We start from the raw sequence: 72,089 nt of genomic DNA on the forward strand, positions 1-72,089 counted from the left end.
GTCAACTTTATGATACAGTTTTACACGTTATTACAACCACCAAATAGAGTACAGCATGGTTTCAATCTTTCAGGATGTGTAAGCGGCCTTTAAGAATGCATGTTTTTTCACATGGTATCACGCAATTCATTGCATTCATGGCTCTAAGAATTTAAATTCATTTGTTGTGCTTCACACAATAACCACCAGATGTTGCATTGAACAACATACTGTAGCTAAACACAGTACACTGAAAATGGAATGTGTGGTCAAATGGTTAACATCCTTTAAGTTAAGGAGGTTTTGTGTGTGTGATAGAATAGTGCAGCGGTAATGTGCAGGTTTACTATACCAGCGAATGGGGTTTGAGCCTCAGCTCAACTAACTGTTTTTAGTGTTTTTTCACTGTAGAAAGTTCATCAAGGTAACACTGAATGAATTCCGCATGGATAATATTGACTGGAGGCCCATGCCAATTAGAAAGATTCAAGTGATGGACTATTAGCAAGTTATTGTCATTCATTCATATAATTCCAACAATTATTACATTTATTTCACTATTTAGCTGTCATTTTATTTTAAGGTTCTAATAAATAGCATTTTCAAGACAACTATATTAACTATATGATGTATTTTTCAATTATATATATAATTGTTTTATTCACAAGTGTCATCTTTATGATTTTTATTTGTTATGTAGAATATTCAGATCAAGCATTGTCCAGAAATAGGTGCATTTTTATAGAATACCATTTAATTTTCCAGTTTAACTTTATTTAATGGTAGATCGAAAATAAATGAATGCTTTGTAACATTATTTTACAATGACAGAAATCACTGCCTATTCCAAATCCAGTTTCACGTTATCATCTTCAGAACATTGAAGGAATATTGTTAATGCGAGGTGAAAAAAAAAATAAAAATACTGTATTGTTTGCAATTTTATAATGAGTCTTATTGAGCAACTGATATTTTCTTACTGACATATTTCACTGTCCCACCAGTTACAACTGTGTCCAAGAATTTATTTTTAAAGTTAGTGAAAGTACCAATAACTTTATAAAACCTTTTTTTAGAAAATGAATGCCATGCATTTTCTTTCTTTCAGCAGAGGGCTTTTTTTACACTGTCCTTTTCATAACCATCGAGATGGTATTTTCCAATCACCATCTTGCCACAGTTTAACTCATGCTGAATGTATACACTGCATGTTGTTTTAACATATTCAAGCCATTCAATGGAAATGTTTGCGTATGTCTTGTTCTGACTGGTGTACGTGTTGTTATGTCTCAGAGTTAGGGTGTTTTTTGGTAGTAAGTGCGTTTTATACACTGCCATTCAACATGCTGCTAAAGTGGTGTATCCAAAATGGATTGAGTTTGGTGCACTGTATGAATTCATCACAGTACTTCATGCAAGCCTCCCTGAGCAAAAGACATCATTCCTGCCATACATATCAAGTTCTTAATCAAACACATTACCAGTTACTGTAACATATCACTCCTCAAACACAGCCCTCTCTTTGTCAGTCATCATCTCATGTAGAAACACCTGTCCGGGTATGGTCCTATATAATCCTCTTTTTCTAATCTGTTGTAATTGTGTGGAAAATAACCTTTCTCTGCGCAGGTTAGATTTAATGCAGCAGATGTCATGCCCAAATGAATAGGGAGGAATGAATAACTGTCAATAAAGTGCTGCTTGAAAGTACTGGCATACGTTAAAATTATCTATAGCCTTGCATCCTGATTTTAAGTGTGAGTCCTGCTTTTGTGAAATATTCCAAAAGTATAAAGTTGTCAAAACCATTGTGGGCAATACATGTGAAATTCTGATAACTTGGATGTCTAAACCTTTTAACAAGTCGTTCTATACCATCTGGACCAACGGCTGTGAACTTCTCCCTTTAAATATAATGGTGCATACAAAGGTTGCAATGTGTTTACCATTTATATATTGCATCTCAAAATCATAGAATATGTACTTGTCGCTAGGTGCCCCTAGCTTTATTGATTGTATAAATCATTGATATACACTGTCATTAATCAATTCCTCGCCACAATGGATACACCATTCGGTTGCACACTTGTGGGGTTTGAGGTTGGTGGCACTGACATGATAACATCTATTAGATTTTGGCAGTATTTTGTAACAGCACACTGTGCATACTGTTGACCTAATGGCAGCTGCTTATGCACGTCATAACAATAGTCAGATTTGCAGTACCACAAACAATTGCTGCATTGCCTTGTTTTGACGGGTACTTATAATAATCAGGTCCATTGCAGATATCGCAGACGTATTTGCAATGATGATCTCTATGGCTAATAAAACCCTGGTAGCTGTAGTCACACACATATGGAGTGCCTATGAACGCTTTCAATTTCTTAATCATAAAATAGCGGCCATTGTGCAGGTAGAAGAACACTGTCTTGTGATGAGGTGCATCATTGGACATATATTTCTCAAACACATCAGTGCATGACCAATGGAAGACCACTATTTTTATGTCTAACATCCCTTCAAACTGTGTGATATCATTAAACCCTATCTTATGCTGTTCTGAATACCCTGCCATCTTCTGCATCGCCACTGCTATAGGTTATACATCTATATGTGGTTTTTGAGGATTTAGAAAATGTGCCAAGCAGATTGCAAAACACAGATTATGTGTTGTCGGGGCAGAACAGATTCATCCTGTTTCTGGTGATCACTTTGTTATAGGCTAGATCACGTATCGATACACACCCCCTTGTTTACTCCTTGCTATAGTCACATTTAGATCCAAACTATAATCAACCCACACATCAGATTTACTTTGCATTACCTTCTCAATTTGATTTGAGAAGACATCCACACTTTAATCATTGCTAGGTGACAAGACAGTGTTAACATCAAAGGTTAGACTAGGACCTCTCAATGTTTTGTTAATTACACCAACATCCCCAGCCAACAATCTGGAAAATGAATCTATTGCATCCATATACAGTGTAGGCTGCTAGGTCTGTGGCAGATATCACATGCAGATATATTTGCCAATGTATGTCCAAGCTATTGAATCTGTGTCTCGGACCACTGTATAACCACCAATATCACCACCCTCTCTTAAAAGCATGTCAATATCGGTGGGGGTTAATCCCATATTTGGTACTGTAAAATCAAATTAATCATATGGATAGTTATCTGTACCCTTGCCCACCTGGTGAGAATTTAAAAAACAGCCTAACACTGAATTTGGAACTGGTTCTGCTTGATTGTCTGACATTGAACTCACAATGTTTAATAATTCTAACAATGTACCAGTTGTAGGTTCAGATCTATTCATCTCCTCCATTGTCTGAATTAAATATGACAATGTTTCTGTGTTGCTGCACTGTTCAAGGGGGATTTCACTGTCATCGCATCACCTAAACCTAGCTGCTGGTCTCTGATCACAACCATCTGACTCCCGACAACTTTTGCCATTTATAAACTGATCTTTTAAAAATATATATATTTAAACACGTAGTGGTGTACGCTTAAAATAACCTAGGAAATAACTATGGAAATAAACCTATCAAAAACACTAAACTGAATGTCATGTAATGGAGGCTGAGACAGAAGCAAGTGCAGGTAAGACAGTTTAATAAAACAATACGAAGTACAAGCTATCAGGCAGAATACAAAGTCCAAAGCAGGCTAAGGTCCAACGAACAGGCAAACATGCTAAACTAGGCAGAAAAGATAATCGAGGTCAACAGGGTAAACAAAGTCCATAACCAGAAAAGCAACCATGAGATAAAGCTTGGAACTACAACAGAGACTAAGCAACTGAACGTAATACTCTGTGATGTCATAGTGTTCACAAAGTCTCTTTTATAGCATGGTTTTGAGTGCTGTGAATTGGATGCAGGTGTAAGTGATTAGAATGAGTGTGAGTGTTCTCTGTGTGTGTGTGTGTGTGTGTGTGTGTGTGTGTGTGTGTGTGTTTGTGTTTGTGTGTGAGTGTTCTGGGAATTGCAGTCCATGGCAGCCATGTTTGTAGGCCGCAGTGCAGTATGGGAAATGTAGTCACTGGTTTGCTGTAATATGAGAAAAAACAAAAACAGTACCGAAACATCAATTATTCTAACCAAACTAAAACAACATACAGAGTGAATAAATGAACAAATGGTATAAAAAATATCCAGATATGTAAAATGTTTTTTTTTTTTTACAACTCTTTTTAAGCATGAGCACAACCTGCTTTAACAAGTCCGTTGTCAGGTTTTGATCGTTGGCTGCTCATTGGCTCACCCCACAATACAAATGCTCCATCCTGTGTTTCTACAAGTACTTGGGAAAATGCACAGGCATCTCACGATTCTAGAAGTCCATTATCCCAGCTCCAAACATCATTTAGATTGTGCACCACACGGTCATTCACAACCAACTCTGTGAAAAAAGAGAATGTATGAATTAGGAAAAAAGATCAAATATTGTTTTTAACACATACTTATGTATGCCAAATACCAGATGATGCTCTGAGTGAACATCTTGACATTTTGAAATCAATATCTCCCACACACTCATCAACTGGAGCATGCACCTGGGCGATCGTTATCGCTTTATGTTTGAGTCTTTTCGGCTTTGTTGCAACACCACTGCTGTTAGACCTCCTTGTGTATTTTTCGCTTCCAGACACGCCAAGCTTGTTTAGGGGTTTGATAAATCTGAGTTTATAAAGGGAAATGAAGGTTTGATAAATCTTCTAGGAAAAACAAAAAACAACAACAAAAAAAACACAAGAATGTTTAAACAAATCCAACGAATCGTGTAGGTACTGCAGTAAATAAATAAATAAATAAATAAATAATGCTGCAGTACAAACATTTAATGAGTCAGGGGATATTCGTACTGTCTCGTGGAGACGCACGGTCTGATGTCAAACTATGCTCCGCATTCGGACCTACTGTTAAAATAAAAAATGTGATTCAAAAATATGATTATTGTAAACATTCACAACACATAATTACATATAATTAGGTATATGCACCACTCGCATGTTTCAGGAATTGAATTTCCTCAACAATGTCTGAAAAGTTTGTACTTCGTCCTCGACACCTGGAGCGTTAGAGATCCTGTTTAAGCATTGCATCAGAGCCGTGACTCGCTTATACAAAAATGTTCTCAATAATAATAATAATAATAATAATAATAATAATAATAATAGTACAAGATAATAACACATACTATCTGTTAAGATAGACAGACATATTCTCTTGAAGTATGCTTAAAAAGTGATTACTACCATGATGACACCTACCTCTATCCACATGGCACAAGGGGCCACTTAAAATAAGGGGGTCATATATCAATTTGACATTTTGACAGAAAGTCTATGTTATAATTACTTGTAGACTCCGGCATCTACACCTCTCGGAGGCTTGAACAAACTAGCTGTAGCCACATAAATCACAAATCAGTCTATAGACCATTAGACAGTCTGTAGATATTGCTCTTAATAGCAGATTGTGCTAGCCATGACAGTTATCTGTAATGGTGCATTTTTCTTTAAATGTAACTGTATATATGTATGTATGTATGTATGTACGTATCTGCATTTATTTTATTGACATTGAAGGATGGTCCATTATATCAGACAGCCAAATATATTCCACTAACTTTGGTGTGTTTGGATGCTTTTTTTTCCCTAAAACTCAATATTCAGTCTCTGCAACCCTAAGCTGCTGTCACTATCTATCAGTATTTTGATTTCTTTTTTTGGTTAGTTCTTTGGTTATGCATTGTCTTTAATCCAGGTGTTATGAGAAAATAAATAGTATACCAAAAGTCTCCATACATAGTGGAAAATAAGACTTTTCAGAAAAATGTCATAACAAATTTTCATGCTTAGTATACTTTATATACATATTTTCTCAGATAGATTTTACGAAAGTTTTTTCAGTTCCTTTTACAAAGAACTCTTGAAATCATTCTCATGACATGATCAGGAAGCTGTCACAAATTTGCGATGGACTAACAGGAAACATGACAAGCACCTCACACACAACGCTGTTGCCAAACATATCTCAAATTCAAAAAGGTGGGAAGTGTTGCAGACCAACTGAAAAGTGGACTCCTTGAACATCCACTAAAGAAGGCACAAACAACTTGGTTCTGACATACATAGTCCCTTATGTATGGCGACTTTTGGGACACCCTGTATAGCTTTTGTTCCAACTGTCTTGATTTTGCTGTAGTCTAGTTTTGATGTCTTTGTGTTATTTCCTCTAAGTTTTAATGTTAATGGTTAATGGCAAGGATCCTACATTTAAAATTAACAAGATAATATAAATGTGTTTTTTTTTTTTTGTACATGTTACTACTGAGGAAGCTTACTAATCATTTATTAACCAATAGATTTGTCATTGATCAAAATATACAAGATATACTATTGCATTCTCTGACAATATTCAGACAGTTTGTCTTGTGTCATTCATAGGCATCCACATTGTGCCTTGGAAGAAATTCTGTAAGTCTCTGCAACTTTACTGGATGCCCTGAACATCATTCTTGTGAAATTCATGCATATTTATATATAATTATTTTACATATTTATAGTTGCTGTTTTGGTAGTTCTCACTGGTGTTCAATTGGGTTAAGACTTGGTGACTATGAAGGCTACAGTGGGGGAAAAAAGTATTTGATCCCCTGCTGATTTTGTACGTTTGCCCACTGACAAAGAAATGATCAGTCTATAATTTTAATGGTAGATTTATTTGAACAGTGAGAGACAGAATAACAACAAAAAAATCCAGAAAAACGCACGTCAAAAATGTTATAAATTGATTTGCATTTTAATGAGGGAAATAAGTATTTGACCCCTCTGCAAAACATGACTTAGTACTTGGTTTAAAAACCCTTGTTGGCAATCACAGAGGTCAGACGTTTCTTGTAGTTGGCCACCAGATTTGCACACATCTCTGGAGGGATTTTGTCCCACTCCTCTTTGCAGATCTTCTCCAAATCATTAAGGTTTCGAGGCTGACGTTTGGCAACTCGAACCTTCAGCTCTCTCCACAGATTTTCTATGGGATTTAGGTCTGGAGACTGCCTAGGTCACTCCAGGACCTTAATGTGCTTCTTCTTGAGCCACTCCTTTGTTGACTTGGCCGTGCGTTTTGGGTCATTGTCATGCTGGAATATCCATCCACGACCCATTTTCAATGCCCTGTCTGAGGGAAGGAGGTTTTCACCCAAGATTTGACGGTACATGGCCCCGTCCATCGTCCCTTTGATGCGGTGAAGTTGTCCTGTCCCCTTAGCAGAAAAAAAACCCCAAAGCATAATGTTTCCACCTCCATGTTTGACGGTGGATATGGTGTTCCAGGGGTCATAGGCAGCATTCCTCCTCCTCCAAACACGGCGAGTTGAGTTGATGCCAAAGAGCTCCATTTTGGTCTCATCTGACCTCAACACTTTCACCCAGTTATCCGCTGAATCATTCAGATGTTCACTGGCAAACTTCAGACGGGCATGTATATGTGCTTTCTTGAGCAGCGGACCTTGCACGCGCTGCAGGATTTCAGTCCTTCACGGCGTAGTGTGTTACCAATTGTTTTCTTGGTGACTATGGTCCCAGCTGCCTTGAGATCATTGACAAGATCCTCCCGTGTAGTTCTGGGCTGATTCCTCACTGTTCTCATGATCAATGCAACTCCACGAGGTGAGATCTTGCATGGAGCCCCAGGCCGAGGGAGATTGACAGTTCTTTTGTGCTTCTTCCATTTGCGAATAATCGCACCAACTGTTGTCCCCTTCTCACCAAGCTGCTTGGCAATGGTCTTGTAGCCCATTCCAGACTTGTGTAGGTCTACAGTCTTGTCCCTGACATCCTTGGAGAGCTCTTTGGTCTTGGCCATGGTGGAGAGTTTGGAATCTGATTGATTGATTGCTTCTGTGGACAGGTGTCTTTTATACAGGTAACAAACTGATATTAGGAGCACTCCCTTTAAGAGTGTGCTCCTAATCTCAGCTCGTTACCTGTATAAAAGACACCTGGGAGCCAGAAATCTTTCTGATTGAGAGGGGGTCAAATACTTTTTTCCCTCATTAAAATGCAAATTAATTTATAAAATTTTTGACATGCGTTTTTCTGGATTTTTTTGTTGTTATTCTGTCTCTCACTGTTCAAATAAACCTACCATTAAAATTATAGACTGATCATTTCTTTGTCAGTGGGCAAACGTACAAAATCAGCAGGGGATCAAATACTTTTTTCCCTCACTGTGTAGTATATAATTTACATTATTTTCAAGCTCATTTTAAGTGCCCCTTTGTGCCATGTGGATGGAGGCAGTGATATCATGGTACTAATCTCTTTTTATAAGGATAGAAAGGGGGGCACGTGTCTTAGTGGTTAGCTCATTTGCCTCACACCTTTGGGGTTAGGGGCTTGAATCGTGCCAGTGCCCTGCATGTGTGCAGCTTGCATGTGCTTAGGAGGGTTATTCCAAGTACTCCAGTTTCCAGCCCCAGAACATTGTAAGCTGATTGGCATCAACTTGCATCCCATTGCATGGTGCAAGCCGGTGTCTCCTGAATCCCCAGGGAAAGCCTCCAGGCTCCCTGCGACCCTGTGTAGGATACGCAGTACAGAAAATGTATGGATGGTTAAAGATAATATACATTTGATTTGTCAGCATAACTTTTTGTTGATTTAGAGTGACCCTTAGCTCTAAGGAAAAAATGTCAACCCAAGCCATGTTTTTTCTTTGTCACTTGTCTGTAGCAAGATGTTCTTTGAGAGATCACAGTTTTACATGCAAACTGACAAAACATAAAAGGCTGAGATTTCTCAAGAGAGTCGATTAGGGTCAAACATCAGTGAAAGAAGAAACTGTTTTGGTGAGACAGTGCTACTCCTGACATAAAGCACTAGAAAAGAAACAGAGTTTTTTATTTATTTATTTATTTCATCTCCATATACACTCATGCCTCAGCTCTTCTCTTCTCCTCAGCTTCCTTCTTTTATCTGTTCTCATCTCACCATGAAAGGAAGAATATAAAAGACGTGGCAAGACACCATTACAACACCTGGGGGGTTAAGCAACTAAAAGAAAACCTAGATTTTTTTTTTTTGTCAGGCAGGAGGTAGCCATGGCAGAAACACCAAGTAAACACAAACAAAACAGTGATTATTTGTAATGCCAAAGAATGATGCATACATGGTAGGTCTAGCAGTATACCTTGTTCTCATAATCTCTTTTAATGACTTCTTAACATATGCTGAAGAATTAAGATAGAGAAAAGCTAAGTTCATTGTGTCTGCGAAACCCATTACAGCACAGTTTTCTAACCTTGGTCCACAAAGTACTGCCTGTCCTGCCCATTTCAGTGTATTTCTGCTCTTACACCCACATAAACTCAGGAAGGGCTGTTAGTTAGCCGATTAGTTGAACCAGGAGTGTTGGGAACAGGGAAAAATATTACAATGCCCAGGAAAGGGGGCACTCCAAGACCAGGGTGGGAATTTAGGGAATCAGTTGAAAAGAAATAAACTCAACGCATCTCATAGAAAAAAACAGGATCTGCACGATTCAGCCAGAGCAACCATCTGTTCACTTTTGACCATGAATGCACATATAGTTACTTACAAATATTGTCAACCTGTGTACGCAGGGCCAACAGCACAAAGGGGGCAAACTGGCATTTGACATGGCACTTTTCAAACTATTACCTGAAGTGCTGGGATGGTGCACTTCAGGAAATAACAGACAGGTCTGACTCAGTAGAAAAACAAATCAAAACTTCCAGTTCATCTGGGGGGAGGGACATTTCTCCTAAAGTGGATATGCTATGAGCGATAAAGGGTTAATTGGGCTTTGGCGCTCACTTGTGCAAAATAATTGTGTGTTGAATCAGTATCACTAACGTTTCAGTATTTTAAGTGACACGTGCAAACATTTTATTTTCTAAAGCGATTATAGTGTAGGAATGTTCCTTAAATGACATTCTTCAAATAAAGTAAGTAAGGCTTGCTGGGAAAATGTTTAGCGAAACAGAAATTTACTACAGTGACAAACAGCCTACTGCGGAATGTGAATATGTCTACAGTTTTTAAAACATACTTAGAATGAGTGCTATCTAACTTTGTGAACTAAATTTTCAACTACTCTGAGATTCATTAAAAGGTGTGTTGTGCCCTGTTCTTGTATTATAATAGACCCTGGCTTCATATAACTCTAAAAGCAAAATACATAGTTGGTCTGTATGTTTTTATAGAGAAATGACCGATGTACCACTTTTCTCGGACAAAAATCTTGCCCCACCATTTTTGGAGTAGTGGTGCCACCCCTGTGTGTATGAATAACCAAACAGACTAATGAATGGAAGCTTATATGCTTCTATGGGCCAACTATTGTACTTTTGATGACAAAATGCTCAATCCATGGTGCTGTAAGGATTTCAATTCAGTGCCATTTTGTTCACAATAAAAAGATTTGCTTCTTGATCCATCTTCAGCTACAGAAACTATTATGCCAGCAGTGTGGATAAGATAATTCAGTGGTGTCATAAAGAGCTCAAAGAGTAAATCAAAGGAGTCATTCAGAAGAGCAAAGCTTTGGAGAATTACAGCCTAAGTATGTAATATAACAACAGAGAGTAGAAAGAAGTTGACTATTCCATTCAGTTACATTACTGTCATTTAACCAAATATCTTTGTTTACTTTTTATTTTCCATCAGACAGACATGCTGTTTCAGCATAACATCCTGAATGAATTATTGCAGCTGACACATGGAATAGTGGAGAAATTAACATATGGTGGGGCAAAGAGTCTAAATATGTACAAGAAGAATTTAGCCAAATATTCATGAAAATTAACTCTGAGATTTAGGATTGCATGCTAAATGATTGCAAGGTGAAATGTGGAGAGAGAGAGAGAGAGAGAGAGACTTTGACTTTTATAATGCCTTTAATGCATCAGTTTTGGTATATATATATATATTTTTTTAAAGAAACCCATTAGACCCCCCACCCACACCTCCACCCGGGAACCCGAACCACCCCAGTTCACTGTTCATCCATTCCTGTCATATAAAGTCCACAGTGCCGTTCGCATCAATTCCCCTCTTGCGGCTGCTGTCCATTTCCTCGATCTGTAGCGTCTCCTTGTTGACAGTACGCCCATAGTGTGTTGTACAGATTTGATTAATTTTTGCCTGTCCGGGAAGTAACTTGTCAGTAAGATATAATGTTTTCCTTTAGTCATTTCTAAAAACCGGGTAATCTGTTCTGTGGTGTAGAACTGTTCAGGTTGTTCTGGAAAGTTAAAAGTGTCTGGTTGATCTGGGGTGACCTCTTCCATGTCTGTGAGGGGGTCCACTCCTGTAGCTCCTGTGCTTCACTCTGGGCCCAAGTCCTCCAGCATCACTACATTGTGCTGTGGCTGTTTGGACAATTCCTCCACCTTGTCCATCTTCTCTCTTGTTGTTTCCAGTTCAGCTTTATTGTTCTCAATGTTCTTGTACTGTTTCTGTTGTGCGGAATCGCTAGCTCTGACGGCGATAGTGGTGTAGGGTTTGCTATGAATGCTGTCTGTGGTGTTGGTTATATTGCTAGCATGGGCAAGGGTGTCAGTGCTATCACTTGGTGCTGCTTTGGTTTCAGTGGCGGTGGTATGTCCGTCACTGACCTCTTCTAGCTGTAGCTCCGGTGTGTCATTGCCCCTATCTGCTCCATTCTCCTGTTCTCTGGTGTTCCCCCGCTGGTTGTCTCTGCACTCCTGCTGCTGTACCCCGGCCGTGTTGTCCCCGGAGCTCTCCGGCTGCACAGCTCTGCATGGGCAGCTCAGCAGTTTATGCTCGATCTCCCCACACCCAAAACACCTCAGGCATTCAGTGGTGGCAAAAACGGTGTAGCTGCTGTCGCCGACTTTACACTTGAAGTTAACATCCAGTGTTTGGTCTCGGTTGTTTATAAACACATAAACCTGTCTGCAGAAAGACAGGATGTGTTTTACTGCAGAGTTTTTGCAGCCAAGTGGAATATCAGTCACGGGGCTGGCGAACTTCAGAAGCGGGCCAGCTCCTTCATTATCAGCTCGTCTTTAATGAAGGGGGACATGTTAGAAATTGCAGGGGCAGAAAGAGGGGTAACATGTAGCATGACACCTTTTAGCCATATTCCATTTTCGATTAGCGTATTCACAAATCTTTCCTTTTATAGGAAAACTGCCACCGCTTTATTCATTCTCCCCTCCGGCCTCAGAGGCCATGGCGTCCGTTCACTCTCACCCACCCTCAACTTTTACCGGCCACCGATATTCACATAACTTACACATTCAATAAATTAAACTAAAGGAAAACAAAAAGTCACACTCGTAGAAAACTTTTGGCGAAACGCCACACCACTCTCACGTGCTCCACACACCACGCTCACTCCTCCACCGTGCATTCGCGGAGAGAGGGAGAAACTTACAACTATAGATTTTGATTTTGATAATTTCCTGGTCTGGAAAAAAAGCAGGCGAGTTCATTAAAATAATTTCCAACGTTTACTTTTAATTACTATTGTAATTTAGACTGTGAATGACCATTACAAGCTGAAAATTACTCATTATTGACATAAATAACATTAGGGTGGGGGGTTACATGTGGCTTTTTTTAAAGAAATGACAGGAATTCTGAAAAAGGTATGGAAATTGTAAATGTAAAATGTGTTTATGTTTGTGTGTGTGTGTAAGAGAAAGGGAGAGTTCTAGTGAATGTAATAACCGTGTGAATAAATAAGAGGCCAGACTGCCCACTTATTTCTCAGTTTATTCACTCCACATGCTGTGACTTAAAGCCTCACTCCTTAAATTACATTTTATTTGCCCCTCAGTCATGGTGGCACTGCCTCTACTCAGCTGTTTGCCTGCTTTTGACTACATTTTCCATTCAGTCTCTGCAGCACTGCAAATAATGAAAGGAAAAAAAAAAGTTAAAAAAACTAAAAAATAAAAAAAACTGGAAACTTGAAAATGAAAAACAGGATGATTTTATGAGATTCTATATAAATCTAATTTACACATAGAAGAGGTAATAGGAAGAGAGGAAAAGGCACCTGCTCAGATCTAAAACGGTCATCTCTCTGCACAGATTGGATGATAGCGTGAAAATGTTTGCTGCAATTTTCACTTGCCAGAATCCCCCTTCTGTGAGCCACTGACAGCTCACAGATACACATGGACAATGCCTAGGTCTTGGGTGGGTGATCATTGGAGAGGTATGTCTTGGAACAACATGCAAAGCAGACAATGTCAGTGTTTTCAGAACTAATATGCTGACTAATGGGTGTTCATCCATTCTCTCACCATGTTCCAACAGCATATGCATGAAAGAGATGATTGACAATGCAGTGTCATGCCATACACCTTCTACTAACACTTGCAATGGCATCCCTGATGATAACACATATGGCCTTGGTAGCAAAGTGTTCCAGAGAACACCAAAAGACAATAAAATTGGCATGTCCATAGAAGATGGCACCTTCCCTGACATCAGGGACAGGAATGTCTATCTGGATGACTCAAACTCTTAGGTAGCACCCTTGCTCTTCAAACCAAATTGGCCTTGCCTACCTAACAACAGGTGTCAAGCTGTCAAATGCCTTGCATCCCTTTGCCACACTCTGAAGAGAAAACCAGACATGAAAGAGCATTTTGGTACTTACCCATATCTGGTGTTTACCATCCATAGAAAAAAAGACCAAATACATGTAGTCTGAGATTCCAGCAAAAAACATGAGCTACAAGCCCTCAACAATGTGCTCATGAGTAGACCAGACATGAACAATACCCTACTGGGTGTCCTCATCCACTTTTGCAGGGAACTTGAAGAAAGAACTTGGCAGAAACAGCAGATATACAGCATATCTTCAATTGCTTGACTGTCTGTGAAGACTACAAAGACTTTCTCGGATTCCTATGTGTTGAGGAAAACAATCTGACAAACACATTGTAGAGTATTGCATGAAAGTATGTGTTCAGTAACAGTCCTCCCCCTGAGGTGGCCATATATTGCTTGCAAACAACTGCTCTGCAGGCAGAGAACACGTATGACATGGATGTGAAACAATTCATCATGAGGAATTTCTCTGTGGACGATGGACATACCTTATTCACTGCTGACGAAGAAGCCCCTGCATTTCTTAAAGCAAGCAAAATTTTAGCAAAGTCAAACATCAGACAACACAAAATAGCTTCTAACAATCTGAGAGTTAAAATGATACCCCTTAACTTTACAATGCAGCTTGGGACTCATGTGGAACCTGCAGTCTCACACCTTCACCTTCCATGTGTCACTGGATGAAAAGCCATTCAGCAGAAGGGGCATCCACTCAATTGTCAACAGCCTTCATGATCCTCTGGGATTTGTAGCACCTATAATGATACAGGGCAAGGCCTTAGTCAGCAAACTGTCCACTGACCAATGTGAATTGAATTCTTCTATACTAAGAAGCTAAGCTAAGAGAGAAGCAAGTGGAAGACATGGCTAAACTTCTCGAACTTAAGCAGCTTAAGATTGAAGAACATATGTTCCTGTTTCTTTTTTTTTAACTAAATTCAAATAAATCTGCATTTTCTTCCAGACACACCTACCATAACTATATCAGCTGCTGCTTGTCTAAGGGCAGTCAACATAGAGGACCATAACCATGTTGGGTTCCTCATGGGGAAGTCTAAGTTAGCCTGTCCTGTACCACAGATACTGCTGAGAAGCACCAACTGGTATACAGGCCCAGAATCACTGCAGTCAGAGACCTATAACCTCATCGCACCAGACACAGACATAGAGGTACATCCAAACAAAAGCCTTTGCTACCAAAATGTCTGAAAGTCAGCTAAACTCTTACCAATATAAACATACTGGAGTACTGGAGAGTACTCATCTGAGCTGTGGCCAGACTCATACACAAGGTCAGATCAGGAGAGGCATCTTATGGAAGGTGATTCTGCTGGGCTGTGGATAATTGGAAGCAAAAGAGTGGTGTCAAGTGTTATGCATCAGCGTGTAAACTGTAAGAGATTGGGATGAAGACTGGAGGAGCAGAAAATGTGATACTACAAGGAGTCTTGTAGAGAATAAGTGATGGGCCATTATGTTCACCTGCCTGGGAACAAAAACATTGCATATTGAAGTGATTGAGTTGCTATTATTCTTTAGTTTTATAAGAGCAAGATGAGAAGATTCATCGCTGTCTGAAGAGCTGTCAGGCTTCATTCTGATTGAGGAACAAACTTCATCAGGGCTTGTAAAGAACTTAAAATAAACTCAGAAGACCCAGAGCTCAAAAGGGCTCCCACACATGGGTGGAGTGTGGGAAAGAATTATAGGTATCACTCAGAGGATTGTGCTCAAGACAAATTCCACTCATCTGTCACACGAGGTTCTAGCCATGCTCATGGCAGAAGTTATGACCATAATGAATGCCAGACCTTTAGTCCCCATCTAATGGGGACAGGCCCACTATTCTTACAAAAAAAAACAATGGAGGCAAGTCCAGATTCTTGATGTCTTCTGGAAATGCTGGCATCAAGAATACTTGACGTCACTATAGTCAAGGAGAAAGTGACATGTAAACAAGCCTAATTAGCAAATTGGAGAAATACTGCCTCTCAAAGTTGCTCAATTCATGAGAAACGAATGGCTCACTGGAGTTGTGGTTAATGCTATACCCAGCCAATACAACAGAGTATGCAAAGTGGAAGTGAAGGTCATTAGACAGGGCAACCCAAGGTATATGCTAGACCCAGTTCTGAAGTTGTGTTTCTACTTATTGTAAAGGGACAGTGGTATAATATATTATACCAGCTGGATAATGTGCTGCCTTTAGCAAAGTGAATAATAGAGACTAGTGTTTGGATTGGTACTTAAATTTTATTTAGTTTGTACTATTTGAAAACATATGCCTATAAGTATTGAGATTGATATTCTTTAGTTTTTGGGTAGGAAAGGCGTATTTTTGAGTTAATGTTCATAGTTTGTATAGTATACTACAATATAGTATAGTGTAGTTATTGTTAGCCCTTGTATACGAGTTTACATGCATATTAGCATGAAGCTAATTGTTTTCAATGTGTAATTGACATTTCATTGAAATGTCAAATTTATTTGTGTAAAGTGGCTGTCAACACATAACTTGACATGTCTTCATTTATTTGTATGTTCAGTTTTACAGTGTTTTCAAGTAAAGATTTCAACTGGACACCTGACATAGTCTTTCTTGAAGGAACCTGTTAGCTGTCTGCCAAGCTAGTCAGGCACATGCTAGTTGGGGCACAACACGCTAAATAATGTATGCTACTACATCTAGGATTATTGTAAATTTTTACCTTATTCTGCTGCTTCATCTGCATATTATACTCTTCTGCACTTTAGGATCTACACTTTACCTACATACTTATGCATACATACCCATCACACAATGTAGGCTGAGACTGAAACAATTGCAGGTATGGCAGTTTAATAAAATAATAAGTCCAAAGGATCAGGCAGAAATCAAGGTACATTGGCAAACAAGGGTCAAACAATCAGGCAAACAGGTATAAACTAGGCAAGGCAAATAATCAAGGTCAACAGAATAAACAAAGTCCAAAACCAATATAAGGCTTGAAATAACAACAAAAACTAAGCATAACACTTCACAAAGTCATAGTGTTAGAACAGTCTCTTATATACTGTGGTTGTGTGCGTGAGATTGGATGCAGGTGTGTGTAATTAGAATGCGTGTGCGTTCTGGGAAATGCAATCCATGGCGACCATGTTTGTAGGCTGCAGTGCAGTATGGGAAATGTAGTCAATGGTTTTCTGTGATATGACGTTTTAATTTATTTATTCATTTTCATATGATTCATTTACATGTGATTCATTTTCATGTGATTCATATTCATGTGATTCATTTACATGTGATTCATTTTCATGTGATTCATTTACCTTTTCTCTTCTCTCCTCCCTTCCCTTTCCCAAATATTTCATTGAAAAGAAGAAAAAAAATATATATATATATATATATTCTACAAATTTTGTACAGTTGAGGTCATAAGTTTACATATGCCTTGCACAATCTGCAAAATGTTAATAATTTAAAAAAAGGTTCCTAAAAATTGCAGTTTGTTTTTATTTAGTACTGCCCTGAATAAGCTATTTCATATGACAGATGTTTACACATAGTCCACAAGACACAATAATAATTGAATTTACACAAATGAACCAGTTCAAAAGTTTACATCCGCTTGATTCTTAATACTGTGTGTTGTTATGATCAAGGACTGTTTTTATGTTTTGTAATAGTTGTTCATCCCTTGCTTGTCATGGGCAGTTAAACTGCCCATTGTTTTTCAGAAAAATCATCTAGGTCGTGCACATTCTTTGCTTTTCCAGCATCTTCCGCAAATTTGACCCCTTTCAAACTGTCGTTATGATGTTGAGATCCATCTTTTCCCACTGAGGACAATTGAGGGACTCATACATAACTATTACAAAATGTTCAAATATTCACTGATGCTCAAGAAGGCAACTAACTACATTAGGAGCCACTGGGATTTCAAGTTTTGTACAGGATGATCAGTGTAAATTGTTATTATTTTGTTGAAAAGCTCATGTAGTACTCCACTTCAGAAGCTACATATGATATTTACATGTTATCCAGATATCAAAATAATATCAATTTACACCAATCATCCTGTTCAAAATTTTACCCCCCTTTTGTTGGATAAGCAGTAGTGAAAATGGATGGATATGTAGAGGATGTGCTATTTCATCAGAAGCTGCCAAATAATGTGGTGGAGATCTGATCAGCGCACAGCTGATATGCATAATCTTAATGAGATTAGCTGAAATCATACAATTTGGAGGCTCATGCCCTTCAACATAGCCCTTCTAATTGGTCAGTGATCATTCACTTTCTTTGTTCCTCAACAGAGGAGCATAAGGATGCCTACAGCCCCTAATTTCGTCTCATCCAATTCCCACCGTCCAGTGAAGAGTCTCCTATTATACTAAAGCTACCAACCCGGGTGGTTGAAGGCTGTTATGCTTCTTCTTAGATACATGAAGCCACTCAACCACATCTTTTCGAACTCAATGAAAGTGCTATTCTCCACCTTTCATATGCATGAGCTCACAGATGCCCATGATTGGCTAGTATCGCTGTGATTTATACAGGAGAAAGAATTCCACCCTTCCCCCAGCAAGGCTAATTTTGCTCTCGTGGACTCCTGGCCATGGGTGGCTGTGGCATTGTCAAGATTCAAACTCTCAATCTCCAGAAGAGAGGGCAAATGCTACAGAGCATAATAACTTTTAATGATAGCATCACTCCATTCTGCAAAAGCTGAATGGAGCTATGTAAGGGAGCTGATTGACACCTTAACACCAAAGCCAGCGTATGGCAACTCTCTTCCAACCTTTTTTAATGCATGGCTTCAAATGTGGTTAGCAAACCTCACTCTGCTAGACCTGTGCAAAGCAACTCTGCAAACTTTGCCTGTTGTCACAGAAGCCCTAGACAGAAGAGTGCAGCATGTCCAAGTGGACTGTCCATGTGGCACTATTAGATCACTGTAATCTGGTTCCACTTTCCATCACCCACAAAGGGTCCTGCTGGCCTCAGACAGATGACAAGGAGTGTCACACCCTCAGACCCCTGGTAGGCATTTGAGATCACTCTGGCCACCATAGACACTGTGCTTGCTTCTAAAGAGACCTGGGTATACAGTATATACAGTGCTGTGCAAAAGCTTTAGGCAACCTATTTTTTTTTTGTACAAATTTTGTTATAGATGTGTATTTTATGACTGTTATTGAATCAGTAGAACAGCATTTAATATTTCCAAACTACTTTTCCAACAAAAAATTAAATGCTACAGAAAAATGTTTGTATGTAATTAAAGAAAGCAAGATATTTTGTAAGAGATCACTTTTCAGACAAAACATAATGAAGGGTGCTGGATTTTGTATAAAAAAAACAGCAAGTGAGACAGTCAAAGTCTACAGAAGAAATGCAGATACAACTGCACAAATTGTACCTAAGACTACTAAGGTTTTTTATTTATTATTATTTTTTTTAAACAAGTGACTTAGTTTAGTATATTATTGTTTACTGCTATTTATTTATTTATTTATTTATTTATTTATTTATTTATTATGTATCCACAGCAATGACCTAGAGGTGCACTTGAAGAACAATTGTAATGAAAGCCATTTGTGCTATTTTTGTCAGTCTTTTTAATAGACATCCAGCAAATAATGACCGGTTTTAGCAGTTCAGGGTTCTATGGCCTGCTAAGGCACAACTGTAGCTCATTATTACTGCAGTCACATCTAAAAAGCTCCAGAGAAAGGAGAATTTAAATCAATAAGAACTTGATATACAGGACACATCTGCCTGAGAGGACATCCTGACTATCAGTGTGTGTGTGTGTGTGAGAGAGAGAGATTAGCAGAGTTGTTAAGACAGTGAAGGTTCAGTCACAAAATGAGAGAGAGAGAACAGGGTGTTTTGCTAATCAGTAGGTTGGTATGTCCTGTGGAATGGAACTGACGGTGGGGTGGGGGGTTTGGAGGGCAAGACAATGCAAGAGTGGACAGAGGACTTTTGTACCAGGAAGGGGTATGAAGAGACAGAATGGATAAAAACACCCAGCATAATTCATGGTCTTCAGAGGGGAGGAGAGTGCATGGGACCTGAATAATGAAAGTCAAATGAGCCATTTACTATGCCAGACAGGTCTTCAGCAGAGAGCTTATTCAGATATTATTCAAAAATTTTACCTTATGAATTAACATGCTACATACAGAGTAGTTACATGACCAATGAAATAAATATGCTAAAAATAATAAAGGAGTGAACACATTTTTTCTTCTTTTTCTTTTTTATTGCCTTCTAAAAGCCATACACTTTAATTTCTCCAGGAGGGCTTTCTTGTGCAGAGGACAAAGATGTGAGTATAAAAGTAAGGACTCAATAATACACACAGCTGTTCTTTAGAGCTGGCACTGATGGGCTGGATAAGTGGGACATGATGTTCCTATCATTAGTGACACATGCTCTCAAGTTCTTTTTATCACTCTATTTTCTAGTTTCTTCTTTTTTAGATATTAATAGAGAAAGAGACACACTAGGTCATTTTTGAGTCAGACGTTAGCCTGAATGTTTTATGGATGCTGAAGCTGTAGCAATGCAGGGTGAGTTTCATAGTTTGATTATCACTAAAGCCCATGAGAATAAAGACAATAATCACAATGTTCTCCTTGGAGCGCATTTTTCCCTGCATGACAGGAGCTGGATGCTGAGTGCTGGACTGATCAGTGTGTGCACTGTTGGGGTATGAATCACGCCTTGCCTCAGTCCTATCACAGTTCCGCACACAGCTTTTATCAATCCACAGCAAGGGCCCAGAGGTGCCCTTGAAGAGCGCTTGTGTTCATATTTCTTCTTGCAGTGTCCCTACTGTTTGCCTTCTGTTTGATGAGGTGTGTGTATTTGTGTAGAGGCGTGTGTGTGTGTGTGTGTGTGTGTGTGTGTGTGTGTGTGTGTGTGTGTGTTTGAATGGACCTCCACCACTTCACAAGACCCTGAAAGCTTTGTCTCTTTAAAAACCTTGTAGAACAAAAGACCAGAGAAATTACATGTCTCTGTGGAAAAACTGAAGCCATGTTTACACTGAAGAAATCACTCTGTATACTTATTTCTGTGCTTGCTCTCCAGGAAATATTTTCTCATGTTTACTATAATTTTTATTGACATTTACTTAAAATTGCCTGTGTATATGTGGTCATGACCTATTTTGTGAGTTGAGATGAATACATAAGATGCATTTTTCCAGTTAAAAGCAAATATCTAGATCAGCTTGTTAGACTCTCAAGGGCATGCTGTAACCATGCTCCATTTAGACTAATCTACATATTTTGCATTTTTATAAGAGCTGTTTCATACTTTGTGATTCTTCCAGCTGCCCAAAGGGTTTTTCCCTTTTTTCATCCTCCACAAAAGCTGGCACAGCAGAGAAAATACTTCTAAGGATCCTTCATTCATTCAAGCTAGTGTTCAACCGAATATATAGCAAATCATAAAGCAGTAGATAAGCTTTGCATTTGCCATGCAGGGCAAATGCAACAAAGAACCATCAGGGGATGGCCATGCCCATATTAATGCCAAAGCAGACCAAAACTTAAGCCTTGCCACCAGGAGTCCAGTAATATGAGGTGAAGGTACACAGGCTGCTTGTGCTGGTCTCTGTCTCTCTCTCTCTCTCTCTCTCTCTCTCTCTCTCTCTCTCTCTCCCTCTCTCTCGCTGTATGTTGTCCAGCTCTTGTTCTGCTGTGGTTATTGAATTCCTTATAGCTGAGAGAGAGCAATTCTGCATATCCCCAATCAGACAAAACTGACAGTGTGTATGTGTTTTTATCTGTCTCTTTCTGTCTCAATATAACTGTCATAACCAAAAATAGCAGCACACACACACACACACACAAAATGTGTATACACTATGCTTAATATGTACAAACATGCAGATATTTTAACACTGCACACAGGAGAATACAGTACAAGGTTTGTGTTACCTGTGTCACAGCCTATAGTACGTAGTTTATAATTTCAGTGCCAGGTGTCCTTCTACTTGATTTATATTTGTAAGCAAAACCATAACATTCATCATGATTGCTGCACTGGCTCACTGGATTGATGAGCTCATACCCTTTAACTGTACTTGAGGATGATGTTTTTTGCCAGCTGGTAAAATCGCCCCTCTGTAAGCAAGAGATTGATGTTGGTCTTTGTCCTTGGAACAGCTTTATGACCTCATCAGCTTCCCTGAAAAATTTGAAACAGAAAAATGGGACACAGAATATGGACAATAAAAATATTTTTTTACAGTACGATTTGGTATTCGTCTGATTAGTGCACATTACCAGGTAGTTGCATCAGATATTTGTAGGAAAATATTAGCATTGGACAAACACAACAGTGTTTTATTTGTGTGTGCATGTGTGTGTTTGTGTGTGTGTGTGTGTGTGTGAGAGAGAGAGAGAGAGAGAGAGAGAGAGTTGTCATAGATTATGAACACAGGAAAAGTGCCAGCTAAAGTATTATGTGACTTTTTAGCAAGTAAATCTCATTATAAAGAAAACATCGGTAATGGAAGGAACTGAAATTGCCTATATTAACTGGATAGCGCTCATTTTAATTTCACACACATCCAATGAAGCATCCAGTGACACAGTTATTCATGTAGATCAGGTAAACATAGGATATATTTTTCATAATCCCCATTGGTCTTGGGAAAACAATAAGAGAAATATGTTCAGGAGTGATGTTTCCTAATTGTAGATGACCTTTGCAGCATCTGATTTATCATTTCAAATCACATACTCACTAAGACACAAAAAAATAAATAAATAAAAGAGGAGAAACCCATGAAGACAAATCAATTTCCAATGTTACCTTTGTCATAATCATCATATAAGGGTCAGACTATTTAATTAATTAACTGTAGCAGAATTTATGTGTTATAGTCCATTGGATACAACTGGTAAAGATGGTGAAAACGAACATTAATTATTCAAACAATTTCCTAGTCTGAATGTGATGTACAATATGAATGATTAGAAGAGTTAGCTGAATGATGGCTGACCATGCTTGGTGAAATACATGGCTTTTAATGAGTGTGCTTTCAAACACAAACGCAGACCAGTTCTAATATTCAGTTTTATAACATTCAATATACAAAAAGCAAATTCATGCTTATGTAGTGGGGTGTGTGTCATGGTTAAAACGTCACCCTTATTAACTACATGGCCAATGAGCTATCTTCCTACCACAGTGTATAAGTGGTTGCTTATGCCTCCCAGAATGCATCATGGTCGAAAACACACCCCTTCTTTTCGTTGGAGTACAGAGGTATGTGTTTTCAGCTTTGTCGCTTAGCTGTTTGATGCTAGTGTTGTCCACTTACCATGCGATTTACTTGTTTAGTGTGACGCTGGGCTACTGAGTGCGTGGGTGGTGTGCTGCTTACTCTCAGTGCTCCATCTGTGTAGCATGGTAGTTTAACTTAGCCCCGATCGGAGCGCCAGCTGTTGCCGTCACAACTATTAAAGACGCTATCATGATTTTTGTATGTGCCATCATGAGTACTATGTCGTCGGATCATAGTAAGTAAATTTTTTAGCTCTATTACGCGATCACATACACACTCACACATCCATTCATACACTACGGACACTTTAGACATGCCAATCAGCCTACCATGCATGTATTTGGACTGGGGAAGGAAACCGGAGTACCTGGAGGAATTCCCCACATCACAGGGAGAACATGCAAACTCCGCACACACAGGGCCATGGTGGGAATCAAACCCCCGACCCTGGAGGTGTGAGGTGAACATGCTAACCACTAAGCCACCGTGCACCCATCACTAAGATCAGTTTTCTTTAATTCAACTGTGTTGTAACAGTCTTTATCAATTATGTTGATACTGCTATGTGGTACTAGTGGTTTTGGTCAGCTTTGGTAAACTTGCTACCTGTAATCAGTTGTTTTGTCTAGTTTTTTATATATATATATACACCTTTGTTTGCCTGCTTTGAGCATATTGTCATTGATTTTGTTTTTCTTGTGTTTCTGTTTTCTCCTTGTAGGAGCTGAGTGCTTCCTGAGGCTGTGGAAAAAACTTATTTGTGTGTCTTTGTTTGGGTTATTTTCCCCGTCTTCTCGGGTGGCGTAGTTGCTAAGAAAGCGAGCCACATTGCTACACTTACTATTCGTGTAACTGTGCATGCCTGCACAAAGAATTCATAACAAATTCCCAGGGCTAATTTACTCAATATTGTTAGGCTTGATCCTTACGTGTGTTGGGGATAGACACACCCTCATAGTATTCAAATCCCATATAACCCCTAGAAAAGTCATCCTCTGACTGTAGAAGCAACTTTCCCTGAAGTTCAACCTGGGCCCTGATATTGATACACGTTCCTCCCCCAGTCCAAAGACATGCATGGTAGTCTGATTGGCATGTCCATAGGGTGTGAATGTGTGTGTGTGTGATTGTGCATCGTGATGGATTGGCACCCTGTTCAGGGTGTACCCCGCCTTGTGCCTGATGCTCCCAGGGATGGGATCCAGGTTCCCCGTGACCCAGTAGGATAAGGGGTATGGAAAATGGATGGATAAGTTTGAGCATCAACATCCTGAACGTCCGAAGAGTATGGTTCAGATGATGCAGATCTAAAGTAGGCCGCAGCCCCCCTTCTTTTCTGTGGACCAGGAAATAATGGCTGTAAAAACCTGCCTCCCTCAGTGAAGAGGTACGTGTTATATAGCCCTTTTGTCCAAGACAGATCTTACTTCCTCCGCTAACGTCGGGCTCTGCTCTGTGTTGACTACTGTGGTGAGCACACCTCTGAAATGTGGTGGTCGCGCTATGAACTGGATCTGGTAACCCTTTTCTATGGAGGACAGAACCCATGAAAATACATTTGGCAATAGTTTCCACACTGCCAGATGGTCTTTAGTGACACTAGCTTTCCAAATCTTGTTGGTGGGAAAGCAATTTTCATTGCCCTGTGATAGCTTTCTGACCAGAGAAAACTTAAAACTTGGGACGACATTGACTTAGGGAGCCCAACAGTAATACTGGGTCCTAACTGCCCTAACAACCTCTTATCCCCTGATACCTCCCTCTGTGGCCCATCAGGACAGCTTCTTTTTGCCTTTTTGGCATGGATTATAAATTTTAAAATCAGGCCTACTAGCAGGCAGAAACTGCAGTCCCACTGGCTTTCTGGGGGGAGGTGGCCACACTTGCCTTCTGTGCCTCCCTCACAATTCAGCAGGTCTGCCTGGTAGGCCTGCAACACTGCCATTGTATGCAGAGACCAACTAGCAAGACCCACTGCTGCATAGGTGGTCTTACACCAATTGGATGGCAAAGCTGGCCCTCCTGATTTTGCTGCCATTGATGGAGAAAGGTAGCTCGCAAGCACCTCCTCCACCTTCGGTATAGCAAAATAACCACACTGTTTATTCCCCACAATGGCCTAATAATACAAGGTTGCGGGGTTATAAACATGGCTTTCCTCTCAAGCACTTTTTTTTTGTGCACGTCTGGGGGAAAAAGGGGAATTTTCTGTGGTGTGAGGGAGTGCTCTCCTTCTAACTGGCTACCCCCTCTGGCTCATCAGTGTCAGAGAGGGTGGATTGACTCCCTCCTGGAGGGACAATTGCTTCGCAAGCTCCAAAACCCAGAACCAGAGGAAAGAGCAAGAGAGAGAGCAGTGGGGACCATACGGGACCCCCAGGATCTGATCCGGCTGGCTGCTTCGACAGGGGCAGGCCGAGAGTTCTGAAACCCATCTCATGTCGGCTTTGAAGTGAGAGAGCCGAGAGTGTAGCCACTTCATAGTGTTCAGTTAGTGCTGTCAGCCCTCTCGAGTGCTATTTGTTAAATATAGGTGTGCAACAATTAAGGGCACTCTTTTAGTCAATACTTTGTGCTAACTCCCTTTGATGAGGTGGGAGAATACAAGGCAAGGGATCTGAGACCATTACACCATACAGAATCTCCCCAGGTCCTTCAAAAGCTGGTGGACTCTCCTCTTCAGTTCACTCCACAGGTTTTCTATGGGTTTCAAGTCAGGGGATTGGGATGGCCATGGCAGGACCTTGATTTTGGGATCAGTAAACTATTTTTGTGTTGATTTTGATGTATGTTTTGGATCATTGTCTTGTTGGAAAATCCAACCATGGCTCATTTTAAGCTTTCTGGTAGAGACAGTCAGGTTTCATTTAATATCTGTTGATATTTATTAGTCCTTGATTCCATGTATCCTAACAAAATGTTCAGGTCCTTTGGCAGAAAAACAGACCAAAACATTAAAGAGCCACTACCATATTTAAAGTGCATGAGGTACTTTTCCATATTGTTACCTCTCTGTGTGCGCAAAAACCACCTCTGGTGTTTATTGCCAAAAAGCTATTTTGGTTTCATCTGAACATAGAACCCGATCCCATTTTAAGTTCCAGTAGTGGTTGGCAAACCGAAGACACTTGAGTTTGTTTTGGGATGAGAGTAGAGGCTTTTTTCTTGAAACCATACCAAACAATTTGTGGTGGTGTAGGTAACTTCGGGTTGTATTTTGTGAGATTTTCTGACCCCAACACGCAACTGACTTCTGCAATTCTCCAACCTTGATCCTTGAAGATTTTTTTGGCCACTTGAACTGCAGGATATTTTTGGGATATTTCTCCAACCTACATTGACTGTGCTAGCTCACAAATTCAAACTATAAAATCAGTTAAGCTATCTGACTTCCTCTTAAGCTAAATAAAACAGCTGAACTCACAAAGACTGGATTCAGATGAGGTAGGTTTATTAGCAATCAGCAAATATACTGGCTGGTACTAGGAGAACAAGCATCATGAAAACCAGGTTCCACTGGTTGCAATGTCCTTATATACATTTCATGCATTGCACCGCATCCAACTTTAACCAATCACACATGGTTCCCCTTCTTGTACATCCAATCACAAGTTACAATGGCTTTTTGCTACTTATCAGAAGAGCTTCAACATTTGAACTTGGCATCAACTTTACCAGCAGGAATTTATAAAACTTGTGTCGCATTGGCGATTGCTCGTCGCCCACGCCATGTTCATCAAGGTACACGTCGTGCTATGAGTTTTCCTCACACCTTTGCAGATGATCTTATACCGTATTTTTGGTCTCCTTTTTGCTGCTTTCACATTTGATCAAGCACTGGAAATTGAGTTAACTTCGGTAACCTCAGATAACTGGAGTATTTACCAACACATTCACCATCTAGTCCCATGTCAGATCCATTGTGGATTTTGGACCATCCTGTCAAATTTTCCCTAATAAATGCTTGATCTCTGTCCAACAAAACTTTTATTTAAATTACTTTTTTATTACTCGTGCTCTGGATTTTTTAATTTGTGATGGAGACCTGGCTCAGCCCTGGTGATTTTACATCTCTAAAGGAAGTTATTCCTCCTGACCGCCTGTTTTGCTGTTTTTTTTGTTTGTTTGTTTTGTTTTGTTTTTTAATTCTCCAAGAACTGTAGGTCATGCAGGTGGAATAGCAACAATTTTCAAGTTTTCAGTGTAAACTTGTGCCTGTTGAAAACTTTCTAAGCTTTGAGGTGCAGCTCTAAAACGTTGATCTCACTACCTCCATGCTTTGTGCCCTGGTTTACAGACCACTAAATTTCAATAAGGATTACAGCCAAGAATTTTCTGACTTTTTTGGCCTACCTGATGTCACACTATGGTAGACTTTTGATTCTGGGTAACTTTAATATCCATGTCTACTGCCAGTCTAAACCATTGGTCAAAGAGTTTCTATGTCTTATGGACTCACTTACCTTCATACAATTTGTTACTGGACCCATACACCAGAAGGGTCACACCTTGGACTTAGTGTTTTCACTTGATTTTAAGTGACTAATCTTGAAATTTTTGGTGATGCTATTTCTGATGATTGTTCAGTGGTTTTTGACTCTGTGTTGGCTTGTTCTTTCCCCAAATCTTATAATTCACTACGTTTTTTTTTTTTTAGATGTTTTATTTCCTCTACTGCCAGGTCCTTCAATTATGTGTATTTATCTACCCAAACGTCTAATGTTGTGAAAGCCCTTTCCTCTTGTGTCTGTCCTGGTGAATTGGTTGATCTTTTTAACAGTACTCTGCACTGCTACCTTGGACTCAGTTGCCTCGTTGAAGTTACAGAGATCCAAGGTGACAGAAGAATGACAAACAGATGGAAGAAAGGCAAACTTCAGATATACAAAATCTTCAGGGAGTGTCTTAAGTGGTATCAGAGCGCAGTTAAGGAGGCACAATTGAAATACATGTCTGATTTAATTGCACAACATGCACAAAGATACAATTAATGCCTTTCTAAATCCCTCTGCTAGTGTTTGATTCAAGATTTCTACTGACCTGTGTGATCAGTTTTTAAAACATTTTACTCATAAAATTGAGGGTATTCGGTCTAATATACCATATCATAGTTTTGCGCCTCTAGAAATGCCTCCCTGTCAGCACGCTCTTTCTCTTTTTCAACCAGTGCCTCCTTCACAGGTCTTTGATATTGTTTCTATTATCAAATCTTCTTTCTGCACTTCTGATGTTCTTTCTTGCTTTGAGTCCAGTTGTAACCACTATTATTAATAGCTCTCTAGTCATTGGGTGGTGCCTGCCACTTTTAAGCATGCTATAGTACAACTGTTGTTAAAAAAGCATCTTGATCAGCATAATCATGAATAATTACAGACCCATTTTCAAGCTCTTTCATTTCAAAAAGTCTTGGAAAAGGTTGTCTATTCTCAGATTTCTTCATACCTGAGTGCTTTTAGTATTTTTGATACATTTCAGTACATTTCTAGGTTTGCCTAAAACAACTGTGGATCATTTGCAATGGGTACAAAATGCTGCAGTCAGAGTACTGACTGATACTAAAAAACGTGAGCACATTAAACCTGTGCTCGCTTCTCTTCACTGGTAACCTTTAAGTTCTGTGTTGATTTTAAAAGTTTGCTTTTTGTTTTTAAAGATTTGCATGGATTTGCTCCTCAGTATATTTGTGATCTTCTCACCCTGTATACTCCTTCAAAATGTTCAAAAAACCTCGTTCATGGTTTAAGCCTAAAGGTGACCGAGAGTTCTCGGTGGCTGCCCCTAGGCTTTGTAATAGTGTTCCTCTCCATATTAGATCTTCCCTTTCCATTTCTATGTTTAAATCCTCTTTGAAGACCTATTTGTATTATTTATGTTTTAATTGAGGGTGTAAATTTCTCACTTGTCATTTTTTGTTTTTTTGTCTAGTCTTTCAATTTATTATTTTATATATAATATATAAAATATATATAATATTATATATAATATTATATAATATATATATAATAATATATTATATATATATATATATATATATATATATATATATATATATATATATATATATATATATATATATATATATATATATATATATATATTTCTTGTACAGCACTGTGGTTTCAACATCTGTTGTTTTTAAATGTGCTTTAGAAATCAATAAACTAACCTCAACAAACGAAACTATTGCCCTAATGGTGGAAATGGGCATTTCCAATACTTTTGCTATTTTCTCCAATTTTTGAAGCTTAACAACATTTTGCAGCACATTACAGCCATATTCCTTGGTCTTAAACATTGTTATGAATGACTAAGGGAATTTGGCCTATGTCTTATTTCATATTTATACCCCTCTGAAACAGGAAGTCATGGTTGAACAATTTCCTGTTCCTAGTCACCCAGTTATACTAAAAAATGTGAAATATCAATGGGGAATATATTTTTCTGCCAATTTGGACATTTTCACTTAGGGGTGTACTCACTTTTGTTGCCAGCGGTTTAATTAATGGCTGTCTCTTGAGTTATTTTGAGGGGACAGAAAATTTACACTGTTACACAAGCTGTACACTCACTACTTTACATTGTAGCAAAGTGTCATTTCTTCAGTGTTGTCACATGAAAAGATATAATCAAATATTTACAAAAATGTGAGGGGTGTACTCACTTTTGTGAGATACTATATATATATATATATATATATATATATATATATATATATATATATATATATATATATATATATATTTGTTTGTGTGTTTGTTCCATGAGAGCGAAGTATTTTTGTGATTTTTTTTTTTTTTTTAGCAAAAGTACAAAAGATTACACAAAGACAAATTCTTTGCTTATATTTACCAAGGGCATTGTATTTGGCTGTGTTAAATAAATAATTTAAATAATAATTATCACCTAAACTTTTTTAGTTAATAATCAATGCAATAATAGTAGTGGGTTGTAGACTTTTTGGTGTTACAGCAATCATCAACAGATGGAAGACCTTGTCCAGAAGCTGAAACACTGCAGTGGAAAGCAGTCCAAAGTCTTTTCAGGATGCTGTACTGTTAGCAGGGGCCAGATGCCACTACCGTCTTGAGTGTGTTTGCATGGCACTGCATCTTAGTCCTTGCTGAGCAACACCATAAGGAGAGGGTTGCAATAATGTGGCATGCCCTGTGGGATTTCGGGAAGTGACAGCAGGCAGCAGGGGCGGAAGGGTCATGGGGAACATCATCCAGACACTACCATGCTGTCTGATCTCACACACACACACACACACACACACACTGACCATGAACTGAATTACAACATGCATAATGCATACTTTGGAGTTTTCATCTACTGAGATAAAATTTAAGGGGAAAAACATAGACCTACAGCACACAGACTGCCAACAAGATATCAACATTCTAGCAGAATATTTACAGTTTGTAGGAATAATGAATGCCTGATCTAATCCTCATTAGAGTCCTCAGAGCACAAGAAGCACACTTTTGATATATGCATGTACCAGTCTACTTGGCATGGAGCACAACTGATTGAATGTGTGGGAGACAAAATGGCAGGTATCTTGAGTTCCCTTTAAAAGGGAACTCAATGTTGCATGAGTTTCATGCTGTGGGAAGTGCCCTCACAAGTGACTGGTATCTAAAGTCTGTGTGAAATCATGCCTGTTCATAGGCCTGCCGTGGTCAGGTGACGTGGCAATTATGCGTGTCGCATGACTATAAAAACAGCACCTGTGAACCATGACATCAGCCCTATTATCTTCAGTGAAAGACAGCATGTCAGACTGTTTGTGTGAATGCTCCTAAAAACTCTTCACTTTCTTTCTATTTTAAAAAAACCTATCCCTATAAAAAAAGAAAAGTTTGAGTCAGAGAGAGTTCAGGAAGTGTTACTCCTTTCTCTTACAAGGGGAGGCAGGGGAGCTTTCTGTGTAAAGTATAAGAGCGTAAAGGGCACTACGGCGCGGCTCCGCTCTGGATCACTCGCTTCTCAGCCAAAGGGAGATGAGTTTCAGAACCTCAGGACTCTGGGCCGCCCACTGTTGAAACAGCCAGCTGGCTCATATCCTGGGGGTCCCATCTGGATCTGGAGGGGGAATCAGAGGCGAGTGCTGCTCTGTTTCTTTTGGATCCAACGAGATTGCTTTCAGGTTTAAAAACAAGATGGAGGGTGCAGCTCGCATCAACCTGCCCTCTCTGTCTGACTCCAAGGAGCCATAGGGGGGAGCCAGTGCATTTTTATGGGAGTAGATATTTATATATTAATGAATTAATGAGAGAGCTCTTGGCTCTCTCACTTCTCAGCTGAGGGGCAATGGGTTCTCCCTCCAGTATGGAGAGTCAACACACCCTCTCTGACTTTGAGGAAGCAGAGGGGGAAGCCAGTGAGAAGGGGAGTACTGCCTCATACTGCAGAAAACTCCTCTTTTTTTCCCCGGAAGTGCACCATGAAAGCCGTGTTTATGACCCCATGACATGGGATTATTCAGCCATTGGGAGAAATAAACAGTACAGCTATTTTACTATGCCGATGGTGGAGGAGGTGCTTGCGAGCCATCTCTCTCCAGTGGTGGCAGCAAAATCAGAGGTCCGGCTTTGCTATGCAGGCCGTGTAAGACCAGGTCAGCATCCTTGTCGAAGCCTATGTGGCAGCAGGTCTTGCTGGTGGGTCTCAGCATAAAGTGGTGGTATGGCAGGCCTGCTGAACTGTGAGGGAGGCACAAAAGACGAGTGTGGTGGCCCACCTCCCCGCACAGAAAGCCAAGGGGACCCAGCAGCCATAGTCGCAGCCTGCATATAGGCCTGATTTAAAATGATAATCAGTGCTGAAAAGGCAAAAAGAAGGGAGGTATCAGGCACGAGAGGTTTTTAGAATAGTTAGCCACCAGTATTACTGTAGGGCTCCACTAGCCAACGTTGTCCCAAGTTTTCAGTTTCTCTGGTCAGCGAGCTGTCACAGGGCAACAAACTATATATGTTTTCCTCCAACAGAATTTGGAAAGTTAACGTCATTAAAGACCATCTGGCAGCATGGAAACTACTGCCAAATTTGTCTCCAAGGGTTCTGTCCTCCATAGAAAAGGGTACCGGGTCCAGCTCATAAATCATAGTATCAGTATCGGTTCTTCTTTTCAGTCTAGCTTAATCCCCTGGCACCGTCCCAAAGTGCATCAATGCCACAGTAGCTCCTTGCGACTCAGGGCATCTGTGTGCTAAACTGTCTGGATAATTGTATAAGTCTAGCGCAGTCCAGGAAGTTGAGATTCAACATCGAGATGTTGTTCTTGCCCATGTGAGGAGCTTCGGGCTCAGGTTGAACCTCAGGGAAAGCTGCTTCTCCGGGTGAGAATGAGTTTTCTAAGGGTTATATGGGTTTTGAATACGATGAGGGCATGTCTATTATCCCCAGCATGCATAGGGCAATCCTGTCAACATTGAGCAAGATAAGGTTAGATCTGGGCATCCCCTCCACCTTAGGTAGATGTGTTGACTCATCTAATCATGTGTGTTAGTGTGTGCTTGAAAATAGAACCTGGCAATCAATTACCTCTGTAATTTGCATGCAAATCAAGCAGGTTATTACTTTTTGTTAATATTAAAATATTTCCATGTCGAATGTGATTAATCTTGTAAACCCCCACCACACTTCCCCCCACCCCCCTCAATCAGAGATTACATTCTCTATATGGCATGAGAAGATGGCATGAAAATAGATGCAATCACAGAGGTGGCTTGCCCCATTCTATTTCCCACAATTATTCGTTTCTGTTTGATTAGGAAAGCATTGCTTCTGGGCAGGAAGTCCAAAGCATTAATTTAAGATTCTCTCAGAAACTGCTGCCTTCCTCATACTAATATCATGTTACAATATTCTCACAGATGTTGCCAGTAGGCGTTTTTGGCCACCACATTGCAGTCTAACGGCTTAAGAAATCTGCTTGTTGACACTACATTTTGTGAGAAAAGCATGACATTATCATCTCGATTGTCGTAGTTGTTGAAATTAATTCCAGTTTCATCAAAGCTAATCAAGCATGATCTTTTTGAGCCATTAAATTAAGCAGCAGGTTTTATCCCTGTGGTATACATAGGAACTAATGCTGCCATGTCAAGCTTTGTTTACTTAGCAGACAGATGTAGCATTCTCATAAACACACACACACACACACACACACACACACGCACACACACACACACACAATAGCTGTTATGTGATGGAAGTTCTGGCGCACTATGGCTGCTGTTGCATCATCCAGGTGGATGCTACATGCTAATGGTGGTTGATGAGATCCCCCTACCCCATACTATGTAAAGCGCTTTGAGTGTCTAGAAAAGCACTATATGAATGTAACTGTAACTAACTAACTAACTAACTAACTAACTAACTAACACACACACAAGAATGTAATTTAGACATCCATTATCATCTAAATAATCACAGTTAATACTGCCTACTGATATCTATTGAAGCAAAAAAAAACTGGTTACACAATATCACTTATACTTTTATATTTATTATTGTAGTATTGTAACTGAGCTTCAATTTAAGTCTAGATTAGTTTATGGTATTATAATGTGTTCACTTCTTTGTTCATCTCTTGCTCTTCCTCTTTACTTGTGACTCCATTGGTGGTAGCCTAAAAGTATCTTTCAAAGCAAGTCATACATAAATAGCATCTGTAATAATTGTTTTGACAATCAGTACGTTTACATGGACAACAATAATCCGATATTAACCCGATTAAGACAATACTCGGATTTAGAAACTACCATGTAAATAGAGATTATTGGTTATCTTAATCCAACTAAAGTCATACTCAAAGTAAACACAAATCGAATTAAGACGTGGGGAGTATTCCTATTTTAGTCGCATTATCGAAGTGCATTACAGATATGTCCATACCTTGATCACACTATTAACGTCATGTGGGAGTTTTCACCGCATTTTGCGACAGGACACATACACATGGCAATTGTCAACCATTTGACGGCAAACAAGAAATCATGGCTGCATCCGAAACTGCATACTTACCCAAAGTACATGTATTTCGGCTACTATATAGTAGGTAAGTATGCGGTTTTGGATACGGACCATGGCTTCAAGCAGTCATCTATTTGCATGTATAGCATGACAAATAATTAACTGCACTTGAAGCTTTCATAAAATTAAAAATGAAACACCCAAAACTGTATATGGTACCATAACAAAAACGAACTGTCTGTTGATACGTGAAATTCTGGAGGGAATGTCGGATGGCGTGGCATTGGGACTTAATGACATGTGCTGTTAATCGATCTATGTTCTATAGCATGTAAAACTAAAGTATTTAGTTTTACATATATAACATGTAAAAAAGAATTCTAAAAGCGACTCATGTAACACCTTATTCACAATATTGTCTTATTCAGAATAAGGTCAATAATTCGATTATTGCTGTCCATGAAAAAAGTAGTAATTTTTTAGCCAGACCTTTAAGTGTCTCACTGCAGGACAACTATTAGTTATTTACAGGATGTTTGATGGGATTAAGTATTACTGATGCTTCCATGAGCCAACACAAATTGCTTAGGTTAATTTCTGTATTATAAAATAATATGAGATGCAGGTAAGTTTTCTGAAATTCCGTTCAATGCATTAACTGGCCAGGGTCATGGTATCCTAGAAGCAATGAGTAAAAGTTTACAATACACCCTGGATGACAGGATAGGGCATCTCATACACTCATTTACAAATTCTATATTCATATATATATATATATATATATATATATATATATATATATATATATATGTGTGTGTGTGTGTGTGTGTGTGTGTGTGTGTGTATATATACTATATATATATATATATATATATATATATATATATATATATATATATATATATAGTATCTCACAAAAGTGAGTACACCCCTCACATGTTTATAAATATTTTATTATACTGTTTCATGTGACAACACTGAAGAAATGACACTTTGCTACAGTGTAAAGTGTACAGCTTGTGTAACAGTGTAAATTTGCTGTCCCCTCAGAATAACTCAATACACAGCCATTAATGTCTAAACCGCTGGCAACAAAATTGAGTACACCCCTAAGTGAAAATGTCCAAATTGGGCCCAATTTGGACATTTTCACTTAGGGGTGTATATAATCAAATATTTACAAAAATGTGAGGAGTGTACTCATTTTTGTGAGATACTGTATATATGACCTGATATAATAGGCTAATATTGTTAGTGTATGATGCATGCCTGTCTGTCGGTTATAGCCTGCAGGTTCTCCATATGTCTGATTGCTTTTTTTAAGCTCCCCAACGTGTTAAAGAATTTATATATATATATATATATATATATATATATATATATATATATATATATATATATATATAGGCATTTGCTTAATACTTGCTAATTTTCTTACCAATGATTTGTTAAGACTATTAAAAGCTTAATATTTTGCTATTTTGGTCTTGGCCAATTTTTATAACCCAGGAGTATAGATCTTGCAATTTGTAATTTTCTGGCTTTCCCTTTTAGTTACCCTGTCATACCTAGATCTGCCCTTGTCCATGCTTGGACTCTGATCACATGTACACAAGATGTACACCCTTTTAAACTACTGCATAATAAGATGCTCACACCCTCCAGTCCAGCCTGATTCATCCTGATACTCTACTTCTGTTTGGAGCTCACTACATGTGTAACTCGCCTTCTGCTGCTGTGGATACCCTAAAGGTTTGAACAAAAAGATACCCTAAAGGTTTGAACAAAAAGATTGAAACAAAAACAGTTTATGCCCAAGACTCACTCCTGCTACAAAACTTGGATACTGTCAATTTCTAACAACTGCTGCTATAAATACTGTGCTTTGCGCAAACCAGGACTGTTATACACATTATGCTAGTCATTACAACATTCTTAGTATTATATTTACCTTTACTTTCCCACAACTGTGTACTCTAACAATTTATAATCCCACAATCTGCGGCCACCCAAAAGAGCATGGGTTCCCTTTTGTTTTTCCTTGCCACTGTCACCTATGACTTGCTCACTCAGGATCTATATTTACAGATTTCAGTAAAGATGCTGTGTGACAGCGTCTACAGTGAAATTATACATACTATAACATATATGTCAAACCCCTTATCCCCATATTTCTTAAGGAAGGACTTAAGGAAGACTGTCAGGGTGGGCCATCGCTCAAATCTGCTCAGTGTTTTGCATGCAGCACAGGGTACTGGGTATTATCCTAGAGGTGGGGACAGGAGGAAGAAAGAAGGTGGAGGGAGAAGGCATTGATGAAATGACCAGGAACACCTAATTAAAGCAGCTGAGCTCAAGTGCATTGATGTATTACATCAATTATGGCTCAGTTCGATAGGTCTGGCCCTGCAAGCACTGCCACAGACACTGGGGCTCCCACCAAACACTCTGAATAAGTAATGGCAGTGTACAGGGAGAAAGGTGTCTGAGACACTTCCCAATAGCAAAAGACACCACTGCGTCAAGTGCTGAATGAGATTTATAAGTCTATATCTATACTAGAATATTGAATGCAGTGGCAGAAATAACTAAACTGAAGCGCTTCCTTCTTTTTTCCCCACTTTCTTTTCAGTAGTTTGGATATATTATCTGCTTAAAGATTACAGACTATCATTCTCATTCTTCACATATTTGGAGAGGTTGTGATTGTGGTCATGAAGAACAGATGAGTGTTTCCAGGATGATGCTTTCATGGTGCATGTATGAGACTTATAATGACTTTTTATGCAAATATTCATAATAAGTACACAGACAGGTTCATATATAAACATAGTAAATCCTTTCTTATGCTTTCTGTAGACTTACAGTCTATGGAGAGCAAAGCAAAGAGATTAGCCTTGCCTAGCCTGTGGGCATTGCAGCTCATGAAAGTCACTTACTTGAATATTGGGTCAGTATGAGGCAGGGTTTAGATTTGGGGACTAATTGTAGGGTTTGGCGGTTTGATTCCCAGCCCACATGCCAAAGTGTCCTTGGACAAGACACTGAACCCCAACTTGCTCCCGATGGCAATTTAGCGCCTTGTATGGCAGCTCTGCTACCATTGGTGTGTGAGTGTGTGTGAATGGGTGAATGAGACACAGTGTAAAGTGCTTTGGAACCACTAAGGTTAAAAAAAAGTGCCATATAAGTGCAGACCATTTACCATTTGCAAGCTCCCTCACAATACCTGTTGAAGTGAACAATGAAGCAATTAGGTAACAAAATGAATGCATTGTTGATCAATTGATCATGATCATGTGATCATGGTGATGAGGCTTGTATTTAAATGTCATAAGTGACCAATGTGGACAATGCTCATGATCAATGTGATTATACACTTCCTCTCACTCATAAACTTATAAGCCTTTGATAATGTGTTTTTCCATATATAGATTCGGTCACAAATATAGAGTTGAGCAAGGCATTTAATTTCTATAGCCTCTGAGCTCAGGATAATATAACAGATTGAATCAATTCCAACTAGATAATATGGAGGTAATATAAGACTTATTAAGGACTCTTTAAATAGTTTATGACCCTATTTTGAAAGAAAGCTTGACTAGCAGCCTTATAGTTTTTTCTGATAGCATGTCCAGAAAGCTTGTTTTGATCATTCTGGAAAGTAACATACTGAATAAATAAAGCAAATCTGAAAAAAAGGCTTACTCAGTTCTAGCTTACAATCACATGAGATAGAAACCATAGGGCAAGCACATTGTTTGAGATCAATTTTGAACTTTAGTGAAGTAGTTGAAGTTGAGGAATTGTAGCAGATAAGGAGTTTAATAGATTTATGATCTGCACATTTTTATTTCTTGTTTCTATTCCTTTTAATTTTTATTGTTTTCCAATGTTTCCAGTAAACCGTGTGATCAAGATAAATACACTATATACCCCCCACCCACCCACCCAAAAAAAACAAAAAAAAAAAAACAAAACAAAAAAAACCCTTGGTTTTGGAATATGGCTGTGGAGATTTGTGCTCATTCAGCTATAAGAGTAGTGAGTTCAGGCACTGATGTTGGGCAATAAGGCCTGGTGCACAGTCCATGTTCCATTTCATCCCAAAGGTTTTCAGTGGGGTTGAAGTCAGGACTCTGCAGGCCACTCAAGTTTTTCCACAACAACCTTGGCAAACCATGTCTCTGTGGACATTGCGTTGTGCACATTGCAGGAAAGGGGGCCAGTAATTGCAGTGGTTAAACCAGCAAGTTTGCTGAGCAGAAGATCTACACTTAATAATGTGCTGCAGAATTGGTATGCTACTGTTCTCTGCTAATGCTTGCTGACTTGCTCTTTGTGTTTGCTATTTTAGGGCGTATAAGATGGGTGCAGACATCAAACTGCAGTAACTGATACCACTTTTGCATATTGTTCATTCACCTAATCAGTCCCAAGAGTGTGAATACTGCTTAGTATAGAGCTCATTTAGACACAGAGAGAGAGAGATACATGATTTTATTTTCATTTTATTTGCAGTAATGAAAATGAAATTATGAAATTGTGACTTTGAAAGTAATTAGGATAGTGCTTTCTCTCTTCCATCTTATTCATAATCATTTAAAGAAAACACATTTTGCACATTTTGAGAGTAAACGGAACAGACAGGCATCGAGAACTTGGACTACTAACATGCTGGAATTGATTATCAGCCAAGTTGCATTATTCTTCATCAAGTGTACATTTGCCAGCTTTATAATTTAACACAAACAAAACTTTAGTTTAGTACAATGGGCATATGGAAGTGTATATTTCTTTATATCTCAGTCAGCACATGTGGTGGCCTGTCATAATGTGGTGGCCTTTACACACTTTAGATAGCTGTGAAAACTACAGAAATATTTTGTCATGTATCTAAAAGTGGGTGCATGCTGGCTTAGTGGTTAGCACGTTCACCTCATACCTCCAAGGTGTGGGGTTCGATTCCTGCCGGGGCCGTGTGTGTGTGGAGTTTGCATGTTCTCCCTGTGCTGTGGGGGTTTCCTCCCCCAGTCCAAAGACATGCATGGTAGGCTGATTGGCATGTCTAAAGTGTCTGTAGTGTATGAATGGGTGTGTGAGTGTGTATATGATTGTGCCCTGTGATGTACTGGCACCTTGTCCAGGGTGTACCCCACCTTGTGCCTGATGCTTCCCACGACCCTGAAAAGGAGTAAGCAGTTGAGGATGGATGGATGGATGCATCTAAAAGTTGCATTTTAAAGTATCATTAACCATAAAAATGAAAAGTGCGAAAATTGCATTTAAAGAGTTAATTCCAATTCAACTACTCTGAAAGATGGCCTGCTACTTCTATATTTATAGAAGCCTGCTTATGGAAAAAGAAACTCCCAAATTCTATGAATTATAAGTATACAATAGGAAATCATCAACATCATCCACATCAGTTTCTGTCTCACCTAAGGTGAAAGTCACTTTGACTAACAGCATTGGACTAACCAGAGCCTCATGTGTCAACTGCCTTGACCGATTGCTGTTCATGCTAACAACGTTGGTGAAATAATTGTTGATACATTCAGCTAGTTTTGTTCTGTTGGTTAAATTCTCATTATTAATGTATTTTGTTAGGTCAGTTAAACATTTTAAAACTTTCTCCACTGTCATCTGTACAGAGTGCATAAGTTCTCTTTTCTGTTCTGAAGATAATGTGATGGTGCAGGAGCATCACATTACAATTAGTATCTGATTACAAACTGAATAGATTCCATTTTGCTATGGTGTGTACTTATCAAAAACCTGATCAAATCGAGAGGAATTGACAGTGAGATAATAAAGTGTTTGACATCTTTAGGCAAAGTGAATGCATTTATAGCAGTATTTGTTAAAATGCCTCCTTACCTCACATGACCTTTGCAGGCAGATGCCATGGTAAGTTTAGAAAACAGCTTAAATAAAAACATTTCCGCATTGTTTTGGTAAATATATGTTTACGTTGTTTTAAAGTAAATATGTCAGAGGATATTACTGTTTTCCAGAAATCATCTCTAGTGACTTCCAACAGCGTTTTCCTTACTTTCTCACATATAAATAATGCATGTTTAACACTGAATCTTACACACTCCAAACTCATTTTGTCTGTGCTTCTTGGGATGCTGAACTTTGCTTTAGACACTTCCCCCCTGAGGGGCTGTGTGAGGATACGAGCTGTGTATTTGTTAGTCTACTGCAATAGGCAATCACTAAAGCAATTAGCATTCTGCTCTAAAATGCACTTGCAGTTTAAAAAGCTGAGCCCTGGGTAACATAGTGCTCCCGGAGGAGCTAAATCTGTCCCCAGAGACCTATCCAAGTAGTCTAATCCTTGCCTCTAAATAATCCATGTGATGGAAGACAGTTATTGCATACACTTTATGTGGACAGTAAAGCAGCAGGCTGCAAAAAGCCTCAAAAGCTCAAGCTCAAGCCACAACTATCTACAGTAATCAAAACTAAACTTAAAAAAAGGTTTACAGATGATATCCGGGGGAAACATTATAAGTGGTTTTTTAATTGGTTAGAAATTGATTTTATTTCACAACAGTGTATAACGGTCAGAACCTGAGACATCTACCTTGTAAGGAAAATTAGCTGTTTGGGTTAAATTGTTGCATGCTCCCCCATTATATGTAAGGAAAATTAGTTGTTTAAATTGAGCTACTTGTATTCTCCACCAAATATGCAGGAGAGACTAGCGGATCAGCTTGAAAGGGGAAATTTGGCTAATTTAGTATTTCCATCAACTATTTGTCCTCTGATAAGTTAAACAGCGTATTCATTAATTATGCATTAGATATCACCTCCATGGCCACCACCAATAAGATCCTAAATACAGTGAAACATTATTTGAAGAGCATGTAGCAAGAGCGACAATTCAAGGCAATAGACCCCGTTAACAATAAGACACGTTTAAAAACAGGCAAAACTTTATTGAACTATTCTATGGCACAGAAACTAATCTAACACAAACAAACATACACACGTAAGCAAGGAGAAAAAGGTTTTAACAGAGTGAATGACGTTCTGAGTTTATAATATAGTAAGTTATTTCACAGACTATTAACTGAACAAACCATCAACTTTATCAATCTAATTTGACTTCGTTAGAAACTTAATATTATATGCACCAGCAAAATTCTTGAATATTGCTTGCCTGTGGATGATTGTGTTGAAGGGATTTCCTCGGTCTGGTCGACGTGTGAGTGGTGTCTTCACCACCAACCGGAATGATGAACAAAATGGCACCTAGTTTGAGTGATGTTTGGAGAGTCGGTGGCGGGAGGTTTGAAAAGCTGGTGAGCTCTAGGCTGGGTCTCCAAGCAGAGGTTGATTGGAGCCTTCCCGTTGCCTCCAATGAGGTAAGATGAGTTGAGTTGAGCGAGCCTGGAGCGGAAGAGGAGAGAGAAGAGAGTTGGATTTTAGCTCTTTTCAGCTAGTCCCACCCACTAAGGGTTCCAACCAACCACAGATTGTCTTAGGGATGGGTGTAAGCCATATGCTCTGCCCATGATGTTAATCAGTCCATTGTCTCTAAAGATGGGTGGTTCCGTGCTTTTTCATGATGTGTAGATTAACCTTTGTCTGAAATACTAATTCTGTACATACAACAACATTTGACCTGAATTTCCTTAATTGTATCATTCGGGATATTATTCATCGAACACACACATGCCACACAAGACATATATTAACTGTTGTTAAGTACACAACTAATATAAAAACACAATAATCATGCTAGTACTACTATACTAATACATGCTAAATAAATGAAATTAGTGACAACATAATGGTTATAAACATGAAGAAAATGGAAGAAAATTGATTGTAATGGTTTTAAAGACATATTCAAAGTTGTACAGTCATTGTCTCTTGTGCTCTGATTGTGGAATGTGCTGATTCAACAAAGGAAAGGGGGGTCCCCATCCCCCAGTTTTCTCCATGAAGTTATCACTTTATAGTTGAAGGACCTTGGGTTTTATCTGTTGAGTAAGCCGTCTGGTTTTGGTGAGTCCAAGAAAAGGGCTTGTTTCTCAACCCGCTTGTGGAATTATATCCTAAAATCTGTAAATGTTGCAAAATCATATCTTCACTGCATATGAATGGCCTGGCTCTATCCTAATTTACAGATAAAAATGCTAGCACACTCACCCATTTTTAAGATGTGTGTCCTGCTCTAGCTGGATGTATAAAATGAACAGGAGAGATTTGTTTTCCCCAGAAACACTTAAGTCTTTGTGGGGACATAGGAGGAGTAGCCCATTTTCTATATTAATAGAATTTGAGGAGTACATGTAACTGTGTAGGAGGACAGGCATGGCTGTTAGTATTATGGCATATGGACATCCACAGACATAACTCTAGAATACACAAGATCTGTGTTCTCTTGCTCCATCATTGATTATGTATGCACGGTAGTTATTTCTACTCTATACATGTTGTATATGGATGAGATTGACTTGACCTGTACATGAAAAATTTGTACAAACCAGAAGGTTTGTGAGAAATCCATTATTCTGTGCATAAACTAACTTAGAAACAAACTGATAATTGTTATATGTATCCAAGCTAGTTGGAACAAGCCAAGCTTTGAGGCTTTAAAGCTTTCTCTTTAATTAGAACTGTACTGTTATTAGGTTTTTCATGATGATCTGTACTCAGTTCTGCAAATGATGTTCTAATAAATAAAAACTATTGGAAGCTAGTGGAAGTTCCATGTTAAGTCTAATTTACATCCATGATCATTAAATCAGAAGACATTTTCTATAATGAATCAGGCCTAAGAGAATGAATGTGAATTAGTCAGACCCAAACTGTCGCTTTATGCAGGAGATCTGCTGAAAATGAGTATGCAGACATTCTATTGAGTCTCATTGGTGGTGAGAGAAAGCAGGAGAGAGTGATACCTTGAATTTTTGCCAGATGTGAGTTACCTTTCCCCTAGGAAACACAGCAGTGTCTGCAGAAATGATTCATATCTGTTGTTCGCATAGTATGATCTGGGCAAATGACTGGCAAAAGTCAATCATGTTAAGATCAATAATGCAAGTTTCTGCTGTGTGATTGAAGGGATACTGTTGACACCTTTTCAGGAATTGTAATACAGAATCTGCCCACTGCACTTGTGTAATCTTCCATGACCATTATATCATAGAAAGGTAGCTCTCAATATTAGAAATTAATTTTATAAATTAATCTAAAGGCAATTTTTGTTTGTCAGTTAGTCAGTCTTAATCAAGTGGTTTGTCTTCTGTTTGGTCTTATATGGTTTCACATTGTACAAATATAAAACATCTGAGGATAAAAAAGTATTTTTGAGGGACGTATGAAAAGGGGACAATCATTCAATGGTCAGAAATAAGATGACAGAAAATGTTAACCATTAATAAGCATGTATATAATCCACAGAAAGCCCAATAACTGAAACATAGGCTATATTTGGTGTGATGACCAAATATTTTTATAAGGAAATGTGTTGTAAGTTTTATAAGGAAATGAGTTGTAAGTTTTACTGAATCTTGCAGAACCAGCCATGGTTCCTCTGGAGACTTTGACTTTCCCACTTACTTCTTAATTTTGCAGCAAAATCCAGCAGCCATCATTATGTTTTTTGTTTGAAAAGTGGTCTCTTACCACATAATATGCTGTTCCATGAGAAGGGAACTGAACGTTGTGTGAGTTACACACTGTGGTAAGTTCCCTCGCACCTGACCAGTATCTGAAGCTTGTGTAACATCATGCCGTGATCAGGTGACATAGAAATTAAGCACGTTTCGTGATATAAAAACAGCATCTGTGAACCGCACTGTCAGCCTTCACCGAGACTGCATGTTGGTTGTTTGTGAATCGCTCGCAAAAAGACTCTTCATTTTCTCTCTATCTTTTCAAAAAATAAAAATAAATCTCTACTTTTCTGTCTCTCTAAAAAAAAAGAAAGGTAAGTATGAGTAAGAGAGAATTCAGGAAGTGTGTTATGTTTTGCTCCCGTTTCACCATGGGGGGACAGACGGACACACTTTCTGTGTTAAGTCTCTAGGGATGGAGCACACCAGGGCAGCCCTCGAGAGGTCTGGCTGTGCGCATTGTTAACTCCTTACAATTAGGCAGCTCCGCTTGTGACTCGCTCTCTTCGCAGCCGAGGGGAGTTGGGCCTCAATTGAGAGGTCACCATATGTTAGTTAACACAATATTGGTCTCACATATCAACCACTGGGGAGGATTATGTTTGCGCCCCCTGTTCAGGCAGGTGCAACTAATTCTTCTCTGGGCAGAGGGAAAGTTTGTCAGTGAGTGCAGTGTACATTCTGGGCAACTAGAATGTGGGGGCAGACATCCTGTTGAGGCAGGGGCTGAGGCCCAGGGATTGGAGGCTCCATCCACAAGTGGTGGAGTCCAAATGGCAGCGGTTCGGCCAAGCGGAAGTGGATGTATTTGCCTCCGAGGAGACAACACATTGCCCACTGTGGTTTGCCCTCACTCCTCCCACACCACTGGGGCTGGACGCCATGGTGCACATGTGGCCGAGGTCACATCTATACATTTTTCCCGTGATCACTGTCTACATCTGCTGCTAGTAGCACCTTATTGGCCAGCTCGAATATGGTTCTCAGAGATAATATCCTTGCTGGATGGCACTCCTTGGAAGATTCCCATCCACAGGGATCTACTGTCTCAAGACAGAGGGTTGATTTATCACACTCGGCCGGAACGATGGAAACTGTGGGTCTGGCCCCTGAGGGGCACCAGCTCATAGATTCTCGTCTCACAACTGAGGTTGTAGAAACCATGTTGAATGATAGAACACCATCCACGAGGAAATTAATCAAGTGGCGATTGTTTGTCTCGTGGTGTGAAGAACATCAGCTAGACCCAGTGAAATGCACAATAGCTACAGTCCTGGAGTTCTTACAAGGATGTTTCTCAGCAAGGTTGGTTTCTTCTACATCAGGGTATACATTGCCCCCATTTTGGCCAGCCATGCCTCTGTGGTGCAACATCCTCTAACTTCAAGATTTATGCATGGTATCAGGTGGCTAAGACCCATCTGCAGACCACACATTCTTTCCTGGGACTTTTCTGTGGTCCTGGAAGGTCTGTCAGGTGCCTCATTTGAACCCTTAGAGTTAGCCTCAGAGAAGCTTCTGACTCTAAAGGTAGCTCTTCTGCTGGCCCTAGCATCTCTCAAGCAAGTAGGAGATCTACAAGCTCTCTCTGTTCCTCCTTCCTGCCTTGACTTTACCCCTGGATTAGCCAAGGCCTTCCTGTATCATAGGCCGGATTATATTCCTAGAGTGCCTACATCTGCTGCACAGCCAGTAGTGTTGCAGGCTTTCTGCCCTCCTCTGTTCCTCACACCGGAACAAGAGAAATTTCACCTACGGTGTCCAGTAAGTGCTCTCTGTACTTACATCCACCGCTCTGGCCAGTGGCGTAAGTCGGAGCAGCTGCTGGTCTGCTTTGGTGGCAACAGTAGAGGTGATGATGTGTTGAGGCAGCACATCTCTAATTGAATAGTGGAAGCAATCTCTATTGCTTATGAGGCACGTGGTCTCACTATGCCTCTGGGCATAAGGGCTCATTCCACTAAGGTCTGAAGGGGTACCCTTACAGGATGTGTGTGCTGCAGCAGAGTGGTCTACGCCACACATATTCATTTGATATTACAGCCTGGATATACATTCCACCCTAGGCTCGAGTGTCTTGCTCTGATCTTTTTATACAGGCCATACCCTCAGTATGACGGATTGGGTATTGTCATTCCCACAGCATGTAGCTCATGCAACGTTAAGTTCCCTTTGAAAGGGAACATCTGGTTTACGCATGTAACCATATTCCCTGAGAAGGGAACAAGACATTGCATAGCTTTGTCATACTGGGGCGTGCATGTGAATTGTGTCTTCACTTCAGATAATAGAGGCTGACGGCGCTGTTTACAGGTGCTGTTTTTGTATCATGCGACGGGCTTAAATGCCATGTCACCTGATCACGGCAGGCCTATAAATAGGCATGATGTTACACAAGCATCAGATACTGGTCACGTGTGAGGGCGCTTCCCACAGTATGTAGCTCACGCAATGTCTCGTTCCCTTCTCATGGAACAGGGTTACATGTATAACCCAGACACTTTCTTTAATGACATGCATACATTTTTCTGTAACATTTTGTGCTGGAAAAGTAATGTTTGGAAATCTAAAATGACTCAAAAATGTAGGAGTCATAAAATAAAAATCTATAAAAAAGTTTGTACAAAAAAAATTAGGTTGCCTAAGACTTTTGAACAGTACTCACTCGGGTAACATGGTACTTTATTGTGATCTATTTATAATACTTGAAATCAACTGAAATACTGAAATTGAAAGATAAAACAAAGTAATATTTATTTTACTTCATCTGTTGATGTGATACTGTATTCTCACCACCAGAAGAAATAATCTGTTCCTTGACCATGGAAGAGGTATCAGTATATCAATCATTTCTGATTAAAGCAAAATTCAGAGTGGGTGCATAGTAAGCAGCAGGCCTGACCAGGCATCATCACTTCCAGATGATTTCTCTAGGTCCAAACTTTGCTACAAATTTGCCCTGACACACAAAAGAAAATATTATCTGCTTGAGTGGTCATGGCAGGCAGGCAATTACAGCCCCTGTTGACCCACAAGAGATGCCAGTACCTCTACTGGGAAATGGTTCACACATACACACACACACACACACACACACACACACACACACACACACACACACACCCAAGGTCCTGGGAGTCGGTTGTCTTGCTTGATGAACCAAAGTGGAACATTCTGACCAACAACAGCACAAAAGCAACTAAACTTAAAATAAGTGTAAAACCAGCTAGAGCATGAAAGCTAATTTGATGAGGGGGAAATTAAAAGGGTGCTTTCAGAATAAATGGGACAGTAAATATAACTCTGACATTTACAATGAAACACAAGGGCAAAAACAACTGCATGGCAATTCTACAAAGGGAGAGCATATGCAGCAGAAACAGGAAAGAGCAAAATACTACCATGTAGAAGAACATAAAGAAGGATTTCTGAGCTGACATTTAGGATTTTCATCAGACTTTTGCATTTTATAAAACATAATTAGACCAAAACATTTGATGTATCTGCTGTATGTGAAAATGTAATTTATAGAAATAAAAATTAAGATAACTAAAAGGGTCCTAATCAAAATTAGTTTAGGAGAAGTGGTTCAAATGTTTTACATTAAAGCCCTACTGATACTTATTGTGCCCTTAAATACCTCTATGATAAAAGGACATTCTAACCTCCTGCTATTAATTTCAAAAATTGTTTTAAACTAAATAGGAGTCACTATTGTGTACGTATATGACAGGTCAGTACAGTGGCCACTTTCAAAGTGGCTATTGTAACACATCTACATCAAGGTTCAATGTCTCGTGCACACTGAAATGCTTTTCTCCTCATCATGGTTGTAAAGAGTGATTGTGTGCATTACTGTAGCCTTCCTGTTAGCTCGAACCAGTCTGGCCATTCTCCTCTGACCTCTCTCATCAACAAGGTGTTTCCGCTTTCAGAATTCCCAGTCACCCAGTCCCAGAATGTTTTGTGTTTGTCGTACCATTCTGTGAAAACTCTAGGGACTCCTGTATGTGAAAATCCCATGAGATCAGCAGTTTCTGAAATACTCAAACCAACCCACCTGGCACCATGCCATGGTCCAAGTCACTGAAATCACATTTTTTACAATTTTAAACCGCAGTTTAATTAAAAATGCATCAGAAATACTTTCATAGTGAATTTACATTAATGTGCACTGAAACAACAACTATCACTATGGACAGAGGGGAGGGCCTGATCGTGAAATTACCAGCTGACTGACATAACCTATACAAACAGATCATATTTCCATCCATGTTGTGGGTGTTCACTCATGTGTAAACACTCTAGGATATATTATTGGTTCATTCCTCATCTCTATGAAGGCAACACATTTGGTGAGTCTGGATTTAATTAGTTTTGGCATTATATTAATATAGTAAATATATGATGTCACACGTGCAATGATGCAACAGCTTTCTGATTCATTTGTTTTCACCTACATAGAACTAGAGCCCTGTATCTACTATTAAAACCATGCTACATGCTAATTTTCTTTTTAATAAATATCTTCTAGATATGTCCAATGAGGGACTCCACATCTTTAATAAGACTGCTGGAAAGGTGTTTGAAAACCTTTGTGCAACAGGGAAAGTGGTCAATAGACAGACTTTAGCAGAGGCTATATGAGGTTTTTAAATTAAGATTAAAGCCTTTTTGGCCATTACTGATAACTGGATATGGTGAGTAATGTAATGGGATCGATATGGCAGCAATCAACACCAAGACACTTTTTTCTCTTTCTTCTTCTTTCATGAAAACATTAGAATAACATTATTATAATAAAAACATCCTGTATTTGGCCTGTATCCTGTGTCTCTTATTCTAGTAAAGTTGGTATTAATAGAAGAAAGAAAGAAGGGAAAATGCTGTGGTAAATCTCTTAGTGGTAAAACTGGTTTGTATTTATTTAACTCTGAAAAGAACTCAGTCTGACATAGGGAGCGTTTCATTAAGCCTGTGGTCTGTATTTGTGACTAACTATTTATTAAGTGGATGGGTGCAATTCACCTGTAATGTTATTTTCATAAGAGGGTAAAGAGTAAGCAGCGTTTTCTAGCATGTGTAAAAGTCATCACTTTTTCCATTTTCACCTATCTGCAAAACCATAAAAAAGAATGTTGCGAAGATGTTACTTGGTGAGATTCATCCTAGCTAATACAAGGCATGTAATTAGGGTACATAAGTATTCTAGTAAGAAGACTGAAGCAACCAGTATATTTTTATGACATTTTGGATTTCAGGTCCAGGTACCTTAACAGTATGTCAAAGAGGTATGCAAGGTTAAGCCAGGTCATATATATGGTAAATTAGGAAAAACGTCTGTGACTTGAACCTGCATGTTTGTGTCCAATTATAATAAATACATATGGCTGCAAGCAGCAATGGTGGATTCCTCCACAATATTGCAGACCATTTCAACATTGACATGGTAGAGAAATGTATCAACATTTCAATACATTTGGATCAATGGCAGATTTTAAGTTCATTTTTGTAGTTTTCCACAAATTATCATTGTAGAGAAAAAAAACATCATGTGGACATCGAGTGTTCTTGAGACCTTTTCGTTCTCCATGAGCAACAAGGCATGCATACCAACTTTCAGACATTTTGACCCGACGAAGTAGAAATGCCATCATTTTGAATGTGTCAACATTGAGGCATGGCCTGTATCTCCACCTATATTCTGTTTAGGTCCATGTTTTCTGAAATGTGTAAGTTTAGTCTCTGGTTTCAGTGTGCCACAGTAGAACAAAATTGACAAAATTAACCAAGCTTCATGGTTCTTTAGAAGAAGACTTATTGATTCTGTTAGCATTAGCTGTGGCCAAGTCAGCTACAGAATGTCTGCCTAGTAGACAGTAAGCTCACCCTTGCCAATGGATGTGTGTGCATGCCCCCAAGCTCATGTGTGTGTAAAGGGCCTGAGGAGTCAGTGAGAATTTTGGAGCATGCCTGGACTGTGGAGTAAGGAGAGACATCCACTGGCAGAGTGCACTAGCATTTAGCATACATAATTCAGATATTCACAATAAATCTATTTTTCATCTTACATTCACCGATTTCTTACATCTTACACTTCTGATTTGAAATATTGATTGAATCAGAGTATCTGTTTTATGACTAGTGGATGTGTAAAGCATTATTTTAGCATTAGAGATCAATTATTATTCATTTTAATGTCATGTTTTTTGGAGCTAGGACATTAGCATCACACATGCTAACATACCATGGTAACATACCATGAATACAATTCAGTTTATAGTGGATACAGTGCATATAACTTTTAAGCTGTATGCACTAAAGTGTACTTTGGCTCAATCCAAAGACTCACACTGGATTATGGCATATCTTAAGGCCCACCAATAATTTTTGAGCTACTTTGCCTTTACAATTACGAATTTGGATGTGAAATGTAAGTAAAATCAATTTAGCTTGAATTAAATTATTTTCTTAAATTAAAATGCTAACATAATAGTATTTTATAGTAAAAATGAGTCTTTACCAATATAATACTTTTGTGATTGTGATACATGGTATGATTAAACACTACCACAGATATTTGAAGCTGACAAGATGTGCTACCCCTCTTTCTACATCCTTTATTAAGGTGGTAGTTCATTCTGATAGGTGTTTAAAGATGACAAGATGTCCTACCCCGTTTTAAATCCTTTATTATGGTGGTAGCTCATTCTGAGAAAGAAGCACATTTCGTTAGATTAACATGACAGCTTGAACTACCTTGAAGCACATCCTGAGCAGGTAGGATAGATCGTCAGAACACCATAACAACACATTCCGTTGATCGCACAGCAGCTAACATACACATGAATGTAAAAAGAAGCAAGGACAGGTGTCCCTCTGATTGATTTAACAATGTCATGGCTAATGAGACACGCCCTTCATCCCAATTTGCATAATTCGTGTGCAAATGATTTTGGAATGTAAGATGAATGGAATGCAACAAAATAGTACACATTATTATAGCCTAGTTTTCTTGTTCAAAGTAGTTATAGTGTTCAGAAACATTTTGGATAATTCATGTTCTATACCTGTCTGTTATATAGTTTTATAAAAGTAATAAAAGTTATTTAAAAAAAAAAGTTATGAAAAATAATTTAAAAAGTACAAAAACACAAAAGCAAAAAAATATCTATCTATCTATCTATCTATCTATCTATCTATCTATCTATCTATCTATCTATCAAAACATATTATAGCTTAGGTCAGTAGTTCCCAAACTTTTCCAGGGCAAGGCCCCCCAAATGGCATTAACATTTGACCGAGGCCCCCCTTTTACAAGATGTCTTTAAAACACATTAAAATACAGACTTCTGAATATATCCCCCCCTTTTTTTTTTATTAATAATTACATCTTACATCTTTACATTACATTAGATTAGGAATTGATTGTGTGTGTGTGGTTGTCTGAGAGTGAGAAAGAGAAAATCATGTATTTATTTATTTTTCACACCAAATTGTTGAGGCCCCCTGGTGGCCCCCAAGGGGTCCGCAGCCTTCACTTTGAAAACCACTGGCTTAGGTTATATATAGATAGATTTTATATAGAATAGATAATCCTTATATCTGGTCTCCTCCAATATGGGAGGGGGCATGCCACATTATAGGGGAGGCTCAGGGGGGCCTTTAGTTACAAAAGATTGAGAACCTCTGCCATAGGTTAATGTCCAATTGATTTATGAACACAAGAAATGTGCAACAGTTGTCAATTCAACAACATTTAAACAGTTTGGACAATTTTTATTTGATTACTTATTGCTTATCACCCTATAGAAAGACAGGTATCCCACACATATGTACCACAGTTCAAGTTAATCAGACATACGGTTCAAAGCCAAAAAATGTTTATGCTATCTCCTGAGCATTTGGGCGCAGTGTACCGAAACTCTGCAGGTAATGTCAGGGCCTAATGGTGATGACACATGCCAAGATTCGTCACAATCCCTCAAACTGTTGCAGCAATACAGCCTTACTTTCAATTCTGCACATTCTTGAAATTCGTTGAAGTGCCATTCAAAAAGGATTTATAAAAATTCTATGAATAGCCTTTTGTTGGGAGTGCATGTAGATGATGCAGGCCAATTTTCTTCATGATGCAGGCCTTCACAAAGTGCATGAATGCTGCTGTGGCTCCCTTGCGACTCCAGGGAATCCATGTACTAAACTACCTGGATGACTGGTTAATTCTATCACGAACCTCGAATCGGCACGGAAGCAGGAGCGTTGGTGCCAGGTGTGTCTGATCAGAACTCCGGGGATGGTGAGTGTTGCATCTTGGGAATTTGAGTTCTGATCTGACTGAGCTGTGACAGAACCCCCCCCCCCCCCAAAGGGCTCACTCTGGGAGCTGAGTTCTTTCTTGGCCTCCCCCGGGGTCGTGGACCAGGGAGATCAGGATAAGTTGCGTGAAAGTATTTAGTAAGCTGTGGATCCAGTATATCCTGCTTGGAAACCCAGCATTGTTCCTCAGGTCCATAACCCTCCCACTCGACCAAATATTCCAGCTTGCCTCTCCTGTGTCTAGATTTGAGGATGTTCTTGACACGGTAAGCCGGTTGTCCATCAATTTCCAGAGGGGTCGGAGGCGTTTCAGATGGTACTTCGGTGGCTAATGGACCGTTGATAACAGGTTTGAGACGTGATACATGGAATGAGGGGGAGATGCGGCTGTGTCATGGCAGTTCCAGACAGTAAGTGATTTCATTGACTCGCTTGAGGATCTTGAATGGTCCAGTGTGTCTTGGCGTTAGTTTTTTACAGCCATGAGCTTGTCTTAAGTCCTTTGTGGACAACCACACCCTATCGCCTGGTTGGTAATTAGGGTGTTCTTTGTGGTGGCGATCTGCTTTGCGCTTGTATGTGTCTGTGGTCTCTTTCAGGCGTCGGTGGGTGTCAGCCCAGACACTCTCGCTACATTCAAACCATTGGTCAACGGCAGGAGCTGCGGTAGGAGTTGCGTTCCACGGGAACGGTGGAGGTTGGTAACCTAGTACACACTGGAAAGGATTGAGATTGGTAGCCAAATGATGTAGTGAGTTCTGGGCGTACTCGGCCCATGGCAAAAACTTGCTCCAATCCTCTGGGTTATTGGCACAGAAAGTACGAAGGAATCGCCCTTGTTCCTGATTGATTCGTTCAACTTGTCCATTGGCTTGTGGGTGATATCCGGAGGTGAGATTCACTGTTACCCCCATCTTGGTCATGAAGCTGGACCACAATCTGGAAGTAAACTGCGGGCCCCTGTCACTGACAATCTCCTCTGGAATGCCGAAATATCTGAACACATGCTGGAATAGAAGTTCGGCTGTCACGAAGGTGGTGGGGAGAACAGGTAATGGAATAAAATGTACGGACTTGGAAAACCGGTCCACTGTGACTAGAACTGTGGTATTTCCTTGGGATCTTGGCAAATCCATTATGAAGTCTATGGATATGTGTGACCATGGGCGTTCGGGTATGGGTAAGGGCTTGAGCCTCCCAGCTGGGAGGGTCCGAGGTACCTTATTCTGTGCGCAAGATGAACAGGACATCACCACCTTGTGTATATCTCCCTCCATATTGGACCACCAGTACTTCTCTTTTAGGAGATGGTGTGTGCGCTGTGCCCCTGGATGCCCTGTACCGAGTACCAAGTGTGCCCAGATGATGAGTTCTTGGCGGTACTCTTCGGGTACAAATAGTTTGTTCTGGGGACAGTTTACGGGTACTTGTGACTGGGGAATCTGCTCTAGCTCCTGGTCCAGATCCCACTCTAGTGCACTGATAATACATGGAGGGTGGATGATGTACTCTTCATGCTTGTTGACACATTCTGTGTGGTCGAGACAAGACAGGGCATCAGCTTTTATGTTCTTGGACCCGGGTCTGTAGGATAACGTGAAGTGAAACCTGGTGAAGAATAGGGCCTATCGAGCCTGGCGGGGTGTGAGTCGCTTTGCAGTGCGAAGGTACTCCAGGTTCTTATGGTCTGTGAAGATGACAAAGGGATGTGTAGCCCCCTCTAACCAGTGTCTCCACTCCTCCAGCGCTAACTTAATTGCTAAGAGTTCACAATTTCCCACATCGTAGTTTCTCTCAGCAGCAGAAAGCTTTCGCGAAAAGAACGCCAACGGATGGAGCTTTGGCTTCTCTCCGAATCGCTGGGATAAAATGGCTCCTACCCCGGTCTCTGACTCATCCACCTCCACTATAAACAGTCTGGATGGGTCCGGATGTTTGATGATGGGTGCAGTAGTGAAGGCTTTCTTGAGCTTGTTGAAGGTGGTTTGGGCGGTTGAATTCCATTTGGGTTTGGGTTTCCCCTTTAGCAGGGATGTGAGGGGGTTGGCGATGGCACTGAAATTTCTGATAAACCTTCTGTAGAAGTTTGCAAACCCCAGAAACCTCTGTAGTTCCTTGATCGTCGTGGGTGTGGGCCAGTTTACTACTGCCTGGACCTTTTCTTGGTCCATGGAGATCCCCTCGGGGCTGATGACGTATCCCAGAAACGCAATGGTGGTTCTATGAAATTCGCATTTCTCAGCTTTAACATATAACTGATGACGGAGCAGTCGTTGTAGAACTTGGCGGACGTGGTGAACATGTTCCTCCCGGGAGTCAGAATATATCAAAATGTCATCTATGTAGGCGATCACATGGCGTCCCAGCATGTCACGTAACACGTCGTTAATTAGACATCGGAAGACCGAGGGAGCGTTAGAAAGCCCATACGGCATGACCTGATACTCATAATGACCTGAAGTTGTGCTGAACCCAGTCTTCCATTCATCTCCTTCTCGAATCCGGACCAAGTTGTATGCACTGAGTAAGTCCAGTACACTTCCTGAATGTACTCTTCCATGGCTTTTTGCTCAGTTACCGTTAACGGATAGACTCTCTCTCGTGGTGGTGTAGTGCCTGGGAGCAAATCAATTGCGCAGTCATAATCTCGATGAGGAGGTAGTCCACTAGCCTTCTTCTTACTGAATACTTCAATGAGGTCATGGTAAACACTGGGGATCAGAACGTTGTCCGCCTTGTCAGGGCTCTCAACGGATGTGGATGCTAATGAGATCACAGGGACTTGGAGACAGTGATTGATGCAGTGAGCTGACCAGCGAGTGATCCCACTTTGATTCCATGAAATTTGTGGGTTGTGATGTTCGAGCCAAGGAAGACCGAGAACCACTGGATGCCGGGCCATCACAATGACATGGAACGTAATTTTCTCCTGATGAAGAGCGCTGGTGCGAAGGTTAATAGGTTCAGTGCAGTGGGTGATTAAACCATCTCCAATGGGGGATCCATCAGTGGCTTGGACATGGTGGGGGGTGCTGAGAGGACAAACGGGGATGTTATATTGGAGTATGGTCTCTTGGTCAATGAAGTTCCCCGCCACTCCAGAGTCTTTCAGCGCCTCTAGAATACAGGAATCGCTTGAGTATTCTAATATAACGGGTAATACGAACGCAGACTGAACTGAGTACTGGGCAATGGGTTCTAAACTCACCCCTGGCTGAGGTTGTTTGGCAGTTTTGGTTTCCCCTTGGGTAGAGCACTGTATGAGAGGGCATTGTTGCATGAAGTGGCCCTTCTCGCAGCAGTAGAAACAACAATATTCACGGCGCCGTCATTCTCTCTCCTGCATGCTCACCCGAGTCTGTCCCAGCTGCATGGGTTCACTAGGGCTCTCATATGCTGGTGCTTCCGCCTTGCTGTGTATGGAGCGGTGGCTCCGTAGTAGACGATCCAGGCGTATAGCTACGTTGATGAGTGAGTCGAGAGTCAGCCGATCATCGCGGCACACCAGCTCCGTTACGATATCAGCATTTAATCCCTAAACATTTAAGACTAAACATAGTCTTTAGAGCGGGTTGATTCCATCCGCTCCTAGCGGCCACAGTACGAAATTCAAGAGCGTAATCTGCCACACAACATGATCCCTGCGTCAAGGATAATAATTCCTCCCCAGTCTCCCGGTTGTCTGGAGAATGATCGAATACAGTGCGGAAGCGTGATGTCAGCTGATCATACGTGCTGATGACGTTCCCCTCCTGTTCCCACTCTGCGGTGGCCCAGAGGAGAGCTCTCCCGGTTAAAAGTTCCATGAAGTGGATTATTTTCCGATTCTCCATCATGTCTGGGTACGTGGAAAAAAACAGGGAGCACTGGAGTAAAAAACCTCGGCAGCGTGCCGGATCTCTGTCGTACTTCTCTGGCGCTGGAGTGGGAGGTAAGCGTGTGGTCGGTGCCGTAGAAAGCTGTGCGGCTTGGTTTAGCCGAGCTACCTGCTCAGTCAGGTTTGCGAGACGGCGATCATGGTCACTAATCATTCGGCCATGTCCCTCGATGGCTTGCGGCCAACAGGGATCTTCCGCTGCTTCCATTGGAAGGCGAAGTATTCTGTCACGAACCTCGAATCGGCACGGAAGCAGAAGTGGGCGGCAGGTGTAGAGCGTCATATCGGGAAGTACAAGAAACGTAGTTGTAAGACAGGCAAAGGTCAAGCGATCGGGCGAACAACACAAACGGGGTCAGGCAGAGAGCGTAGTCGAAACCGGAAACAAGGGTCGAGGATCACGAGAAGACAAACAAACTAGAACAGCTTGGTAACGCAGAGAAACGAGTTGACTGAGCGTATACTTCGCATAGTTTCTGGGTGAATGACTTCCCTAAGTACTAGCGGTGAGAGTGTGTGTGTGTGATTTGTGCCAGGTGTGTCTGATCAGAACTCCGGGGATGGTGAGCGCATGCGTGCATGAGAAGTGAATGTTGAATCTTGGGAATTTGAGTTCTGATCAGACACACCTGGCACAAATCACACACACACACTCTCACCGCTAGTACTTAGGGAAGTCATTCACCCAGAATCTATGCGAAGTACACGCTCAGTCAAGAACTCCGGGGATGGTGAGCGCATGCGTGCATGAGAAGTGAGTGTTGCATCTTGGGAATTTGAGTTCTGATCTGACTGAGCTGTGACAAATTCGAGCATGATCGAGGAAACTGGCAATTCAAAATCAAATTATTGTTCTTGCCCACATGAGGAGCTTGGGGCTCAGATCAAACCTCAAGAAAAATATGCTTTCTCCAGTTCAGATGATGACTTTTCTAGAGGTTATATGGGATTATACTACACTGATGGCGTTTCTATCCCCAACACATGTAGGGAAAATCCTATCAACATTGAGCAAGATAAAGCTGGGTCTGGGTATCCCCTCACCTCCAGTCTCCTTCTACAGTCAGGGTCTACAGTATGTGGCCACCATTTTGGCCAGCCACGCCTCTATTGATGGAGCCTCTGTGGGGCAACATCCTCTAACATTGAGATTTATGTGTGGTGTCAGACCACGCATACCTTCCTGGGACGTTTCTGTGGTCCTGGAAGGTCTGTCAGGTGCCCCATTTGAGCCCTTAGAGTCAGCCTCAAAGAAGCTTATGGCTCTAAATGTAACTCTTCTACTGGTCCTGACATCTCTCAAGTGAGTAGGAGATCTACAAGCTCTCTCTGTTGCCCCTTCCTGCCTTGACTTTGCCCCAGATTAGCCAAGGCCTTCCTGTATCCTAGGCCGGATTATATTCCTAAAGTGCCTACGTCTGCTGAACAGCCTGTGGTGTTGCAGGCTTTCTGCTCTCCTCTGTTCCTCACATCAGAACAAGCGAGAATGCACCTGCTGTGTCCAGTAAGGGCTCTATGTACTTACATCCACCACTGTGAATACTTATGTACATGTGCTTTTTTTGTTTTTTATTTTTAATAAATTTGCAAAGATTTCAAACAAACTTCTTTCATGTTGTCATTATGGGATATTGTTTGTAGAATTTTGAGGGAACTAATGAATTTAATCCATTTTGGAATAAGGCTGTAACATAACAAAAGGTAGAAAAAGTGAAGCGCTGTGAATACTTTCCAGATGCACTGTATATCAGGGCAGTCAGTCTGAATCAGGCACACTGCTTTTCCCCTACTAGCAAATGTAATGATTCAACAAGACGTGTTGGACATAATGACTCAAGATAAGAATATAGTTTTGCTGAGCACACACCACACACACACACACACACACACACACACACACGCGCGCGCGCACACACATGCGCACACACACATACACACACAAATATAAAGGTGGTGACATGGCTTACAGGCACCATTTTACAGTCACGTGATGCGCGAAATGCCACATCACCTGATCATGACAAGCCAATAAATTGGCATGATTTTACACAGACTTTGAACACCAGTAGTGAGCGGAGGCATTCCCACAGTGTTAAGCTCATGCAGTGTTGAGTTCCCTTTGGAAGGGAACATGATTTGTGTGTGTGTGTATACATGTGTGCATTACTGGTGTAATGCAATGCCATCTGCATCTGTTTAGTGCTCAAAATACATGTATAAGTTTTTGTATTTGGATTTAACCTGGAAGTTGGTAATAATCTATATTAAAGAAAATGGTCCTGCAAGAGTTGCCAGATTCTATGTATAATGTCCACATAATGCAAATCAGAAATGCACTAACTTGATCCCCTGAAAAGACAGTAAAAAGAAGAAAAATGTATCCACATGTTTCTATGTTCAAACATTTTGGGCTATTTTGATTTCTTTTTGTCCGGTTTTTGAGTTGTGGTTGAGAAATTGTATGAAACCTGGCAATCCAAAAGCTTCCACAAGCTGTATGCCATATAAAAGGGGAAAACACTTTCACTAAGGCAATAGTCCTGCAGGATTCCAATGCACACACCTAGTGTGCAACATTCTGACAAGCTTTCTATTAAAAGAATAACTTACCAGGTTGGATCCATGGATTCATGCTGTTGGCACATTTTTTACCCTACCATCTGTGTGTCTCAGCAGAAGTTGAGATTCATCAGATGAGGCTACATTTGTCCAGTCTTCAACTGTCCAGTTCTGGTGAGCCTGTGCCCACTGCAGACTCAGCTTGCTGTTCTTAGCTGACAGAAATGGAACCCGACATCTGCCTCAACATTCAATGTGTTGTGCCTTATGAAATGCTCACCACAATTGTACAGACTGGTTATCTGAGTTACTGTCAGCTCGAACCAGTCTGGCCATTTTTCTTCATTGCACCATTCTGAGTTAACTCTATTGCTGTTTTGCATGAAATTACTGGGAGATCAGCAGTTATAGAAATACTCAGCTCAACAGTCATGCCACAGTCAAAATTATTGAGATCCCATTTTTCATCCCATTTTGATGGATGAAAACACATACATGTGCGTGTGTGTGTGTTTGTGTGTGTGTGTGTGTGTGTGTGTGTGTGTGTGTGTGTGTGTGTGTGTGTGTGTGTGTGTGTCTTCACAAATACTGCCAAGTAGTAACAATAAAAATAAGGGGATGATGGGTGAAGATACATCAGATATCCAGTTTTGTGATTGTATCTAACTGCTTACAATGAGAAATAAATGAGGAAAGCTGATTGGCTGATGATGGCCATATTTCTGATGTAGCCTAGTCATAATACTGTGGCAATATTAAATGTAGCTCAATATTAAATATAGGGCAAAAATCCTAGGACTAGGTCACAAAACTATTTTCCGCATATTACTGTATGTAAATTATCATTGAGTAAATAATTTAGTAGGCAGGGCTTAATGGTCCCAAAACCAATTTATTATGGCTTAACCCAAATAATCGTTAACAAAAAGAAATTTCAATGTATTTTCCAAGAGATATGTGTGTTCTTGTCTTTATCTGCAAAATTTTAATACTTTTAATACTGCTCACAGTGACCAGTTTAAGTGAGGTTGCATCAGTTACTAATGGGTCACCTAAACGTACCATTTAAGGTTTGTGTTAATAACTCAAGATAAGCCTGTCAAATGTCTGCTGGAAGCTGATTTTCACAAAAGCAGGTTTTGCACATTATGCAAATGGATCAAAATTTAAATGGTGTATGTAAATGATCTTGGGGGGAAGGGGGGGGGGGGGTGTTGTTTGCAAGCCTTATGGATCATGACATATGGGCCAAAATGTAAAGGGCTGTGCAATAGAGTTACCATCAGGCCAATGCATGTCCCCTTACTCCACCAAGTTGCAGGGCAATTGTGCGCCTTGAGAAAATTTGGTCAATAATCATCATCACAGTTTTTTTAATCAGAAGAAGAAGAAGAAGAAGAAGAAGAAGAAGAAGAAGAAGAAAACCCTAACAATTCCAACAGGGTTACAAGCACTTGTAACCAAAGTGCTTGGAGTCCTAATTAATGGCTCTTTACTGCTGCTTTAAATACACAAATTATTAAGTACATAAATTAGAAACCATACTTGATGTGCCTGTATGAGCCTTGGGCAAGTTTTGCTGCAAATGCAGAACAAACCTTGTGGAAAAACAGTGGTTGGTGATGTTACATAGGTTAAATGCCAGGCAGTATACAGACAGACTGGAATAGGCAAAAGGCAAACTCAAAACTGGGCAAAACAAAGTCAAAACCAAATGAAAAACACACTTAGAAGAAATAATCAGTCTCTCTTTAAAGCAGTAACAACAGGGATGTGCATCACGTGATTGGATATGCAGCATATGTTGTGTTTTTTTTGTTTTTTTTTAGGATACTGGGAAGAGGATCCTGTATATATTCAGTTGAGACAAGTGTATCAGGATTGAATAGAAAGCATGATGGAGTGTGCTAGAGAGTTTGATCCGACCCCTCATTAGACATGTGTGATGTGTTTTCAGATTGCAATTTTTATGACACACTTGTCATCCCTAATGTCAGAAGCTTTGTGTGCAGACTCAGTGACACTGAAACACGATATAATGCTGCTTTATGTGTGATGGCAGAAACTTTTCTCTTCTACAATACTAGGGTGACTTACAGGCACTTAGAGAGTAAACGCTTCTCTGCACACCTGCTCCATGCCATTTACCTCCTCTGATGTTCTCGCCTACTGATTGGATTTATAACTCGCTATTTTAGGAATTGGACATCTGCTAAGAAATGCATCTACTCACTGACACAAAGAAACATATCCTCCAGTACTATTGTTGCTCTACGTTTCCTCAGACATTGATGAATACTTTCTGTTTGTGAAATGTTGCTGGGGCTATATGAAATGATGAAATACATCTCCTGCTTTTGCAAAGTGCAGCAGCGTGATAAATTTTTACAAATACCAAATAACAAATTTGGCTAGATTTTGTTAATAAATATTGAGAATGGAATATTATTCAGTGATTGTTTTTTTTTTTTTACAACTGTAAGATTTGGGCGAGATCCTATCCCTGCCTGGTGTGTCATTTTTGCTTCATGCATATGTATGTATGTATGTATGTATGTATGTATGTATGTGTATGTATGTGTGTGTGTGTGTGTGTGTGTGTGTGTGTGTGTGTGTGTGTGTGTGTGTGTGTGTGTGTGTGCATATGCATGTTCACATAGGCAAATTATGCAGGATTGGGATGAGAGTAATACAAGCCTTTATCTTGGGAGTTTTTGAAACACTCAGTTACCTTGAAATCCCTGAACTGAAATGATTTCATGCAGCATTGCACCAGATATGGCAATGGAGCATGAAATTGAGTCACTCAGTGTAAAAAAAAAAAAAAAAGGAGAAAATGAACAGAAAAAATATACCTCTTTACCACAAGATGTTGTACTTGTCTTTACCTGTGTATCAGAAATTCACCTAGACACTATTTGTTAAAATTATTGTACATATTTAACTATTTATTTCCTTAATTTTACTTGGCAGAAAATGTGAAAATCCATGATGATGTTTTAATTCTATGTACACATGCAAGCTATCTATTCTTTCATTCTGTTAGCTTTTAACAGAAATACTTTGTACTACCCGTCTTTGTTTTTATTGAAGATATAGATATATACACTTAAGAATAGCAATGCAGTAAGATGTGTTCAGTTTTTCTCAAATGAACACATTTAATGAATCTATTCCAGAGATTCAGGTACTAATGTAACAGTTACCCTGTTACTGGGGTGAAATTGATCATCCTGGCCATTGGAGGGCAATAGAGAGAGGAAATGGTTTCCTGTAATAGACCCTTTTCACATGATGTCACGCGACTTCCGTTCTGACTCAAAACAGTGTATGGTTACTTCCGCCAGTATAGTAGAAAGCTATGGACTCTACCCCGTCCCTTCTACATTTGCCAGGGAAAAATGCTTAGATGATGTACAGTGGCTTGCAGACAAATTTTCACTTATGACACGTTCTAAATAGATAAGGGATACAAATTCTTCATTGAGCAGTACCTATTTGATTATGAAGGTAAGCATTTTTGTACTGTCCAGCCCAGTTTACGTTAGCAGAGGAGTTAGGATAAGGGTAGTTGTTAACTTTCTCTTCTGCAAATACTCTTTAAGTCCTTAATCTTGCAAACTATTGTTGCAATAGTGTTTCCATAATATTGATGTTAGCTATAGATTGTGTCTTGTTAGATAAAAGTCAGTAACATATTACCTTGCTTAGCTTAGTGGGTTTAAAGCAAAAAAGTTTAATTTATTAATTAAATTTATTAAATTTAGTTTTAAATTAAGTAATAATGAAACACTCACATTTTGTTGCAGTCGAGCAAAAACCCAGTGTACCTCCTATCTTGGGTGAAGTGTTCGGCTTTTCGCTGCTTCGACACCCGGGAACGAGCAGTACCAAGACGGACACTTCACCCAGGAAACACAGATGCCACGGCCGAAGAGCTGCTGTCCGGTTCCTGTTCACCATCAAACATTTAGTGAATGACACCCTGATGGTGATGCTAAGATAGGAGCTACACTAGGATTTTACTCAATTGCAACAAACAGTGAGTGTGTTTCATTATAAGCTAATTGGGGCTTGTGCTTTTGCTGCAGGTAGACAGTCGAGCACACATCGCTTCTCCTTCATCTCATAGGATATGATCCATATATACACTGATGAATTTTATATAAGATTTCTCTACCTCCAGAATGTTTAATTTTAGCAGCAAGAAAACTGTTTCACTGTCAAAAGTGGAATGTTAGTTGCACCACCCATGGTACTATGGCATCGTAAGGTAAAATGGAAGTACGTATACACTGCTTTGTGGAGAGACGGAAGTTTTCTGATGTCATCGTGAAAAGGGTCTATTGAGAAGAAAGGAGGGCATGGTGATGGAGTTTGTTTGGTGGGGTGAAAGAAAGCTGGACATCACCTTTTTTGGGGGGAGTTAAGTGAATTTTATTTTAAATGCTTAACTGAAATTCAATGCACATTTGATATATCCTTGACAAATGTTCATTTATATTGTTTAGAAGTTTGCAGAGTACTCGGTTATCGGGCTCTAAAAGAGAAAAAGAAGTGTATGTGCACATACCTACTGCAATATAACCTGGTTTGGATCATGCCAGTGGAATTTAGTAGGGATTTAGGATTTGGGACTTCATAACTTCATTGACCACTGGGAACTTTCCAAGACTTTTCACACATCTACAACATTCCGATGAGACCTTTTGCATAATGAACTCTATATCCATTACTGCTGTTGCATTCTAAACTGTTTGATACACCTTTCATACTTCATTCATTTATGTTTTGTCTATTTGTGCTGTAGTGTTTCGGTGGTTATTGTTTCATTACCTTCTGTATTCAATTCAATCAAACAAATTATAATTTATGTGGCAATACTTTATTATTATGGGTTTGTATTTGTTTTACTGGTTGTTGGTTTGTTCTAAGTATTTAATTTTGTTATGCTGTTTTTGAGTTCAATATATTTCTCTATATCAAAGCCTAGAAATAAAAAGGCTTTGGAAATGGCATACAGAAAAGTCAACATTATGAAAGGCCATGAACAGTAAATATGAATGATCTCTGGATTATCCTGCACTTCTTGTCCTTATGTACATATAAAAGCAAATGTGTCCACCAGCCATTTCTAGAGACATTAAATGTTCTTTTATATCTTCACTATTCTATTTTCATTTAACTCAACTCCAGGTAGCTAGACAGCAAGTGAACAACATTCCATCCATATTTCAGTGGTAAGGAAGATGAGAGACTGCAGTAGGTGGACTGTGGTTCTATAAATATTAAACAAAGACAGAACATGATATTTTGGTTTGTAAAACTTTTACAGATTAATGGTTTCTCTAAATGAACTCATTTAAGTTGCATGACAGCAAGAAAATCAAAGATATATAAGATCCTTGAACATGTCCAGTTTTGAACAGGATAATGTACCTTAAAGTCCCTGTGAAGTGCCTTGAAATGCATAGTATTTTTCGATGTGTTGACATAGTTTCCACTGAAACAGGAAGTCAGGGTGGGACATATTGAGTGGCTCTGTCCCCTTTATAAAAAGCCAATAGCGTTTAGCTTTCCTCAAAACCAGGAAACCTACAACTTTTGGGCCTGGGGAACTTCAGATTCTATAGGGCATTTGATTGGACAGAAAATCTAATGAGAAGCTGAACTGCAGAATGATGTCATCAAAACTGTTGATCTGTATTGGTGGTAGAGAGAGACTGTAAATTTTAAATGTATATATCTTCTAAATGTGAATTTTGTCATTGTTTTGGAGCACACTAGCTTAGATAATATTAAGGCTAACATATTACTACTAACAGCCATTAAACTTACATTTTGATTTCATGGGAACTTTAAGGTACATACATTATATATATATATATATATATATATATATATATATATATATATATATATATATATATATATATATATATATATATATATATATATATATATATATATATATATATATATATAATGCTGTGTTATGTCATTGTCACTTCATAATAACCTGGAAGGTTTTATACTGCTTAATTATTCATTGATTCCTTTATCTTCTGTAACCACTTTATAATGAGCAGGATCACTGTGTGTCAAGGTGGAAGAATTCCTCTCCGCTGGGACATGGGTCATCGCTGCTCTGGGGTCCTGGGTTCACCCCTGAGCTGAGGTTACTGTCTATGTGGAGTTATGCATGTTTTCCCCGTGTTTGCATGGGTTTCCTCTGGGATTTGTTGTTTCCTTCAAGCATGCAGGTAGGAGGATGGGCTGTGCGAAACTGCCTTAAGATATGTGTGAATGTGTGTGAGTGCTCTGTAGTGAGTTAGCTTCTTATCAAGAGTGAGGTCTCTTGGCTTGTGGCCAGTGGTACTAATAAGATATGCTCCAGATCCACCCTGACCAATATAGTAATGAATCCCAGTGTATACCCACTTAACCCTATTGATTGAGCTTTGTGTTTTTAAGTTCATTTTCATACAAAAAAAACAAACAAAAAAAACAAACAAACAAACAAAAAAAATATTATTTGGCTCTTGGACTGTCTTAAATAACTACTACCTTTCCTAATTCATAATTACAGTGTGACATGTAGCCACTAGGGGGTACTGGAGAAAAGTGTGTGTATTTGGTTGTGGGTGTAATTGTGCATTTGTCTGGAGAAAATGCAGGCACTGACCATGCTGATGATACTTTCTTACAGAGACATGTCGTATTACAAATCAGACATTGGATTTTAAGCACATATTACATGGCAGCATCAGTGTCAGCAAGGAAAAATATAATGGTGCTATGATGTTCCTTGTCATGCAAAAAAGTGAAGAAATAAAGTGGACTTGTAAAAAGTATGATGCCAGGCAGGCAAACACTGAACAATATTTGGCACTGAACAAAGAAACATGAGGGTTATATATAAAAACTAATCAGGGGGAAACTGAAAACAGGTGAGAGTAATCAGGAAACACAAAGGAAACAACCAATGACAGGACATGAGTGGAGACAAGACATGAATCAAAACAAAACCATGTGGCAACAAAAACACATGACAGTTCGGGAGAATTTCAGAATTCTAATATGACTTCTGCCATTCCAATTATAGATCATTAGTATATAAATATACAAAGAGCATTCGTTCATTGTGATTTATATTCATTATAATTATGTAAGAATTCTGGGAAGTCTAATCAAAGGTCTCCAATACAAATTAGCTTATCTTTGAACTGGATCATTCAGCTATAGTCATCTGATACATCTGAAAATGTCTGTGGACAGGTCAGAACCTCTCATCATGCCCAGTGGAGTAGAACATTACACTAGCACATGACACTATGCCTACCTGCCTACAGAGGTGGCTATCTCCAGAATTCTGTGGTGCTTTCCATTCCGCTTACACTTCACTTTCTGACTCTCTGGTATATATAAATGCAAAGAACAATGTTTCAAGCCAAACATTATGGTTAGTTCCGAGCCTAGTTATACTGCTGATGATTTATGCTGTGCTTGAAACTTTAACTTTTTTTTCTTGATTTGTTCTTTGGATTATCCTTTGGTCTGTTTGCACTGTGATTTCCCATGTTCTGACTCCTGTCCAGTTACTGATAGTGATCTATATTGTGATCTTTGTTTTCTTTATTTGGGTCTTGTATTAAAGTGCCTCTGTGCATGGATCCTAAATAAAAAGGATAAATAAAAAGAATAGTCTCCAGTACAATTTGTGCAGTTTTATAAGGAAATTAGCTGGTAAGTTTAATTGAGCATATTGCAGAACCAGCCCCAGTTCTTCTGGAGACTTTGATTGTAGCACTTGCTTCTTATTTTTGCAGCAAAACCCAAGAACCTTCATTGTGTTTTTTTTATCTGAAAAGTGGTCTCTTATGTAATATGTTGCTTTCTTTAATGACATGAAAACTAATGTTTGGGAATCTAAAATGTTTTTGTACTGACTTGATAACGTAGAAGTCATAAAATAACAAAATCTATAACAAAGTTTGTTATAATAAAATTAAGCTAACCTCATGTTATGAACCAAATTCCAACATATTATAAGAACCAGTTTCAATAAATGTTTTAGTATAAATACTACTGATATTGTTGTCTTATATAACAATACTTATTCTTCTAATTTAATAATAGTAAACAATGTATGCTGTTTATGCTCTGTTATACTCCCTTATAGTGTGGCATCCTACTCATGATATGTCTATACATATCTTTTGTAATATCTTTTTGCATCCTTAAACTAAATTAAAAAATGAATGATTCTTCCTTAGTATTGTTCAATGGGCCACATAAACTGTATTTGGGGGGTAAGGTATTAAAATAAGAAATGGAACAAATTCAAGAAAAGCTTTAGCAGTTTATGGCCATCATTTACTTGCATAGAATATAATATAAAAGCTTATTAACAACATGTAATTAAAACACAGATCTTTGATTGAGTTCAATAATTAATCATGCATTATAGTAAGCACTGTTTTATTTTTGTTTGGTTAATTTTTCTTTAAATTAAAAGTAACAAAATGTAGGAAATCTTACTTTTTACATTTTAATAAAATGCTCTTGTGTTATTCCTTTGTTACTTAACATAGAGTAGAATTTGGCCTAATTGTGGCTTAATTTATTGGATCTAGAAATTAAGAGTCTTAATTAGTCCTAACATAAAAAGTCTGGATTACCCATGTAACCTTGTTCCCTGAAACAGGAATGAGACTTTGTGTCAACCTTATACTGTGGGAAGCGCCCTCGTGGGCCCCTCAGAGGACAGACCCACAGTTTCGATAGTTCTGGCCGAGGGTGATAAATCAGCCCTCTGGCTTGAGACAGTAGATCCCTGCAGACAGGAATCTCCCAAGGAGTGCCGTCTAGCAGGAATATTATCTCTGAGAACCATATTCGGTGCATAAGGTGCTACTAGCAGCAGACGTAGACTGTCATGGCGAACTCTTGCTAGAACTTGTAGGAGCAGAGTGATCGGGGGAAAAGCATACAGACATGACCTTGGCCATGTGTGCACCAGTGGTGTCCAGGCCCAATGGTGCAGGAGGAGTGAGGATGAACCACAGCAGGGAGCGAGTTGTCTACTCTGAGGCAAACACATCCACTTCCGCTTCCATATATCTAGGGCATCTCCTTATCGCAAGACGGTAATAACAGATGCCTCCCTCACGGGCTGGGGCATGGTTTTAGATGTATGACCAGCTCACTGTCTCTAGAGTGGCACATAAATTGCCTAGAAATGCGGGCCATAGTTCTAGCACTGAAATTGTGACAGACAACACAGCAGTGGTCCCATATATAAACCACCAGGGAGGGTTACGTTCAAGCCCCCTATTCAGGCAGGCGCAACTAATTCTCCTCTGGGCGGAGGTTATTGGAAGTTATTGTCAGGGAGTGCAATATACATTCTGGGCAACTGGAATGTGGGGGCAGACATCCTGTTGAGGCAGGGGCTGAGGCCCAGGGATTGGAGGCTCCATCCACAAGTGGTGGAGTCAATATGGGACGGAAGTGGATGTGTTTGCCTCAGAGTAGACAACTCTCTTCCCACTGTGGTTCACTCCTCACTCCTCCTGCACCATTGGGCCTGGACACCATGGTGCACACATGGCCTAGAGTGTGACCCGAGGTTAGACACTGGGGACACCTCCAAATTCTCAGAGCACGTAGGCATCGCCGCGACACTGATTACTCTCAGAGGTTTCATCCTTGGATGAAACTCCAGACTTTTCAGCCACCGCTGAAATGGTCTTGTACAATAGACCCAATGGTATGATGTTGGCTGCTGCTGCCATAAACCCCAACAGTCTCGTAGAGACTGGAGTGGATGCCCAGATCCAGCTTTATCTTGCTCAATGTTGACAGGATTGACCCTACACATATTGGGGATAGAAACACCCTTATTGTAGTAGAATCTCATATTGCCCCGAGAAAAGTTGTCCTCTGCACTGCAGACTCAGGTTCAACCTGAGTCCCAAGCCCCTCGTGTGGGTGAGAACAACATCTCACTGTTGAATCACCATTTCCGTCGATCATGCTGGAATTACCCTGTCATCCAGATAGTGTAGTACATGGAGTTGTGTAGTACATAGAGCCGTGGAGTTGCAGGGAAACAGAATGGCATCCATGCACTCTAAGAAGGTGCGAGGAGTTAATCTATCCTGAAGGGAAGAACCTGATATTGGTTTGCATTGTAGGGCTGCACAATTAACTGAATAGTGATCTTTATTACGATTTTGACTGCCCACAATTACAGGAACATGTTCGACTGCAATATTTAACTTTAAATTTCATCCTCCACTCATAGAAATCTCCACTGCATATCAAATCAAACACTGCCTAAACTTACAGCCAGCCACCATAGAATGGTGCAAGGGTGACCTCATTTTGTATGCCAAAACCCAGAAACGAGTTAGCATTTTAGCCCTACCAGGTTCCATCGTCCTGAAGTCAATGGGTTTTTTGAATGGGATTTTGGTTAAAACTGTGAAATAAGGTCTGTTGTGAACACAAGCTCAAAATATTTTCACGTTTTATTCTGTGACATAAAATACACCAGTAATACCCCACTCATGAGTTTTTTAAAGCGTTTACATGTATTGAAAAAGGCAATACATGTACAAGGCAATTACATGGCAGTTGCTAACTGTAACATAATGAGGGTTTAGGACGGATGCAAGTACAGATATGAGCGTTACTGAAGAGTGGCAGACAAATCCAAAACATGAGACAATAGCGTGGTCAAAAATAGGAAAAAGGTCAGGTGATTGGCAAATGGGCATAAACTAGGCTAAACAAGAATCAATGAGGTCGAGAACAGGATCAAAACTATGCCGTGAAACTATGAACAAAAGCCTGGTACACGGAAAACTCATGCAATACTTCGCATTGAACAATGAGACACGAGGGGTTTAAATGACAAATGTAAAAGGGTGAACACAAAACAGCTGAGACTAATGATGAAACATGAGGAAACCACAAATGACAATACAGGGGCAGAGACAGGACAGAAGTCATAACAAATGCACATGTAGAAAGTACTGTGAGCTTTGCTTCGGGTTTCAGAGCGCACTGCATGTTCCAGCGCTTGTGCGAGGGGAAATCATGACACTAACAAGTTGCTAAGTGGCACTACAGACATTGTCAGGGACATTAAACATCGTTATGCAGAACAGGTTAAAAATAAAATAAAAAAATTTGCAGATAAACTTGTTCAGGTTTGCTGTGCACAATCCCCCCCCCAAAAAACGTGGAAGATTCATCCACAGAGTAGTTCATTTATAACTTACGTTTAGCTGTTTATTTCTGGCAATTGTATTTAGACTTTCTTCCTTTGTGAAATCTTTATGGACAAAAGTTGTTTGTGTTGTGCAATAATCCAAAAGCCTGTGGGAAAATCCTATTGGGTTTTTATCGAGGGAACCGGTGTGATGCTAATTTCTGGGTTCCGGTACAAAAAGACATCATCCGTGCACCACTCAATTGGGTGATTTGGTTGCATTTCTCCTCTTGTAAACACTTTTATTGCCTTTTCTGCATAGGTTTGAGCTGTTTTGATTTGGTTGCATATTGTTATATTTGATTGCATGTTTTCATTTGGTTGATGGCATTTTTATTTTTACTTATCTTATATTTTGGGTACAATTTTATTTAGATCTTATTTACATTCTACGAGAAGATGCCCTTTAAGGACCAGTCTAATTTGATGCAAAGATTTGTACATTAGCAGGAATGTAGCACAACATGGAAGTGAAAGCAGTGGTCTGTTTATTTAAATGTGAAGAAGAGCGGTCCTGAGGGGCCGTGGAGGGACGTATCAGGGGACATGAGATTGTTAGGGCAGTTAGCCCCCAGTGCTACTGTAGGGCCTCCTCTAGCCAAGGCTGTCCAAAGTTTTCAGTGTTCTCTGGTCAGCGAGCTGTCACAGGGCAACGAAAATCTGATGCTTTCCCTCCAATAGAATGTGGAATAGTTAACATCACTAAAAGACCGTCTGGCAGCATGGAAACTACTGCCAAATGTGTCTCCATAGGTTCTGTCTACCATAGAAAAGGGTTACCGTGTCCAGTTTAGAGCTCAATACCCCCCCCACCACCACCACTCCCCCACCCAGTGCAGAGGTGTGCTCACCACAGTAATCAGCACATACCAGAGCCTGATGTTAGCGCAGGAAGTAAGATCTCTCTTGGACAAAGGGGCCTTAGAACATATATGTGGCCAATTTTAAATCTGCGTCATCTGAACTGTACTCTTCGGACATACAGGTTCAAGATGCTGCTGCCCAAACTTATCGTTCCACAGATTCAGTTTGAGGACTTGTTTGTGATGATAGATCTAAAAGGTGCATATTTCCACATAGCCAAGATCTAGTTCTTCCCTTTGGGCTAGCTTTATCCCCTCGCACCTTCACAAAGTGCATGGATATCATTCTGGCTCCATTGTGACTCCAGGGAATCCGTGTACTAAACTACCTGACTGGTTAATTCTAGCATGAATACTTGAGTTTACATCTGCTGCTAGTAGCACCTTATTGGCCTGCTCTAATATGGTTCTCAGAAATAACATCCCTGCTAGATGGCACTCCATGGGAGATTCCCATCCGCAGGGATCTACTGTCTCAAGCCGGAGGGCTGATTTATCACCTTTGGCCGGAACTATGGAAACTGTGGGTCTGGCCCCTGAGAGGCACCAGCTCATAGATTCTGGTCCCACAACTGAGGTTGTAGAGACCATGTTGAACCCTAGAGCACCATCCACAAGGAAATTGTATGCACTCAAGTTGTGGCTTTTTGTCTTATGGTGTGAGGAACACCAGCTAGACCCAGTGAACTGCGCAATATCTACAGTCCTGGAGTTCTTACAAGGACGTTTATCAGCGGGGAGGGCTATTTCTACAGTCGGGGTTTATGTGGCCGCCATTTCGGCCAGCCATGCCCCTGTTGATGGAGCCTCTCTGGGGAAACATCCTCTAACTTTGAAGCTTATGTGTGGTGTCAGGCAGCGGAGGCCCATCTGCAGGCCACGCATACCTTACTGGAACCTTTCTGTGGTCCTGGAAAGTCTGTCAGGGGCTCCATTTGAGCCCTTAGAGTCAGCCTCTGAGAAGCTTCTGACTCTAAAGCTAGCTCTTCTGCTGGCCCTGACATCTCTCAAGCAAGTAGGAGATCTACAAGCATTCTCTGTTGCCCCTTCCTGCCTTGGCTTTACCCCTGGATTAGCCAAGGCCTTCCTGTATCCTAGGCTGGATTATATTCCTAAAGTGCCTTCCTTTGCTGCCCATCCTCTGGTGTTGCAGGCTTTCCGCCCTCCTCTGTTCCTCACACCGGAACAAGAGAGAATGCACCTGCTGTGTCCAGTAAGGGCTCTCTGTACTTACGTCCACTGCTCCGGCCAGTGGCATAAGTCAGAGCAGTTGCTGGTGTGCTTGGCAGTGACAGTAGAGGTGATGCTGTGTCAAAGCAGCGCATCTCTAATTGGATTGTGGAAGCAATCTCTATCACTTATGAGGCGTGCTGTCTTGTTATGCCTCTGGGCATAAGGGCTCATTCGACCTGGGGTGTCGCCTCCTCGAAGGCTGTGTCCAGTGGGGTAGCCTTGCAGGATGTGTGTGCTGCTTCAGGGTGGATATTCCTTCCGCCTCGGGCTGAAGTGTCTTGCAGTGACCCTCGGGCCTGGGTCTTTTTGAACAGGCTGTACCCTCGGTATGATATAGTGGGTATTCTCATTCCCATAGTGTTATGCTAAACACAACTTGGAGTTCCCTTTGAAAGGGAAGGTTTGGGTTACGTGTGTGTGTGTGTGTGTGTGTG

This window comes from Ictalurus punctatus, chromosome 10 (assembly GCF_001660625.3).
Source record: "Ictalurus punctatus breed USDA103 chromosome 10, Coco_2.0, whole genome shotgun sequence".
Classification (NCBI taxonomy): domain Eukaryota; kingdom Metazoa; phylum Chordata; class Actinopteri; order Siluriformes; family Ictaluridae; genus Ictalurus; species Ictalurus punctatus.